The 60,948-nt window shown below is 34.8% G+C and overlaps 4 protein-coding genes across 9 annotated transcripts in view; 3 read left to right on the top strand and 1 right to left on the bottom strand.

Moving 5' to 3' along the window:
* Positions 1–3,474: 3,474 nt before the first annotated feature.
* Positions 3,475–11,700, top strand: NYC1 (NAD(P)-binding Rossmann-fold superfamily protein). The gene is made up of 10 exons (XM_086417811.1): positions 3,475–3,964; positions 4,613–4,691; positions 4,799–4,934; positions 5,923–5,997; positions 6,135–6,330; positions 6,461–6,529; positions 7,905–8,044; positions 8,233–8,355; positions 10,059–10,251; positions 11,168–11,700. The coding sequence occupies exons 1-10, from the start codon at positions 3,578–3,580 to the stop codon at positions 11,351–11,353; spliced, it is 1,584 nt and encodes a 527-aa protein (XP_086273937.1). The 5' UTR covers positions 3,475–3,577; the 3' UTR covers positions 11,354–11,700.
* Positions 11,701–28,142: 16,442 nt separating this feature from the next.
* On the top strand, positions 28,143–34,429 carry LOC147388790 (proline-rich receptor-like protein kinase PERK15). The gene is made up of 8 exons (XM_086417785.1): positions 28,143–28,901; positions 30,936–31,511; positions 31,862–31,948; positions 32,050–32,120; positions 32,461–32,537; positions 32,912–33,059; positions 33,418–33,579; positions 33,717–34,429. Exons 1-8 carry the CDS (start codon positions 28,319–28,321, stop codon positions 34,014–34,016), a joined length of 2,004 nt encoding a protein of 667 aa, XP_086273911.1. The 5' UTR covers positions 28,143–28,318; the 3' UTR covers positions 34,017–34,429.
* Positions 34,430–50,727: 16,298 nt separating this feature from the next.
* On the top strand, positions 50,728–54,616 carry LOC147388789 (ras-related protein Rab7-like). The gene is made up of 7 exons (XM_086419364.1): positions 50,728–50,916; positions 51,064–51,090; positions 51,251–51,350; positions 52,624–52,770; positions 52,859–52,939; positions 53,932–54,077; positions 54,380–54,616. Exons 1-7 carry the CDS (start codon positions 50,864–50,866, stop codon positions 54,450–54,452), a joined length of 627 nt encoding a protein of 208 aa, XP_086275490.1. The 5' UTR covers positions 50,728–50,863; the 3' UTR covers positions 54,453–54,616.
* Positions 54,617–54,934: 318 nt separating this feature from the next.
* Positions 54,935–60,948, bottom strand: part of S1P (SITE-1 protease) — a 14,337-nt gene continuing 8,323 nt past the window's right edge. For 4 of the 6 annotated variants that reach the window (XM_086419358.1, XM_086419360.1, XM_086419362.1 and 1 more), the window contains 6 exons: positions 59,941–60,125; positions 57,938–58,201; positions 56,755–57,829; positions 55,599–56,090; positions 55,413–55,473; positions 54,935–55,321 (listed from right to left, as the gene is read on the bottom strand). In XM_086419358.1, the coding sequence (XP_086275484.1) occupies positions 55,230–55,321; positions 55,413–55,473; positions 55,599–56,090; positions 56,755–57,829; positions 57,938–58,201; positions 59,941–60,125 (2,169 nt within the window). In that variant the 3' untranslated portion in view covers positions 54,935–55,229. Of the gene's footprint in view, positions 55,322–55,412; positions 55,474–55,598; positions 56,100–56,754; positions 57,830–57,937; positions 58,236–59,940; positions 60,126–60,948 lie in introns of those variants that run through there. The other 2 variants (XM_086419363.1, XM_086419359.1) reach the window with 2 other exon arrangements.

Genomic DNA, 60,948 nt, shown 5'->3' with positions numbered 1-60,948 from the left:
TCCATAATAAATAATATTTTAAAAATAAATAAAAAATTATATTCAAAATATTATTTTAAATTTAAAAGTTAAAAAGGGAACTTTGATATAAAAAATAATAGCTATTTTATTTTAAAAGGGAGATCATACTTAACTTTGAAAAGTTATTTTTTTCAAAAATGAAAATACTTAAAGAGAAGTGTTCAGACGCCCTAAAGAGAGTTAAACATTTTTCAATACATGGGTTAGAAGTTTCGGAATGGGCTGATTTTTTGCGAGAGGATGACCTCTATGGTGAAGAAATCTTCCTCACAAAAAATCAACAAATTCTGGAACTTCTAACCCCATCAAAAGTGATTTACAACTAATTGATGGTTCACGATTCTTAAACTTGTAAACTAGGGACTACTCTTATCTCAAAGGATGTGGGAATATCCAACGTGCAGCTTTTGTTGGGTCCGGGCGTGATACTGGGACTAGCTAGTCCCATCCCAAAGGATGTGGGGACGACCCTACGACATAACATCCCATATGCCCAATCATCTTTTAAATAAAATTTCTATTACTTTTATCTAAAGAATTGGGTTTTGGTGACTAGTAAAAAAAAATGAACCCTAATCGTTAAAACATAAAATTTAAAATGTGGATCTCAAGGATGCATATTGTATTTTTAAGATAAATCCTAATTGTTGGATTTCATATTTTAATGATTGGAACTTGAAAGTTCATATATTGTTCATGAATCAACAAGACCAAACCTTATCTAATGTGAAAGGATAATGATGCACTCTGCTTATTTTATGAGCCATTAAAGTTGATCTATATCAAGATTTGGTAATATCTACTAAGATGTCATCTTGATAGTCCAAAGCCTTCACGTAAACCATTTCGCATGAGTGATCTCACTTGAAAATGTTTGTCCATACTCCACCATTTGTCTTGTCCTATGCATGGATTGTTTAAATATGATTCCAAAATGGTGGAAGAAGGACTATTAGCAATGCTATATAAATATACTTCCTTGTAAGTTGTCAATTTGAATTTCTTTTCAATCAGGAATAACTTATCCAAAATCAATTCAATTTAATTCAACTTTCTGAGGGATCGAAATAGATTTCTTAAAGATTTATTTTCAAAGAAATAATAAGAGTATTTTCAAATTGATGACATGTTTATTGGTTTTTCTCTGATCGACAAATCATAAAAGAACATAAATAACCTTGTCTTTGACCTTTAACCAAAAATTCTTGATTTTTCTTCCTAAAACCAATCATTTTCAAGATATCTCCACAGTAAATTATTTTAATCTATTCAACCACATCTTCAATGTTATTTAACCTCGATTTTTTTGACTGAAAATTCTCCGATCACTTAAAAGTCCTTATCTAATCAAAATCCCTTGATATTTTTTTACCCAATCTTCCATTGTCTTCTACTTCTCCAAAAATCATTTATGTTATGACGGCATGATAGTTGAAGTATATAAAATATTATGATTGAAGATGCAGATAAAAAGTTTTATCCAAGAGGTTGAAGAGATCAAAGATGATTGGTTTTGGGCAGAAAATCAAGAATTTTTGGTTAAATATTGAAGATGAGGGTATTTATGAAAATTTTCATTAATCAATAAAAGAAGACCGAAGTCAAGGGAGGTATGTCATCAGTTTGAAAATTTAAGGATGTATATCAAATATTCCTGAAAACGTGGGGATCTACATCTAAATCACCGTTGTTTTTCCAAGTTGAAATCCAGACGACAGACACTGAGATCTTTGTCCTGACGTTGGGGAAGAAATAGAAATATCCTTTTAGATCTTTTCGATATTTTCAAGGTTAATGGCTTGCGAGGAGTGTGAGGTGAACAGTCAGCCAATGGACATTCGACACGTGTACTCAGAAAAGTTATCTCTCTTCTTTTCCAATGCAGCTCACTGCTTGGCATGTTTGGAAATCAATTTTAAGGTGCCCTACCAAAATAGAACCCGACTATGATGGATATTTGCACTCGTTAAAATCATGGCTGATTTGAAGGAGTTTCACATTGTTCTTGTATTGATTATTACCAGGCAATACAGACCTTGTTTCCAAACAACCCTGATGGATCAAGTAGTGCATTATACAACATCAGAATAAGTCCAATAGTGCATCATAACAAGATCGTTATAGAGTTTTTGGAAATCAGAATAGAGTTATCCTAGAAATGATGATCCACTCAATGTGTCCGACAATCTTGATTTAATCATATAAAGCAAGTACTAAAAACACATCAACCTTGGGTGAAAAGGCAAAATTTAAATCAAAATTAGATTCACTCATTCTAGTCTCCGACGATTAGCCTATCTTGCACCACTTGAAGCCTTCGTAAACTTATTGTCGGGTTCGTATTGTAGTGGAGGTTGCTGTTAGAAGATCCTTCTACCAGTGAAGATTGTTTCGAGTGATCGGAAAATCAATAATACAAAAATCATTGCCTTATTTCCAACATTTCGGATAGGCGCAAGGATCTATGTCCATTCACTCCTTTCAATCCACATCTTAGACATTGAAACCTGCCTTAGATGTCTTAGTACAGGTGCCAACCAAATGAAAATAAAAGATACAAAGATACAAAGACTTGGATTCAAATCCGCCCAACAACAAATTATTGAACTCATTAAAAATAATGCTTTAGATTCAAATCCTGCCAACACTGAATTACTGAATTCATTAAAAATGGGTCAACACTAAAAATAATGTTTTAATAATCGAGTATCCTTGTAAATAATGGATTAGACTTGTATTTAGGCTTTGTCCAGTTCATACACTATGATTTTGTCCAATAACTAGTCTTAGGGCACATGCAACGTCAGAACCTCTCACACACCCCCCCGATAAGTGAAGGCATGTTGGTGGCCCTTGAGGAATTAATGCTCATATTAGGTATCGAACTCATGAATTTTTAGGGGAGAGAAGGGTGTGCTGATCTAAAAATTGGTTAAATAAACTAAATCTTCTTATTTTGGTATAAGGTTAGGATGGTTTTTCTTTGTTCTTGATTGTGACTTGAATATCGAGGTATGATTGTTGACTATTGAGTGAGAATTATTGTAAATTTTTGCATCTCACGCTACTTCACATAGCAGACAAAGTTAGGTTTGCTTGCAAGAGGAAGAGGGGCAGTTTCGTAACCTAGACGACAGTAAAGCCACTCATCTGACAAAGACAAATGCTCCACGTGGCAAACGGTGAGGGTGGAGATGAGGTTCCGTGAACGTGTGGTCATCACGCTTCTTTCTCCTTTAGATATTTTATTTTATTTTCGTGAGCGAATCATCTTCAGAAATTTGATTGGGGATAGAGATATAAGATCCCATACACCTGTTGTTGGATAGAAATACATCCAATACTCTGAGCATTGTGATCTGCCACGTATAAGAATAAAATTGATCGGTCACGTGGCACGTTAAGAGACTCAATATTGTAATCCTTACGCAAAATCAGGCGTACATGATCTCGATTCTTCCCGGAAATTTGCAAAGTTAAGGAAAATATCTCACTCTTGTCATATATAATTGCAGAAGGATCTCCAGTACAACAAACCTTCTAGATCGAGGCCGCCATGGCCACTGTAACCAAGCTCCACCTCTCTGTTCAGAACTTCAGTTATTTGAGCATCAAAGATCCTTTAAAAACTGATCAAAAACGTAAATTTCGACCGATTTTTCATCGAAATTCAGAGACATTCGAAGCAATTTCGGTTTTAGGGCAACCGAATGGTCGTTTTGGATTTCGTTTACAACCTTGTAGATCATTTAAATCTGAACAGAGAGGAAAATTGGAACAGAACCGGAAGAAAGATGGAGAACTTGTGAAGGATAAGAAATCGAAGAAGGGAAAGGGAGCTTTGTACAGTTTGAAATCTGTTCTTCTTAAGGTTTTTGGTGCTCCTTCACGTGCAGAAGAGTATCAGAACGCAGTGGCGAAGGCAGAGGAGATTTTCTTCTCGGTGAGGTTAAAAATGTGATTTTGATGGATTCTCGGAGAGTTAAAATGGTTTTTAGTAAATCTTAATTTATTGAATTCTATATTTTAATGCAAACAATTAGTTTAAGTAAGTGTTTTTTTTTTTTTTTTTTTTAATTTTTTTAGTTTAATTATCTCTTAACGTAGTTTGTAGCCTTTAGTCTGATGCAAAAAATTTGACCTTCAGGACGATATTGGTGACGTTGTAGTTTGAAATTTATTTGAATTTATCTGATTTGGAGTTTTAAGAGTTTTCGTTTTGATGGTTCTCGAAGAGTTAAAATTCTGACTTTTTTTAGAAATGGTTTTTTTAGTAAGTGGTAATGGATTAAGTTCTCTATTTCATGCAAATAATTAGTCTAATTAAAGTGATTTTTTAGCTTAATTTTCTCTCTTCTGTGATGCAAAAGTTTTACCCTTCAGATGATATTAGTGACGTTGTAAATAGATTTGAAATTAAGTTGAACTTTTGGCTTTAACCTGGTTTGGAAAATTTGAGAATTTAGGGGAAAATCGGTGGTTTTATGGATATTTAGCTTTGATTTGGAGTTTTTAAGAGTCTTTGTTTAGTGATTTATACGTGAATATAGAATTTGAAACATTAATTAATTGAATTCTTTTAATTTATCAGTGCGCCACTCAAATTGGAAGATACCTTTTGACGATGATGAGCACTGGAGTGATTCTTGCAATTGGGTTTCAGATGTCAGGTTTGATATCACATATTTCTTCTTTTTATAGAAATCTCTCTAGGCATGAATTTATTTCTGCACTGGGGGATGCTTTGGGTTTTCAATTTGAATTTTACTTGATGAAGGTGGGGATAGTCAGCTGGATACTTTGATTTGGTATAGTTGGCTTGGGGGCATTATCATCGGAACTATGATAGGTGCTAACATGGTTTTAGAGGAACACTATAGAGCCGGTCCCAGGAATGTTGTCATAACTGGAAGGTACCCACTCTTCTTCGCTTGTTCGTAGTTGTCATTCTAAATTTTGTATTTTTGTAGTTGATTATGTGTTCGCATGGTTTTAAAACTTATCTGATGGTCTCCGAGGCCGTAGGGTGGGATTATCAATTTGAATGGTCTCCACATTGGTTTGTCCAAGATCCAGGTTGAATCCTGCGATATTTTGTAAATATCAGCCAAGTTTATGAAAAGTCAGCTTAGTCCATTGAATTTGTGTTTTGATATAAATGTTCTCTCATCTATTGATCACTTTATAATAAGAAAAAAATTATAGTAATTTAATTCAAACTTAACACTATCATTTTTTCTTCTCTTTATTGGTTCCCTTCCTCTAAGGTTAGCCATGTAAAGCCCAAAAACAAAAACCAAACACTTGTACAATCCCTTTTGAAAATCAACATATCCTAAATGCCTTGTTTTAAAATGGATTATTTTTAAAGAATTCATCCAAACCATTCTAATCCCCCTATTGTTTTTTGATACAATCTACATTGCTATACCCTATTAAGGGTATCTTGGTCATTTTCTTCTCTTTTTTATCACCTTCTGTAAAAAAAATACTTAAAAAGTTAAAAAAAGCTTACACTTTATAAGTTTTTTGTCCTCAAAATTTCCACAATTTCAATCTTTACTATTTAACTTAAGAAGTTGAAGTTCAATTTCTTTTTCTAGAAGACTAAAACTCATACAATAGATGAATTCACAGTTATATGGGTATGCCAAAAATGTTTTTTTTTTTCCAGTGCCATAATGTAAAATTATAATAAAATGAAAAGGTATTAGGTATATACGTTTTAAGAAGAAAAAAAGGTGCGCCTAGAAGACGTATTGCCTTGGTTCTCCTAGTGCTTTTCATAACCTTGACAGTAACAAATGAAATTGTTAATGGGTTAGGCCACCATTGAGTGGGTGGCATGGAGAAGTTATGCTTATGCGTTATTCATCGTGTGCTTCTAACTTTCTGATACAGCACACGGGGACTAGGCAAAGCACTTGCTCGGGAATTTCTTCTTTCTGGAGATCGTGTTGTTGTTGCCTCCCGCAGGTGGACTTCAAAACATTGATTTTTTTTCTCATCATGTAACTATGTGTTCATAATTTTTCGATTACTGTAGTGTGTATTTATCATTTGAGTTCTCATTCACACTTTGCCATCCTAACTTGGATTTTGTGTGAAAGCAGCCCTGAGTCTGTCCAAATGATTGTGAGAGAGCTTGAAGAAAACATAAAGGAAGGGATAGTCACTGCAGGTGGCAGATCTGGAGCAAATATGACCCATGCAAAGGTGGTCGGCATAGCATGTGATGTTTGCAAACCTGATGATGTAGAGAAGTTGGCCAACTTTGCTGTCAGTGAACTTGGTTCTATAGATATTTGGGTGAGTGATATATATCTATCGACCCATTTCATGCCATGTTTCTTGTACAAATTTTTTTAAAATAAAATATTTACCTTTATTACCCTGCCCATCTATTTCTTCTGATGCACGCATTGTCACTCTTGTACAGATAAACAATGCTGGCACAAATAAAGGTTTCAGACCGTTACTGCAGTTTTCAGATGAAGATATTGAGCAGGTGTGTGCCTTGTCTGATAAATATCCAGCTCATATTTGTGGATATAGCATTTTAGAAGTTTTACTTATAGAGGATTTAAGCAAACATGAAATCCTTTCAAAAGCTTATCATTTGCCAAGCATTGGTGCACAATGCTTACAGAAGTTCAAAACCACAATACGCACCACTTCCATTTGAAAAACAAATTCTAGTCATTTTTGAAGCTGTCAAGGGATTTTGTAGCTTTCTGGATTGTTATTGTAATTAGGGGTGCAACTCGGTTCAGTTTGTGGCTAAATCGGAACTGAACCAACATAGGTCGGTCCCACCAAATAAGAACCAGAACCAAACCGAAATGCCAATAGAACTGAACCAACCCAAACCAAACTAAGATCGGTTTGGTTCGGTTCAGTTCCATGGGTTGCCAATATCCTATAAACTTAGTTGGAAACGATGTGTTTTTAATAAAAAAAATAAATAATAAACAAAAATATTATATAATAAATCATTAACTTATTCATAAAAAAATCATTAATTTATCCCTAAAGAAGTCATTAATCTATGTCCTAACATCTAAAGTAATTCATAACAATTGAATAAATTTATTTATTTATATTATATAAGGTTCAGTTCTCAGTTTGGTTTGGTTTCGGTTCAACTTGTTCCAAACTGAACCAAACCTACCCAAAGCTATCGGTTTGGTTCGGTTCTCGGTTTGAACTGGACCACTTGCACCCCTAATTGTTATTGACAATCTTTTCTCATGAGTTTTGGAAGATATTATCTATTGGTCTTGTGAGCTCAGCTCATCATCTAGTATTGCCTGGCCTGAAATATGTTTTGTTTTAAGATACACAGATGAATCAATAACAAAAGTTTCTAAAATCATTAATAAAGGACTGGTTATTTGTTAAAAAAAAGTATGATTAATTTCTGACCACACTCTAAAAAATTCCAGGTGTTAAGCAGCTGGGGTCGTCTTTCTGATTGTTTTTTATTATTTATTTATAGTTTTTGGTGTGGGAACTTGCTCAAGAATAAACCCATCTTACGCATACTCATGTCCACACACAATCTTGCATAATTATGTACGGTAGGCACAAAAATCTATTGTGTAAGATTCATTATGCAGACGCCAGCTAGCTTAGTTGCTAGTCTTTGGGTGATTATACCATGGTCCTGGGTTTGATTCCCGCCAGCACCAAGTTACTGATCTGATAAAAGCAGGCTACCGATAATAATAATAAAAAAGAAAAGTTTCATTACTTGTCCTCCACCATGTCATGTTGATTGATGATTGGTCTAGTGTTACTGGGCATGTTTTGTTTATCTCATAGAAAGTTTATGCCTTAATTCTTTTAACCAACTACTTACTTCCACATGATTCTACCAATAGATTGTCTCAACAAATTTGGTTGGGTCGTTACTCTGCACACGAGAAGCCATGCGTGTGATGAGATCCCAAGAGAGGGCTGGCCACATATTTAACATGGACGGTGCAGGCTCTGGGGGTTCTAGCACCCCTTTGACAGCTGTGTAAGTTCTGTGTTGGTTGTTTTTTTCAGATATATAAGTTCTGTGCTTGTTTATTTGTGTTTCTCATACTTTTTTAAGGGATACAAGAAGTTATACTTAGATTTCTTTGTCCTTACTAAAACATGGGTGTTTGTTTCACTGATATTAGTTATTGTTTCTTACTTGGTCATATATCCTTTGATTTGTAGCTATGGTTCAACAAAATGTGGTCTAAGGCAGCTTCAAGCATCACTTTTGAAAGAGTCTAAGCGGTCCAAAGTAGGAGTACATACAGCATCTCCAGGCATGGTCCTAACAGATTTGCTTCTGAGGTACTAAATATACACTATGATTTTTGGCTATGCTTGTACCTTTCTTTTTAAGTTGGCTTTTTGAAGTTCTTCAATACAAAAAGGATGTGGGCATACAGCTGTGTATTCGCCTGAATTGAACTCTGACTTTAGGGGATGATCTGAGTTCTAATTGATTTAGAAATTCATACAGTAGTGTGAATCATCTTTTCTGTCTTTTTATTTTTTCTTCTGTCTTTGCCAAAATTTAAAATTTTTGTTCTACTTGGTTTTTGGGTAGTGGATTTTGACAAAGTGTCTTGCCAATTTTAAAATAAATGATTGCGTAAATCATCTTTTTCTTTTTTGCCAATATTTGAAAATCTGTTGTCATGACCTAGTTTTTCAGTTTTTGGTTTGTGTATTGAGTTACGGTTTTTGAGATAAGTATTTGATAATAATGATGATGATGATGATATAGAGAATGGCAATTCTAGACAACAATCTACAAGCATTGACCGCGTGTACCTTTGTGCAAGTTAAAATTTGCATTCTGATTTGGTTTCTCAGTAAGCTAATGAAACAAGGCATTTGACTGAGATGGAATGAGAAATTTGGGCAAAACAATTATACGTCTGATACATAAAGATATGGGATATATTGCACGAAACTGTTTTTAATGGTTAAGCCAAAAATGTGTGTTTTTTTAATTTATTTTTATGTATTATAATAGACACGTGCACTATAAAAATTGTTTTAATCTATCTGACAATGATTCAGAGACAACGTATGGCAGTGTCTAACAACTTTCTTGAGAAACCAAAAAATGCAGTGATGGGGATACACTATAATGTAATGGGTTGGGTTCTGTTGAGTGTCAACTCAAGAAATATGAGTTGAGGAATGACATACCATCTTGACCATGTAAACACAAAATCCAACAGCTGAAAATTATCCTTGACGTATGAACGATCAGGATACACATAAAATCCCAACCATTGGATGTTGTGTTTACACGGTTGGGATCTTGAGTCAATGGAACCCGACCCTAATATAATATTTCAGTTTCCTATAAAAAATATAATATTTTAGTTTTAACTTAATGAATATCCATCATCATCAGAGACTTATCCCAAAGATTTGGGGTCAGCTTAAAGAATCCTGTTCCTCCATTCATTCTGTCCAGAGCCACATCTTCTGTTAATGACTATAAGTAAAATAATAACTGCATAGGGAAATCTATTGGACAACTTTAGCTGTCTTTTAAAAACATTATACAGTTCTTTATCGAGGGAGAACTTACCAGCCCTCTTTTCTGAAATCATTTTTTAAAATAAAAATATAAGAATAAATGAATGAAGTTGCCACTTTGCTAAGTTTGTAAAGGCCTGAGGAGAGTTGATCCCATGACCTAGGTTCAAATCCTGTTGAACCCATCTTCACCTCTGTTAACCATGAACCCCTTGCTTGCCTGGCAAAAAAATGAGAATAAATGGAAGACTGCCATACATGTCAGGAAGTGTCTACATATGTGTCGATGTCAATATGTGTCGACACATCAATAAACCCTTGAAGTTTCATGGTCTTGGACGGGATGGTCTGAGATGCAGTATTTCAAAGTTCAAACCATGCTCCTGTGGTTTGGTTTGGTTTTATTTTCAATTGCAATAACTTTTTTTTTGTTTTTTTACCGCCTATGGATCAGTCCTAACATGAATGATGCATTAATGGGGGTCTCTTTGCAGTGGTTCAACTCTTCAAAACAAACAAATGTTTAACATCATCTGTGAACTTCCGGAAACAGTAGCAAGAACTTTAGTTCCTCGGATGCGGGTTGTCAAGGGAACTGGAAAAGCTGTCAATTACTTAACCCCACCTAGGATCTTGCTTGCTTTAGTCACTGCATGGTTGCGTCGAGGTCGATGGTTTGATGACCAGGTAATATCAGTTTTATTTATTTATTTATTTTTTCTAATTTTTTTTTTTTTTGTTGCCTTTCTATTTGTATCTCACTCTCCTTCCTCTTCTTACCGGGTCTGAGTGAAACAATTAAATCTGTAGAGTCTAATCTTATGTGACATCCCCCCACCGTGCAACATACATTAAGCATGTCTGTAAAAATGTTTTCATGATTAGATCAAAATTGGTCAAGTAGTACGACTGGATAGAACTTTGTTTCTCATTGCATTAGATGAATCCTTGGCCAACTCCGTACCCCCCACCAAAAAAACGTTATAACCAGGTGAGATGTGTTGTCGAATCTTCAAAGGGAAAAATGACACTCCTCACAAGGTGTTAGTGTCCATCAAGAAATCTTCTTTGTAGATCTCATGTTCAAGTCGGATCTTGTTTGTCATGGCTGAGTAGGTTGTTTCTTGATTTCCTTTGGTTTTGTTTCTTATAGGCAGTCGTCGTGGTCTCCGTTTCCTTTTCATCAATAAATAACGTTTTACCTATCAAAAAAAAGAAAGAAAAAGTTTTAGAGCATTTGGTAAGACTGTTAAGGTTTTACTGCTATTATGGTCCATGATACTATCTAAATGTTGACACATCTTATCCCAATCTAGTTCTGACCAAATGTTGAATTTTTTTGGACCTTGGAGTAGGAATCAATCTTCTGATTGAGTTGGACTCCGATGAGAAAGTGGAGAAACTCATCAAAAAGTTGACCTTGTAGTAACTTTACAGTCACTTAGGCCAAACCAAATGAATTCAAAGTTACCTATTGATTTTTGAATTTTTTTTTTTCTTTCCACGTTTCTTAATGGACCACAAATCTTTGGGATAAAGCTTCAATGATGTAGTTTAATCGAATATGCTATCTAACAAGACCTGATTTTTCTGTATCTTCTAGGGACGAGCATTATATGCAGCAGAAGCAGACAGAATTCGCAATTGGGCTGAAAGCCGTGCTCGATTCTCCTTCACGGATGCAATGGAGATGTACACAGAGAATACTTGGGTCTCCGTATTTTCACTTTCAGTTGTTTGTGCCTTCATCATTCTTTCCAGCGCTAGTAGCACATTACCCGGCACCTAAGCTTTCATCCACAGAACAGCATTAGATAAATGGCCTATGGTAAGCAATGGAAGCCTAATACACGAGCGGCAGAAAGGTACAACATCAACTATGGATGTATGGTCATCCTTCTTAACTTATCTGCTACCATTTCTAGGAAGCTTGTTGTCTTACATATCATAGACCCTTATGTTTAACCCACCCATGTACTCAAAGTCTTGGATGAGTTCTTTGGGTTCTGTCAACAACAACAATTACAGAATATTTTTTTTAATCGATTGTTCATTCTCCATTGAGATGCTATAGCTTGTAATCCTTTAGTGTAGTTGCAATGAAATTCTGTTTTTAACTGTTCCTTCTATGGGAAATCCTGTGCAAGACTGACTTTAGATATTTACTAGTCTAAGTTAAAGATATCTGTATCATAATTAATCCTCTCTTTTTTTTCACCATTTTTGGTTCGGGACTACCTCATCAATCAGGATCAAATCGTCTTTTTGTTTAATTGTAACAATTTTTTCTTTTGCTTCGAGGTAAGAAGCATGAATTAACTGGCTGTATTGAATTTATTCAATCATGTTTCAAGATAGTTTAGACAGTAATTCTGCTTACAAATCTACAAAAACTTAGTGGTTGCAACTCCCCCTTTTTTGTTGTCGTTTAATAAATATAAAATTTGTAATTTTCCACTTATTTGATAATCCAAAAACTCTCTAATTTGCAGTGGTTTTAGGCATGTCAAATCAGCTTCCTGTCTTTTTTTTTTTTTTTTTAAAGTATAATATATTGATAAAAGGGGAAACAAGAAACAAAGAGACCGAGAGAGCCTCCTAGAGAATAACAAAGAAAAGAAAAAAAAAAATATTAATGATTACATTTCCATCTAAAAACAAAATCAACAAAAGTCATGTCCACGAATTCTATGTTCTGTTTAGACCAAAGGTATAGAAGGCCCAAGATCTCCAAAAACCTGCATGAGAGCTCCTAGACTTGTTGTTGAACACCTTGTTATTTCTCTCGTTCCAAACCCCCTAAGTTATAGTCGCTGGAAGTAAAGTCCACAGGAACCGTTTTCTGGTATGGAAAGCAATACTAGTCCACCCTTCTAACAACGATGAGAACTTACGGGGACCAATTAACTTGGAAATGTTCAAGGAAAGTTGACCAAATATTGTAAGAAAATGAGTAATGAATTAAAATATGATCAACTGATTCCTCTTTCCTCATACAAAGGGGACAACAATTGGGAGTGATTCAACCTCGAACAATCAGATTATCCAACGTAAGAATCCTGCCAAGAGAGGCCAACCAAACGAAGAAGGAGATTTTAGAAGGGACTAACCTGGACCAAATGATAAGTTCCGAAAGAGATCGCTTAGTTAGAGGAATAAGTCACTTATAGAAAGACCTCACAGAGAATCTCTTATCCTTAGCCCTTATTCATTTCCACTTATCCTGTTCAACCTCGTTGAGATGGAATATATGCAGGAGATCAATGAAAGATATCACCTCAATTAGCTCCCAATCATTGAAATTTCTCTTAAAACCCAAATTCCAAGTAAAGTTGGACTCGCTGCGAATCAAACACTACTGTATTGAGCGGTTCTTCTTCATAGAACAGGAGTACAAAGACGGAAAGTGAGTTGCCAGAGACGATGTGCCGTACCAACTATCTTCTCAAAATCTAATTTTGTTTTCCAACTCTGCTTTAAACCTAATTCCTTTCTCAAAGTTCTCCCTCACTTTAAGAATCTCTTTCCAAACGCTACACCCATATGACTCTTTAGTCTCTCCACTATACCAGCTTAGTCTCCTCTCCCCGTACTTAGCCACAATAATCTTCCTCCACAGGCTACCCTTCTCCTCGCCGAACCTCCAAAGCCATTTTCCTAGAAACGCTTTATTAGTTACTCTCAGCCCCTTAATGCCCAACCCCCCGTTCCTCTTAGGCATGCATATCACCTTCCATTTGATCAAATGATATTTCCTCCTACCCCTCTTATCGTTTCACAGAAAATTCCTCATGAACTTCTCCAATCTCAATTCGACGAACCTCGGAAGCGTAAACAGTAAGAGAAGGTAAACCGGGATACTCGATAAAGTGCTCCTTATCAAGGTAACTTTCCCTCCTTTTGACAGATAATTGGCCTTCCACGTGCTCAACCTTTTCTCCAATCTCTCTATCACTCTATTTCATATCTTAGTACTGTTGTAGGGAGTTCCCAACGGCATGCCCAAATAGGATGTAGGCAGAGAATCATACCCACATTCCAAAATTTTGGCCATCAAATGTATGTCATTCACCTCCCTTACCCCGAACAACTTACTCTTCTGTAGATTAATATGCAATCCTGATATAACCTTAAAGCAACTCAATAAGACTCGGAGCACCCTCACCTATCCCGCGAATGCTCTAAAAAAACTAATGTGTCATCCGCAAATTGTAGATGTGAAATTAGAAGCCTATCATTCACTCTAAAATCCGACAGCTTACCTAGTTAGACGGCTTTTGTTAACAAACTACCCAGGGTTTCAGCTAGAATAAGAAATAAAAATGGAGATAGTGGGTTCCCTTGCCTCAACCCTCTCGAACCCCTAAAAAAATCAGCCGGACTCCCATTAACTAGGATCGAGTAAGACACCGTTGTACACATTTCCTAATCCAACTGATCCACGTCTCACCAAACCCCATCCTCCTCATCATGTACTCTAAAAAGTCCCAACTCACATGATCATAAGCCTTTTGTAAGTCAATTTTCCCTATCATCCTCTCTTTCTTGTTCTTAATCCTCGTGTCAAGACACTCATTGACCATTAACACAGCATCTTTCTTGTTCTTAATCCTCGTGTCAAGACACTCATTGACCATTAACACATCATCTAGAATTTGTCTACCCCTAATGAAAGTCCCTTGCTCGTCACCAATAAAGCTAGGAAGAATTTTTTTCAACCGCGACGCTAGCACTTTGGATATGAACTTATAAACCGAGCTAATCAAGCTGATGGGTCTTAATCTCCTAACTTCTCCGCCCTGGCTTTCTTGGGGATTAGTGCCACAAAAGTACTATTGAAACTATAATCCAGGCAAGTCTTCTCTTGTAATTCCCTGATGACCCCCATGAAATCTTTCAAGATGATATCCCAACAATGTTTAAAAAAATTCATATTAAAATCATCCGGCCCTGGCGTCTAATCCCCACTCTTCGGGAAAAGAACTGATCTAACCTCTTCCTCCCCTATTTGTTTTTCCAACCACACCCTCTCCTCCTGACTCAAGCACTTGAAGTCCAAATTATCGGCTTCCTGTTCTCGTTCTTTATTTCGGTTTCTCAGTATCTCTGCATTGGGGTTGGAGGGAAAGTATTAGCTAGCTATTCCAGTCCAAGGGATGAAATGCTAGTATCTCTGTCTTATCATCCTATGTTGGTTGTACAAAATAGGAGACAAATACAAAGTTAAGAGAGCACGACACATAATTTATGTGGTTCAGGATTACAATCCATCAACCTCAATTCCTCTAAAAAATACTGAATATCCCTAGTAGAAACTCTAAAACAAGTTGGATATATGAATTAATAAAGAAGAAATTGCCTCTAGGGAAAAAGGTATGAAATTTAGGATAGAAAAAAGGGGGTATTCGAAAATGTTAGGGTTGGGGTTGCACTGTCCTCCGATCACCCCACCCCCACCTAGCTCAGCATAGAGATGGATGCACGAAATCTCTACTTGGTGTACATTTCCTTATGCCAATACAAAGCTACCTCCAACAGAAGATGTGGTACAAAACATGATATTGCTCATCTCAAGCTGGTTGCTTAATAACTGTCATCATTTATGTGGGCGGTACTGAACGTTCTGTGATCAGTATTAGCTTAGCGAGTGGGTGGTGCCTTGGTGTCTGATCTATGAACTGTTGCCCCAACACATATTAGAAAACAGTGGGATTGGTGGTGTACTATCAAACATCCTCAATATGACTCCTATTAGATGCTTAATTGATTTTTTTTTTCACACTTCTTCCCCTTGTAACTCACTGACCAATAATTGAACTTTGAACAAATTGTTAACCATCTGATTATCACATTATTTTGAGTGGTAGGAGGTATAGCAAATAATCAGAAGAGAGTATTTGAATCAAATGGTTACAATCATCATTTCAAGTCAAACACCAGCGTAGGAGGTTGTCCATGCGAGTACGTTAATGACACAAGTTTTACTCAAGCTGAAGTTAGGATTCAGGACACTAAACTTGGCAACATGGGCAACTTGTATTAGAAGAAGCACTCTTCAAAGATCATTTTCAAAAGATTAGATGAGGTTTTCTGCTGTTCAAAGTATCCATTTGAGTTAAGACTTTCCATTTCTTTAGAGCTATTAAAAGGGAATGAAGAAATTGAGAAAAACACTTGAGGTGAATTAAGAAAAAAAAAGAAGTGAAATGGGAGATATGGCTTTGTTAGAAGCTCAACTCCAACTTGGCATTGGTGATGATATTAAGTTCCTCAAAGATGAGCTTTCCAACGTGAAGGCTTTCTTAAAAGATGCAAACAAGAGAAGTTCATTAAGGAAATGAGCAGTGAAGGAGAATTTTTTAAAGAATTGTGTTTGTCGATCAAGAAGATGAAGCACCTATGTTCCTCGACCATAAGTTCTTCTCAAGATATAGAACTTGAACTGGAAACAATGTCACCTCCTCCGCTCTATCTTGAGGAACTAACATTGGAAGGGAACATGAATGAGTTGCCAATGTGGTTAGGCTCTCTGAACTGTCTTCGCAAGCTTCACTTAGCATGCTTGGCCAGCTACCAAATTTTCTCACATTGTTCCTGCTCAACACCTATGATGGAAAGAAGATAGGTTATAGTGTCACGGGATTGTTTCCTAAATTTTGAAAGATGGTTATTGTCTGTTTCAAGGGTCTCAAAGAGTGGAATGAAATAGAAGGAACAATGCAATGCCTACGGTTCATTATCATTGCGACATGTCCAAAGATAAAGAAGCTTCGACAAAGTTTGGAATGCTCGAAAGCTCTTGAAAGCATGCCTTGGGAATTCGCAGACAGACTACGTTGTAGAGGAGAGGATTGTTTGATGTGCAACACATTCCCAGAATCAAAGCTTGTTCACGTAATTGATGGAGAAATGGTTTGTGAATTTCTCTTTTGATAATCTAGTTTTTTTTTGTTTTGTTTATTATGCAACTATCTTGATAGATAGAACATTTAAATTTTCCAATATATATTATGTGCCTTATATAGCTTTTAATCTTTTTGTAACAAAATCTAAAAGACTACTTATTGGGTTAAGTTTGTCGCATTTCTCATTCGAAGTAGGAATAGAAAGAGATGTCAAGTAGGAAGAATCTGGTAACGAAACCTTGTCAAATCTGGTAACGAAACCTTGTCGCCCTTTCGACAGCCCAACAACTCATTACATAATGGCCAATTAGCTTGAATAACAATGGATTAAAATCTAATGAGACCAATAACTATATTGTTTCTTATATTACATTTAGTTTGGATCAACTTTTCTCTTGGATGGGACTTAGTCTAAAACTCCGATAGATTGGAGGATTGTAACCTTTAGATCATTATAATCAAAATGTTATTCCAAAAAATTAAAAAAAAAAAAAAAAATTGGACGGATTGAATGAATATTCAATTCTATCCCAAATTCTAACCCCCCTGATGGTATTTTTAAATTTCTTAAAGACTTTAGACCAAAAGAAAAGAAATCCCATATCACTTATGATGATTTCATGGATTGAATTCTTTTTTTCTTCGAAAATACCATATTTCTTTGACTCCAAATGACCTAACAAATCACGAAAGGAGTGATGCTGCACAAAATCCACACCAAATAAAAAAGGACCAAAGATGGGAAATGAAACCACATTGTAGAACCAAATATGCAACAAAGTCGTACGTTTGTCAATGTATCGGATCAGACTTGCAATTGAATCCATTTTGATATGATAACTTTGGGAAATCCAATTCTATCAAAGCAGTTTCGGGTCCAATCCGATCATCAGATTGATACCAAATCAATTACGATCCGATCCAATCCAATCCAAACCTGATCCATTGAGAGCCCTACCCAAAGTTCAAAGGTCAAAGTCAAATCAGAATAAGCATAAACTAGCAACCAAACACCCATCAAATCTAGACAAACGTGTGAGGTGGTGTGGCAGTTGGTCTTCTAATATGGTTTGAAAAAGGTATCTTTTTTTTAATTTTTTTTCCATTTTGTGGAACAAAGAATCTGACTCCAATCATTATCCATTAATTTTCCAATAAAACCCCTGAAATTGCGCCTGATAGAAATATATCATCTCAACTTCCCATTTGGCACAACTACATTATGCCACGTGTCAATATTTCATTGCATCTGGAAACCACATGGAGATTTAGATATACAACCTCTATATTTTGGTGAACAATTGAGATACCCTCACATGTCTTCAAATTTAGGACATACACTTTGACCAAAAATTGACTAAAATACCCTTCATCTTAGGTATGGAGTTATTTAGTTATGGGCATAGTAACAAAGTTTAGATTTGTGGGGACTTCAATTTGGATAAAATTGGGAAGATCTTGTTAAAATTTGGAAAATTTTGAGTTCAATACAAATGACTTTTTTTACCACAACGAACCTCCCTAAAAAATCCTATTTTGTTTTTGAGATATGAACGTTGAATTTTTTTTTAGGACGAAGGGTTAAAATTTTACATATTCCATGACTAGTAAAAAAAATTGACTGTTAATTCATCAATTCGTCTGTTAAAACACAAAAAAAAATGTAATTTTTGTTTTCTTTGAAAAATCATATTTTTCTTGTAAAATCTAATTTAAAATATAAAAAAATTGACATTTGTCTCTATTATTTTTAAATAAATTGAAAAACTACAAATCAATATTCATTTTTATAAAAGATTTACTTTTGAAAGATGATTATCTATTTGAACCGATATTTGAAAGATCTTCCAATTTGAACCAATCAAAAAGTTTAATTAATAAACAAAATAAATCTCAAACCTACCATTGTCATTAGTAGAAACCAAAACGTGAACAATCATGATGGGGAAGGATAGAGACAGAAGGGTGGAGAGAGAAAGAGAGAGATGAGTTTGGATTGTTTTTAGATCGTGTGGAAAAGAGGAAGATAAAAATGTAAGGTTTTGTGGAGGTTTTTGCTCCACAAAATTTTACAGTATTTTTGAATGATATTTTGTTTAAATGTCACAGTTATTTATGATGGGGCCCACAAAAATGTTTACATCCAAGCAACCGCATTCGACAAATTATTGTAAAAATTTCTATTTACGACTTTTTGTAGGACAAACAAGTAGGGCCTTTGTCTTTCCAAAATCCGAACTGATGACATATTCCTTGACCTTAATCTACTGTGAAAGATTAATAGGAAACAAATTTAATGCTTTTCATTTTCAATCCCTAATTCAAAAAAATTCGATTTCCTTACAAAAATCTGTCATCTTCAAGCTCTTCAACCTCATTTTGAATCCGTCGTTTTTAATTTCATGTAAGAAGCCCTTAATATTTCATCCCAAGATTTCCATTTGAATAAAAAAGTGACTTGCCCTTTAGTCCCTACGCCATGATTGGCTAAAGGCACGTTGCCCCCATCAACTTCTATTTTTTTCCAAAATAATAACATATATTGTTCTTGAGGTTTGAATGTGAAAAGGAAATAAAACCTTAGTGGATTAAAAAAAATATTTACTCTAATAATGTAAGTACGTGAAATTTAAGTAAAAAAACTCAAGGTTTTTATTTATTTTTATATTTTTTGTAGAAGGTGAAGAAGAAGAAGAGGGTATTTAGGTCATCTGGTATCAACGTTTAAGAGAAGATTGAGATCAAGGGATACATGATCAAGTTGAAAACATAACAGGGAAATATTTACTAAAATATGGAGGTGTATGTCTAAATCGTCCTTGTAAATTATTTACGAGAGTTGCTATTACCACATCAATTTTTGTTAATGGAACACTAATTATTATGTAAATCACTAAAAAATTATATAAAAGTTGGTGTGGCATTAATAAAAGTTGATGTGGCAATAGTAACTCTCTTATAATATTTCTCCAGACAAGATTGAAATGTTGTTTTTTTAAATAAGAAAACTACAAAGAATGTCGTGACACAGAAGAAATATAATTCCCGAGCAAAATTTGAGTGCATGTGCAGCCGACTTCGCTTAGACTAAGCCCCGCATCTTCCACTAAATTTAATATTTAAAGACAACTGTAAAGCCGCGTTTTTATTTTTAAAAAATTATTTTAACGGCTAATATTTACATTTTTTTTATTACTATATGATTTTAAAATTTTGAAATTTTAAAATCAAATTTTATTATAAAATATATATATATATATTTCAAATTTAAAAAATAAAATAACGTTTTGTGGCCCTTCACTCTCAATGTGTAAAGCTGCTGTTCCGAATTATGGTGTTAACGATAGCGACAATTGACTCCTATTTGGCCACATGTAAGGGTAGGGTGTCTTGTTTGGTCAAAGTTTTTATTTTTTTTATTTTTATTTTCTTAGAACTCCTTAGTGTTGCAAACCAATTTTCCTTAATTTAAAGCAATTAGAGTTTAATCCCTTGACCTTTGACTAATGTTTATTGTTATTATTATTATGTTTTATATTAGAAACCCATGTTTTTAAATCAAACCAATCTAATAGCTTTGATTTTTGGCTAATAAAACAATTATTTTACTAGGTGTCATCCTTTTATGAGTATAAATAAAAATAATTTATGGTGAATTTACAAGAGTCAATTAGTTTAATTGGTAAAGTCTTTAGATGATGATATCAAAGATCTAGATTTAAGTCCTGTCAGCATTAAATTATTAAATTTATTAAAATCAAATTTAGACAAATAAAAAAAATAAATAAATTTATGCTTAATTTTAAATTTTTTAATAAACATAAACCAATCCAACCAAATTGAATTAGGGTTGGACCATGGTCCAAACCAATTCGACAAATTTTTATTTTTGTTTTTAACACATTGTTCAACACCCATTAACCCTTTAAATTTGATGAATTAGGTTAAGTCTTAGATCAAGTTAGTTCAGTAATCAATCGGATTAGATCAAATAAATTGGCTAAACGAATCTTGTTTCTCGATCCACACTCTCGATAATCACACATTTTATTATTGAAAGTATGTCCCGCTCTCATTATTGTAATATTAGAAATACCTCCTTATATTCTTTTGAATATTCTCATCATTATTTTAGAGTCTTGGTCTTAAATATTTTGTTCAATCAATTAGGTCCTAAGAGGAAGTGATAATCCAGTATTTGTTAAGATATAAGGAGGTATTTCTAATATTACAAGAATGAGAGGGGGAAACCATAAAATCGAAAAAGATGCCAAAGTGGTCTTAACCTGCCTTTATTAGTGCGCATCTTTTGCAACAAATGCAGGCCACCTGAAACATACATTTATGATTACTTCATTACTGGGACCACTATGAGGTGTCAATGGATAAGGTCCATGTGGTTTTATGATTTCTCATTGGAAATAAATAGGAAAATATTTTTTCTAGAAAGTACAATTCTCTTGGAAATGATTTCCACCTTCAAACGACATTTTCTCGGATTACTCTCACCCGAAAATCAACTCTCTTTTATAGTGTTTTTTTAGGTACAATCAAATTGGACTTCAATTTTTTTTTTTTTTTTCCAAAAATTTTATATTCTTTTGAAAATAAATTTCTCGAAGTTATTGAAGAAAAAACGATGGAATTATGGGCATTTTTATCAAATAAAATATTAAAAAATATATCTTTTAATATTTAAATGGGTAAACTACAAGTAAGGGTGTCAATGGGTCGGTCCTATGAAAATTAGAACCATAATCACTATATCTTTTCAATTTTGATTTTGATTTTAAAATAAGTGAAATCAAAATCGGAATCGTAAAAAATTACGAGTACCCATTAGTTCTGGTACTCAAGAATCAAATCGAAGAAATCATTATATAAAAAAAAATGTCTAAAAAAAAACATATTATTTGCAAAGTATCAATTAATAATAATTTGTTCTGATAAAAAAATGATTTAATGACTTTTATTTTCAAAGATTAAAATTCATCTCCTTCATAAGTACTAAATTTAAGAAAAAATGACTCATTTTTAACTTTATATATTATAAATTAATTTTAAAATATAGGAAAATTTTCAATCATGTATAATGTAAAAATAAATTGATTCTGAGTACCCATCGGATAGAATATTCTGATTCCTATCGATTCGATTTCATATTAGACCCAATTCTAATTGATTCTGATAAAAAGGAAATCTGGGCACACAGAGACACCTAGGCCCTAACAGGCTGCCATCTTACATACACAATGGAATGTTCCAAGTTCCAACAGATCCTCAACTTCTAGAAGATTTGCTGTGTTTTTGCTCTCTAGTTGCTGGTGGACCCCATTTCACCATCAATGAGGTCCTGATCTCTAATAGTGGACCCACTTAGAATAATTTATCTCCTTTAACCCACCCATTTACAAATTTCATCTTTTTCTAATATGTATATTTTAAAATAATAATAATAATAAAGTAAGAGAAAATATTTCACACAACTAGTTTTTATTTTTTTATTTTTTACTTTTCTAAATTTATTTATTTTATTCTCAAGTTGCTGCATCTCTATCTACTTAGCTGTTATGTCCAGCTGGTTTGGCTTTTACTTTCAGTAACAACAATACTGAGAAATGCCTCAAAATAAAGAAAAAGTCAAAGAATGGGTTCACCCAACTTTCTCTTAATAACAAATTTTATTACTTATCAAAATAATAATAAAAACTTAATTTTTTTTTTAGATTAAATTTTTTGAAGTATTTTAATGAATATTCGTTTCACACCCATACTTTTAAAACTTGGCCAAGTCACCTCAGAAATGCATTGAGTCTGGTCGGCTATATAAAAAATATTAAAATATCTATAAATTTTATATATTGTGTATTTTACATTTTGACTCATCCAAGTTGACTCTTGAATTTTCAACTCGATGGATATTCTAGTTGAGTTTTTGAATTTAAAATTTGAGTCGTGATCCAGAACAGTGTCTTGTTCGTATAACAACGCTAGATATCTACAAAGCACATTTTTATTTGAGTTCGAACAAGTTGGTTGCATGCACGACTTGATTAAATTTTATAAATGTGCCATGTACACATCTTACCTTTATTATAAGAAGGAGACACCATTCTCGGTCCTAACTCTTAAAAATTATGGTTTCATCTCATCAGTTTTCACAATATAATGGGTTATTATATTTTGACTAATTTAATGATTGTTTGTTTTTAATCCTTTCTTTTTTGTTTCCACATTTCCAATTTTCAGCATCTTTTTTTTTTTTTTTATATAAAAAATCTAAAATTGAAACCAAAGAAAACTATAATTTTTTAATATATATTAATTTTAAGTTGTCTTAAATACATATAAGTGATGTAATTTTTCTCAAAAAGGATGTAGTTGGGAAAATATCATTATATAAATTTGTTTTTTGGCTTATCATGCTATCCCTAACCTTCGGGTGAGGCTAATTCTACGGTCACATGCACCGCTTGCTCGAAAAATCCTACGTGCAACAGGTTGAGTTGAGGGTCAACCAAACCCTAGAGGGTGGCCCCAAGAAATTCATAGTTTCGTGGGATTTCGAATACTTGATTTACCCTTCTTGAGGAGTTTATCAAGGCTCGGCTTGCCACTAGGCCAACCCCTTAGGGTTAAGAAAAATATCATTAACATTATGCTAATGATTTTCTAACTCAAGAATTTTCAGTTGGTCTATATACAACTAACGTGGTAAGGACACAAAATAATTGATTGTTTTCCTTTCGCATTGCAAAGAAAATGATCTATGGTTCTGTGCTCTTGCAACGTCAGTCGTGTATAGATCGAGTGAAAATTTTCAATTTAGAAAATCACGACTCTTAATGTTATTCTGAAGTATTTTACGAAAACAACTGGTTATTTTTGCAAAAGTTATTGAATTTTGGCAAAGATGGTCATATTCCCTAATTATTTCTCTCTTTTTTCTTTTTTAACCAAAATAGTTATATGCATATATTGTGAGGTCACATCTTCAAGTTACTTATTTACCCTACCTGTGAACCAGCATTCAACTTGAAAGAAGGTACTATCAAGTACATCAGTAGTAAAATAAAATAATTATGAAGTCAAATATATGACCATTTTTATAATTATTATAAAAATATAATTGATTCAATAACATTTGCACACACAAAAATAACAAAGTTGAATTGTTATATGTCAACCCACCGATAAATATATATATAGAACAAGTCCAAATGGGATGCTTGATTCGAAATTATAACTAATTGGGCTACTTAAGCCAAAAAAAATTGGAAACATTTTATTGACTATTGTTAAGGATGTTCAATTTGGTTGATTTCTTCCAAATAGAAGAGCCATTTAAATGGACCCAACAAAAATTGCCACCTTAAGGTTTGTATTATAATTGAAGAATACATTTTGATGATGGTATTAGAATCAAAGAGGAAAAGTTATCAATAAAGTCTTGTCCAAAAAAAATTGTTGTTAGTTGAACCAGCCTTATTATTACATTTAATTCTATCTAAAGAGTGACTTAGACAAGAGAATTGCTATTGCCACAACCAAATTTTACTAAGAACACCCTAATTCCTATGTAAATCATCAAGGAATTGCACATAACTGATGTGGCAATAGTAACTCTCTTTAGATAAGAGTCGCTATCCAGAGCGATGTCTCGTTTCTAAAGCAAAATAGGTGTCTATGCGGCATGTGTTTATTGGAAAATAGACACATTGGGTTATGTGCCATACAGAAAAACGACTTGGTGAGGAGCCCAATGTGTCGCAAACTCCTATAAGAATACGTCATGTAGACATTGTTCCTATGTTATAAGAACGAGACACTGATCTAGATCATGACTCTTTAGACAAATCCTTTACATTTTGGTGAATATTTGAAATAATGCCACCCTTTTTCAAATTGATGACACATCTTACTTGAGCTTGGTTTTCTCTTATTATAGATTGATGGAAAATGACCTATATACCCTTATCTTGAACCAATAACTAAAAATATTTGATCTTTCTTTTCCAAACCTATCATCTACAAACTCTTCAACCTTTACATTAAATTATTTTTATTCTATTCAATCTCATTTCTAACAATCATTTTCAAACTTGCCTTAATTCCTTGCAGAAAACTCTTTATTTTTCTATCCAAAATTCTATCATCTTTTATTTCAAATATCATGTTTTGTTCTTGAGGGTTGAAGGCTTGAAGTAGATAGATCTTAAGGTTAAAAAGAAAGGTAAAAAAATTAATAAATATTAAAATCGATAGAATCTTAAGGTTGAAGAGTAGGGATATTTTTTTTTATCCAAAAGGTTGAGATGATAGAAAACTCAAGGTTTTTGGGTTAATTACTTGTTGAAAACGAGGGTATTTAAGTTATTTTCATTAGTTTATAGAGAAGATTGAGGTCAGGGGAGGCATATATCTTAGTCAGCCAAAATAAATATATAACATATCAAAAATAAAATATAATTGATTTATTTTATATGAACTAATATTTAATGGAGGTTAGTTGTATGATCCATATAAAAAACTTGGCCCCCCTCAAATAAAAAATAAAAAATAATAATTAATAGATGATTTGCATTTACATCATATAGTTCTCATGATGCACAAAGTTACAAATTACCTCTTACCTCACCAAAATTTATTTTGCTCTGTCCTTGATTTGCGTCATCAATGTCTCAATCCTGAATCTCTGGAATTGGAAATTGGCGTCGAGAAATACTATTTTCATTAAAGAATGAATTCAAATCCATGTAAAGAGATTTGACCCAATTTTTATGCCCATTAAGTAATCTAATTAAGCCCTCTTGTTTAGGAGAGCAATCCAAGTCTAAAGCTCACATAGACTAAGATTGAAGAAGTGTTTATCGTCCCTCTCGAAAAATGCCATATGGACTGACTTCCTCCTCGACCATTAACTGACCCATACATTAAAAATCACCGTGATTGGTGATCAACATTTACTATGATATGAGAGATGATCAAATCCAATGGTTACGAATCACCAATCAAGTTACTTTTTTCTCTTTTTTCTATTTTTGAATATAGTTTCAATCTCAGCTCCTTTATAGACTTAAACACTACGCATCACACCTTGACCCACTATTTGTTAAAGTGTCATATAATGAAAAAGCTAGAAAGGGAAATGGATGAACCCCCACTCATTATTAGTTTTGTGGGGGAGACCACAATATCTAAGTAAATCAAGGGTCTATTAAAAATCGAACCATTTACCTATTGGTTTATTAACAAATTGGACTATTCATATTTCTTTAACGTTGACTCGAGATATTTTGGGATAAGGATTTGATGATGATGATGATGAACTGTTTGTCTTTATCTCTGAATTAGGGTTTAGGGTTGGGACTTTGAATTCTAAGATTTTTAGTGTCTAAGATGCGACATAGTTTTAAAACTCGTTTAATTAATTTGATTGGATTTCAAGGTGACTTGGCTCTATACTCGACGGATTCAACTCATCAAGTTAACCTAAAAATGCACCGAGTTGGGTAAACAAAATGTATAGACATTTGACCATATATAATATTTTTGTAGAGAACAAACATAAATATTTCTATTTATTTTAAAATATAAAAATATCTTATAAATATTTATGAACTCAATGAATTTTCATTTGACTTATTTGAGTCGACTTGCAAGTTTTCAACTTGACTCAACTTGGTGGACACTCGAGTCGAGTTTTCAAACTATGGAGTATAGGGGCATATTAAGTATTAATCACCCGAATGCCTACAATGCTTTAGGGTTTAAGGATTTTAGGGAGAATATAAAGTATGTCATTATTATGCTTGGTGGGAGTCAATGCTTTTAAAATTTAAACTAATACTCGTTACTTGTCATCTTTTTTATTTTGTTTGGCTATTATTCCTCCTAACAATAAAGGAAAAAAAAAACGAGAAAACATAGAAATTATACCATATTAGGTACTATATACCATGCATGGTTTTAAAACTCAGTTTTGCATCTCTTTTCATCCAATCCTAATATCGAGTTGTCTCGAACGAGTTTTCCGATACGTTTGAGATGTCTCGTTCGAAAAATCAAAAAATTAAATATGAGATATTAAATCTCGGTCAAAAATTGACTTGTGTGTTTGTATCGTTCAGCCCTAATACCAAGTTAACTTGGATGATACGTCTTACTCTCGGACGAGTTTTGAAACCATGATACACTCTTTCTATTTAAACAAATAATGGTGACTTTAGATATGAGAAGAAAGTTGAACGTGACTTTGAAATGTGTTTATTCTAGTTATAGATGGAGCAATTGTTCATCTTCAAGAACATATTAATTGAGACGAGAGAATTGACGCAAATCTGAAATTTTTTGAAAGCTATTTTTGAGTCCAATGACCTTAAAATAAGCAGAATCAATATAGAATAGTGACAATTCAGATTCTAATTACACATATAGAGAAAGGTTATTAAAAAGTAAAGGTCATGACATACTGTGAATTCACTCTTATTGCTATCTCGATATCCATATGAATAGAGAATTTGACAATTGTCTCGTACATGGAATTTGAAGTGCTATGTGATTAATACATCCCAATAAAAATTAAAAAATAAATAAATTATACATGGAAGACCGACTACACCTATTTTTAAAGTTGAGTGTTGGACAGTAGATACATACAATTATTTTTTTATGAATAGAAAAAAATTAATAAAAATTCCTACTTAAAAATAACATGCAAGTTGAAGATTCGAAATAAATAAAAAAAAATTTCTTAAAGAATTTATACTGGTGGCTATGAGGCACTTGCCCTTACAAGAATTTTCAAAGTCTATAAATTATTGAGCTATTACGATATATTTCAGTGTCGAAAAAAAAAATGTCACTAGTGCTCTCACAAATATTTTTTCACTCTTACTTACCCCCACTAAAATTTCTCCAGTCTTGCTTGCCCTCATATGGGCAAAATCCTGGCTCCGCCTGTGAATATGAACATCGTGAAGGATTTTCTAACCATTTGACACCTCAAGATAAACAAAACTGCTTCCCCCCATAAGTCATTTGTTGTACTAAGGCATCAACATAGTATCTATCAAAGAAATTTCAATATTTAAGTTAGATTCACAATAAAATTTTTTTAGTTAAAATCTTATTAAAAGAAAAAATGGTAAAGTAATGCCTCCACTTATGTAGGCTTACCCTCCCATTTTTCATAAAATTTTCTTATCCCATCATAATCACCTTCATTTTCATTATTTTTCAATCATCGTGATTATTGTTTTTCATGAATCTTGTCTTCAATTATCATTTTTCAATGAACTTAGATGCTTAATCTAAAATTAAAGATCTTAGGGTCTGTTTGTTACAGATTTCAATTTTTTTTACTTTCAGATTCTGTGTCTAGGCTACTCCACTACTACAAATAATCCCTAAAGAGTAAACGGAGTAAGAAAAATTAGTAACCAAACATAAGCTATGATCCAAATAAAGTAAAAAAATTAACATCTAATTTGAGGAGTGAAACGCGGACGAGTCGTGTGGGTCCTACTCAGTCCCAGTTGGCTGCATACTGTGTGGGCCCACACCAATTCTTTCTTTTTCTTTTTCTACTGTCCCCCATGTGAAAAAGGATTTTAGGTTTCAGAGCGTAATGAGACTCTTTATAGTTTATTCTCTCTTTTAAGTCTTTTAAAGTTTTTTTCAAGTTTTTTATTTTTTTTAGAGAGAGAAAGAGAGAGAAGCCGGAGAAGAAGAATTCCGGCGAAAATTTCTGACACATTTTTCAGGTGTCTGACACACTCAATTGACCCAAAGCACTGGGATCTATTTTTGTTGGAAAAGAATTTCTCTGATTTGACCGGAATCAGGCAATGTCGTCACCACCTCCGGGGGCAACTCCGGCTCCAACAGCACCACCATCACCACCAACATCAGCACCGCCGCCTACGAACTCTGCAAGCCCTCCGCCACCGGCAGCAATACCTCCAGCAGCCTCACCACCACCTCCGGCAACTCCAGCTCCAACCGTCTCTCCACCGCCACCAACAGCTCCAACCGTCTCTCCACCGCCTCCGACAACTCCGGTACCTCCAGCAGCATCTCCGCCGCGGCCGGGAACACCGGCAAACTCTCCGCCTCCTTCGACAACCCCTAACGCTTCACCTCCACCACCATCGTCGACTTCTCCGCCCCCTCCGTCTCCTGGGAATCGAAGGAGTCCGCCGGAATCTCCTACTCCTCCGGCGAGCGGAAGATCACCTCCGAATCCATCGTCTCAGCCACCTTCACCGGATTCATCAACGAGTATATCGACAGGGTTGGTTGTGGGAATTGCGATTGGAGGAGTAGCTGTTCTTGTTGTTTTAACTCTGCTGTTTATTTGTTGTAAGAAGAAGAGGAGAAGAGATCATGGTCCGATGGAATATTATGGTCCCCCTCCACCGGGTCCGAAAGGTTAGATATTTTTTTTTTTTATAAATATAATATTTCAAAGATAATATATGTTTTAATTGTTTTGGATTTGAAAATGAAGGTGAAATTGTAGAAAAAAAAGGTTTTTTAAAAAAAAAAAAAATTTGTTTGTTAACAATTTAACTTCAGTTTCTTCTTTGAAGCTGTGTTTTGGATTTTAATTTTTTATGGTAATTTGTATTTCAATTGTTCTGGATTTGAAAATGAAGGTGATCTTGTAGGAAAAAAAAAGGTTTTTTTTTTTTTTTGAATCTAACAATTTGTTCAGTTTGGTTTTTGAAGATATGGGTTTTGGATTTTAATCCTCTGTGGAGGTTTGCAAAATGCTGGTTTGATGGATAAAATCTTTGGTGTTTTTCCTTTACTTGATGTGTAAACTCTATAAACTTTAATTTCTTCTTGTGTTTTGAGCTCATCTCACCGTGATTAATTGCTTGGATTTCTTAAGGAAATGCTAATTTTTTATATATTTTTTTAGGATATTGGATGCCATCATCATCATTATCATCATTATCATCAATATCATCATCATGATTTCTCAGGAAAATGCTAAAATGTCACTTTTAGGATATTAGATACCACCACCACCATCATGATCATGATCATCACCATCACCATCATTGTCTTCAACATCAATATCATCATAATGATTTCCTAGGGAAATGCTAAAATTTTGGATGTTAGATGCCGCCACCACCACCACCACCACCATCATCATCATCATCATAACCATAATTTGGGGTCAGCTGCATGATCTTATTCTTTATTCGATACTATCGAAGTATATAATCCTATGAGAAGACATAAAAATGTTTGATTTTATAATTGAAGAAATGCGGATGTATGGGGTAGGCAGTGCATATTCTGTTATTCTGTTCAATTTTGTCTAAAGGATGCAATATGCCGTAAAAAAAGGTTTGATTTTTTAATTGGAAGAAAATGAATTTAAAATTTGCTTTGTTCTTTTACTAAATGCTTTGTTTGAAAACCTATGACCAATTCCTGTATGTGCTTCTCTGGAATGGATCAGAGATCTTGGAACATTTGGGCGAAGATTGGAGCTGAATTAGGGTTTAGAAAATGTCACATATCAAAAACTTCCAGTCTCTTGTATCATAAAGGGTATTTTACATATGGAAATAAGAAATCCGGTGAAATAAGCATTTTCCCTTATATGTATAGAATAGTTGGCTAATTCTCTACTATTTGTAAAATGATCAACTTAGGTGCAAAGTCAGAGTTTGATACTCAGGTACAAAGTTGGGGGAATATTGGGATAGTTACAGATGGATGCATGGCAGCCTTTACAAACTGAGTCAAATAACACTCATGATTCATGTTATAGGTGGTGATGTCTGCCGACTTGATGTAACCCACATTTATTCAGGCTTGGGGGATTGGCGATGTTGTAAAGAAATCCTACACAGGCATTCTTCTATGATAAAAAGTCTGCTTCTCTTTGCTCCTACTTACAGGTTTCTTCATTGTTACCAATGGAGTGGAATAAATAGTGATCCTTGATCTGAGATAACCCACTGAAAAGGATAGGTCCATTAGTCTTTTCCAATATGATGGAGTTACATAGTGCCTATAAAAGAAGTTACTTTGGTGCTTAGAATTTTAGAATACCAACTTACTGTCTCAAGCTTCTTTAACTACCGTAGAGCTATGAACACAAAAACACTTCCTAGAGAAAAAAACAACACAACCAAAATACTTACGCCATCATAGTCATGCGCATTGTCATATTTTGTCCATAATCAACTAAAATCATGTCAGAATTGCATAATCTTGGTCTGTTACGAAAATTAATTGAGCGAGACTTCTATTGTTTCCAAAATTTAAGGCATCTGAGTTTTCTTTTTGACACAGGATGATAAGGTCTTAAATAAAATGACAAGATTGGATTGCATCAATAAATCGGATTATTTTATTCTTTTATCAATTGTCACTCATTGTAGTTGATAACCCTGGATTCTCCTAATTCATCTTTCACTCCGTGAATGGTATCTCCAGATGGCCATTATGGTGTGCAGCCCCAACAATGGCAGCACAACACTCCTCCTCCTCCCCCACCAGCAGCCCATGTTATCTCAATGCCACCCAAACCCTCTCCCCCACCAGGTTTTGCATCACGACCACCACTGTCACCAGGCCACAATCCAATGCCCACCCCACCTCCTCCACCACCATTCATGAGCAGCAGCGGAGGTTCTGGGTCCAATTATTCGGATTCTGCAACCCCACTCCCACCACCATCCCCTGGACTTTCTTTGGGTTTTTCAAAGAGCACATTTAGTTATGAAGAATTAGCGATGGCAACAGACGGCTTCTCAGATGCCAACCTTCTTGGACAAGGTGGTTTTGGATATGTTCATAGAGGACTCCTTCCAAATGGAAAAGAAATTGCGGTTAAGCAGCTGAAAACTGGTAGTGGGCAAGGGGAGCGTGAATTTCAGGCTGAGGTTGAGATTATTAGCCGAGTACATCATAAGCATCTTGTTTCATTGGTCGGATACTGCAGTACTGGAGCCCAGAGAATGCTTGTTTATGAGTTTGTTCCAAACAACACCATGGAATTCCACTTACATGGTATGTACTTTACATTTAACAATCGTTTTTTCTTATTTGTACTTTTAGCCAATATTTGTGTTGTAACATGCTGAAATGAACTAAGTTGTACGAATGTGTCTCCTTTCCTCCTATTGCACACTTGTGGTATCACCAGGTCCGGATACTGGAATTGGTATCTCCACTATGAAGAATACCATCTATTTCTTAGTTGCAATGTTTTATGTTCTGGTGTTCTAATTGGGGTGACACTCACATTTGGGTTCTTGTGATTCCTAGATTCTTCAAGTCGCATAACACTTTATTGTCTTCTTTGGTTACTGCTCCTGCTTTCTTAACTAAGATTGATTAGAGGAAAACTACTTTTGTAGGAAAAGGTCGACCAACTATGGATTGGACCACCAGAATGAAAATTGCTCTGGGCGCTGCAAAAGGACTTGCATACCTGCACGAGGATTGTGAGTTTTATTCTTATATTCTTTTGTTATAAGCAGATTTTCTGATTTAAGTTTTTGGTCTTGGTAGTTGTTGTTCTTATTGAAATAATCTATATTTTCAGGCCATCCTAAAATTATTCATCGTGATATCAAGGCGTCTAATATTCTTCTGGATTTTAAATTTGAGGCAAAGGTAGGATCCATTCCCTGGTTTGCTTGCATCTGATAAAAGTGTAACATTCTCCACAAAATCAATTTATGGGCATTTCTAGTCTTTCTGTACTGTATATTTACCAGTTGAGATTTCTTTATGTATGTAACTTTAGAGAAGGATTGTTTTGATCTCATATAAATACTTTTCTTCAGTTACCACTTGGTTCTTTACTGCCAAATTATTTTGTCTTCAAGTATTTCAAAAATTAGGTGGCATCGTGTTCCTAACTTATTATGATGTTCATTACTTCATATAGATTTCTTCGATTTACTTAATTTTTAATATTTGTTAATCATAGTGAATTCAATTTCTTGTTCAGGTCGCGGACTTTGGACTTGCAAAGTTTTCTTCTGATACAAACACTCACGTCTCCACCCGTGTAATGGGAACTTTTGGGTATGATCCTTCCCGTGTTATCAGCTAAGTGTTTAGTTCTGTCATTTGGTTTGGACCAATTCCAAATTAGATATCCAATTATATTTTACAACAGTTTGCTTGAACCCAGCTGATGTGATGGTTTGTGGTTAAACCAGATAGGCCCAGATTTTTTTAAGCTCTATTGTTTCCTTGAACATATTGGCTTTATTATGTATTATTATTTAGTCTGGTTCCACGTGAAATTGAGAAATTTAATAGCAATGGTGTATATTAGTTTTGCTTGAACATGTGAGGCCCAGTTGGCATGGTGTGCTGGTAGATTGCCATTGCCACCAGTGATCGTATCTAATTTTTTTATTTTTCTACTCTCTGAACATTCTCACCATTCACAGGTATCTAGCTCCTGAATACGCATCAAGTGGGAAACTTACGGATAAATCAGATGTCTTTTCTTTTGGGGTCATGCTTCTAGAATTGATTACTGGACGCCGACCCGTCAATTCAGCTCAAGAATACATGGATGACAGCTTAGTAGACTGGGTCAGTATTCTCTTGCATCCACACCATACTTTTGTGTGTAGAAGCCTACTTTTTGCAGATACCTCCAAATGGGTGCTTCCTCCAAATCAGACACAATTTTATTTTAAAATCATATAAACATCAATTCATGTCCCTGCCATGAAGGGAACATGGCTTGTGGTCTTATATAAACATTAGTTAAAATTGTATGCTCTATAAAAATCATTTTATTTAGGTAGAAATACATAAAAGTTATGTTGATATTACAAATGACAATGTTCCCATCCCATCCCAGAAAAGAAAAAGTTAAAAATAAATAAGTGAATATGTATGAATGTCACGGAAAATTAACTGAATTTAACTGTTTTTGGCTTTATAGGCAAGGCCGATGCTCACTCGGGCTTTGGAAGATGGCAACTATGATTCTCTTGTTGATCAACGGCTGCAAAAGGAATACAACCCCAACGAGATGGCATGCATGATTGCATGTGCCGCTTCTTGTGTTCGCCATTCTGCTCGTCGTCGACCACGAATGAGCCAGGTAACTCGTTCAAGTACTCAATTTTGTTTTGAACTTTTTTAATACTCAGTTTGGTGGTCGAGTTGCTCCCTTGGCTCTACCGAATGTTGAGAAGACTCAAGTTTAAATCCTCTGTTTTCACTCTCAAAACCAAGCAGATAGTCCGAGCCTTGGAAGGAGACGTGTCTCTATCTGATCTAAATGAAGGCATCAGACCTGGACACAGCGCGGTTCACGGTTCCTATGGAAGCTCTGACTATGATACCAGCCAGTACAACGAAGACATGAAGAAATTCAGGAAGATTGCATTGGCCAGTCGGGACTATGGAAGCAGCGAGTACAGTGGACCAACTAGTGAATATGGGTTGTATCCATCAGGTTCAAGCAGTGAAGGGCAGCAAACCCGTGAGATGGAGATGAGGAAGTTGAAAGACAGGCAAGGTTTCAGCGGAAGCTAATGAAAACAAATACCCATTTGGATGTAAAAACATAGCCACTTTTCCAATTCCGCCAATTGTGTGTTGCCTTAACTTGAGAACGGCAAGCGAGTTGCAGTGCTTGAGATAACGTATAAATTTTTTTTTTCTTTTGAAATTTTTTATGGTTTTTCTATTGTATTTATTAATTACTGCCTATACAAGAAAATAATTGACAGTGAATTGGGTCAGTTCTTTTGGTGGTTGGGTTGTTGAGATCCGTTCTGACTTTCCCCATTTTGTTTGTATTTGTATTTGGGGTGTCTTGCTTGGCTTGAATCTTAGATTGGATTCTGTTTGGGCATTAGGTTGACATGTATCACAAGTTTGGGATGATGGGGGTATTTGGTATTGAATTTTGCTTACACTGAATTATTCGGGCTGAATTTTTGGGACGTTTTGGTTTGACTTGATTATGTTTAGAAAGTTACGCAAGGTTGATCTTTAGACTGGAATGAGAACCTGGTTACCAAACATCATTTTAATGTATGGGACTGGTGGGAAAAGACTTAGCAGTATACTTTGACATAATTTAGATACAGAATATGATTCATGTTGCCTACAAGCCTGAAATTAGATCAACAAGGTTGTTACAGGTTAAGTAATCTTGATTATGAAAAACTGCCATTGAAGAGAAATTTGATCTTGTTTAGGATCTGGTTTTGGTTATGTTTTATGAAGATGTGATGCAGCTTTATGCCAAGACTAGAGTTCGCCCCATGCTGTTGGCATCGACATCCTCTTTGGGGTTAAAAGGGTAAAAGTGAAAAAAATTTCATTAAAAAATTTCAGGTTAAAGAGTTGGGCTGGCAGTGGGTCAGGTGCGGGTTGGAAGAAACTATTTCCATATCCTTATCCGACTCTATATCCTGTTATCCATATCCTATTTTTACCCACTTATACAAACGACATACATATTTGACTAGTTATCCACTTGTTTAAAGGATATCTGTTTCCGACTAATACCCAAATTTCTAGTGTATATCCAAGTCCGATATATATATATATCTCATTGTGAAGATGATGGAAAAATCTTAATTATGGGTTATACATATTTCTTATTATGAATTTACCATATTAAACTCGGATAAATGAATATTCTAATTGGATAAGACACCTATCCATATCCGTCCCTAAAAATATTTGAATAAAAATAATTGCAAATAAATTTACCCGAATTTTTAAAAGGATAAATTTTTTTGTACCCATATCTGAATTACTTAGGAAGGATGAGTTGGGTAAACAAATATTATCCGATCCATTGCTAATCCTATTAAAGTGGTAAAAGATGGGAAAAAAAAATGGGTTAAAAGGGTAAAAAAGAAAAGGGTGAAGAAGAAAGATAATAAAAAAAAAGGGGTTTTTAGTGATTTGGACTTCTAACTTTCGTAATTTAGGAGTTCAGGCCCGATCTGTTTAGAATTGGTAGTTTACCCTTCAATGTCACCGATCTGTTTAGACGGTCTAATCTTTTATAAAAGTTGTTCATTAATATATGATTCCAAATAGCATGGTCTTTAACAAATTTATCCCATCCATGCTCAAATATATAGTTGTTCATCTACACTCTCCATGTGACACCTCTACCTGAATTCTATCGGACAAGTTTAAAAAAAACTTGATTATCACCCCATACTAAACACTGGTAGGTAATTCAATAGCTAATGTGACTAATTCATAGCTTAACATTCAATTGCTTATGTGACCAATTTATTAATATTATTGTTTATAAATAGATTCGTCCGATTGTATTTGAATCAAATATTAGTAATATTACTATTTATTCCCCAAAGAACTCGTATAGTACTATTTACTATCAAAGACTGTATTTTGTATTACACAAAACTTCTCAATGAAACTTATTTCTTCATTTTTACATGCATTTTCTTCTCTTTGCCTTTTTTTATACCGTTAAGTTCAAAACGAAGCTCTATTAACGAAGTTCTATTATTAAGTATCGAAGCTCCATTTTTAAGTAACGAAACTTCTGGTATTGGATTCTTTTTTCAGGAATTTGCCTAATGAAGTTGTTGGTATTGATTCCTACTTAATGAAGCTGTTAGTAATTGTATACTTACAATTTTAACGAATCAAAGTTTTTGGTATTGGTTCCTATGTCCATTATTTACATAAATAAGCTTTTGATATTGGTTCTTACGTCCATTTCTACATAAGGAAACTCTTGATATTGATCCTTACTCCACAATTAAGTTGGCATTATCTCCAACCTTTTTTTTTTTACACTATTTTCTGGTATTAGCTCCAACCTCTATATTTTACATCTTTTGTCTTATTTTTCTCACCGTAAGATTTGGAAAAAAAAATTAAAAGAGGTTAATAATTTTATTACATAAACCAACAACACGATTTTAACATTGTTTGACACTTTCGTGAAATCTAAAGCTTTGGTAAGAAAATTTATATTTATATTGCCTACAGTTGTAATAAAAAAATATACAACTAAGTAACACCTTTCCACGTAAGCGCTTAGTCGCAATATCAATGCTTACACTACTTTACGTAATAATCATGAATATTTCACTTAATGTTTACGATTTTGTTACAATAACTCCACTATTATTTCATTGTAAAAAAATAACTTTCCATTATTGCTTTTTAGAGAGTCTAATCTTTTACAAAAGTTGTTCATTAATATATGATTTCCTTTTTTTCCTCACATGATTCCAAATAGTTTATCCCATCCATGCTCCAATATATGGTTGTTCATCCTTCACTCTCCACGTGACACCTCTACCTGAATTCAATCGGGCAAGTTAAAAAAAAAAAAAACTTGACTATCACCACATACTAAACATTGGTAAGTAATTCAATAGCTAATGTGACTAATTCATAGCTTAACATTCAATTGCTTATGTGATTAATTTATTAATATTATTGTTTATAAATAGATTCGTCCCATTGTATTTGAATCAAATATTAGTAATTTAACTACAGAACATACTAAAACATATATTTTATATATAGAAGCACTGCACTTCTTTAAAAAGTAAGAAAATATTGTTCTGTGGTTGAATGAACCATCAAATGTGAAATATTGTCACTGGCCTCTTCTAAGTGAAGTCACCATAAAATGAGAAAAAAAAAAAAGTATTGTTATTACTGGCCCTTGTAATATAAAATGAGATCAACTTAGAGTTCTTCCCTAAATCGCTCCATGTCTTTAGTTGTAAATTCCATAGAACCTCCTAGTGGGCATACTCTTAAGTACTTTATGATGAACATCCCATTCTACTGAATTGGTGCATCTAAGTCATGTACTTGTGACACGTCTCCCATTTTTGTCAGCTTTTGATATATGTAAAGATCACAAATTGGTGTAATAAGACATGCAGCCATTAATGTGTTTCATACGAAATTAATTTTTGGAATTGATTTGATTTCATTTAGCAACTGATATAAGTTTATGTTTGGAAAAATTATTTCAATGGAAATCCAACCTAATTAATTGGAGATCCCAAAAAATAGGTTCAATGGGAAAATCAGTTGAATGTAATTTAAAAAGAAAACACTAATGGAACAGAGTGTTCCAAGTCCATTCCTATGAAGTGTTTAGTGTTGCCTGTAAAACAGAAAGGTTGAATTATAATTCTTAATGTTGCCTATACTTGTAAAAGTGGAGTATATCAGGGTACTTCTCATAGGCACACCTAAATGAGTATAGAATTGGGCCGGTTCTATGAGAGTTAAGGCTAAGCTCTCTAAAGCACTCATGATACCAGGATATGTTCAGGGCCAAAATGAACACCATCGATAGAACTTGATAGTTGATTGAGTAACATGTGTGTATAGTCTATTGTTTAAGTTTACACTAAAAGTTGACAATTCAAGGCTTAAAGTCCACTGATCGACTTGTAAATCCGATAGACTTATACTAGGTAAGGTTCAAGTCCGAAAGACACCTATACTGAAACATGGTTGTTCAAAGTGCTCTTTCTTTATATATATTTTTATTTTGAGTTTTCTGCATTCATGTGGAGGATTGTTGGAATTTAGAGGGTTGAATTGGAAAACCCTTTAATATTCAATTAATTTTAACCATATGGTAAATCAGTTATTAACCATAGGGTATTTCAATCCCATGTTTGCTTTATACTTTTTACTTTATTGCTTTAAGTTTAGTTGATAGTTTTATTTTTGCCTTGAGTAATTTTTAGTCCCACATCGACTAGGAGAAGAATTGATTTGCAATTCTTAAATAGTTGTGCTTCTAATAGCTTTAAAGTGGATAGAAGTAGTGGGTGGGCTCACGCGCGCACACGGGGGCCAAGAGGAAAACCCAAGGTTTCAATTGGAATTTGGATCCACCGGTCCAAAAACTTTAATGCGTGTACGCACGTACGACGTGCGCGCAGGGGGGGTGCAAAATCTGAGATTTACACCTCACGTGGGTGCGCGCAAATGCCCGTTTTTACTTTAATTTTCAAGGTCCACTTTTTTTTAAAAAATTCTAGACGTTTTTAAATTTTAAATTCTGTTTTGAACCAATGTGTGTGTGTGTGTGTCTGTTTGGAATAGGTTTGTGACTGTTTTAAACAGTCACTTTATCTTTTATTTATATCAAATTGTTTAGTCGATTTTAACCACTTAATTTTCTCTGGTACTTTATATTTTCAATATCAATAATTTATTATTCGTTGTGAGAGCACACAACATCATCGAGTTCAAAGTTACGTTCCAATTTAAAGTACCCTTTTGGATACGTGGGCTGTTGAATCCTGTAGAACGAACGCCTACAGACTGTGGTACCTTATCAGGGGCGAATTTCATTTTAGGACAGTGCTTTGTGCACGCCTCAACCATTTCTTTTTAGGTAATATTTTTCTATTACATTCAATTTCAAAATCAAGATTTGTTCTAACTTCTCATCTCTCTGCCATAAGAAATCAGTATTCAGGAACAACAATCTAAAACGAAATTATTTTATTACTGATTTCTATGGAGACAGTCTCTAATTCTGTGCACAGTGAAAACCCGATAAATTCGATGGAAAGAATTTTAAATTCTGGCAACATAAAATGTTGTTATATTTAACAACATTACATTTGGCTCATATCATCACTCAAGAACCAGTTTCTTTAGATGATGATGAGGAGGACCAAATCAAAAGAACCGAATATCGAAAATGGGAACATTCCAATTTCATGTGCCGGAATTATATCCTAAATGGATTAAGTACTGTTCTTTATAAGGTGTATTCCTCTATTGAGTCTGCCAAGACATTGTGGGAAATTCTTGAAAAGAAATATACTTTAGAAGATGTCAGCACAAAGAAATTTGTTGTTGGGCGTTTTCTAGATTTTAAGATGGTAGACTCTAAGTCAGTTGTATCACAATCCGAAGAGCTCCAAATCCTTATTCATAAGATTCATGCTGAAAGCATGAGTATAAGTGGAGGATTCCAAGTTGGATCGATAATTGAAAAATTACCACCATCTTGGAAAGACTTTAAAAATAATTTGAAGCATAAAAGAAAGGAAATGGGACTCGATGATCTAGTGATAAGACTTAGAATTGAAGAGGATAACTGAAAGAATGAGAAGAAGAGTAAAACAAATTCTATGATTTCTAAAGCGAATGTAGTGAAAGAAGAACCTTCCAAATTCACTAGAAAGTTCAAACCCGGATTCCAGAAAAAATATGTAAAGAAAAACTTGCATGGTCCAAAAGGCAATATCCAGAAGATCAAGGAAAATTGCTATTTTTGCAATAAACCTGGACACCAGGCTAAGGACTGTCGTAAAAGGAAAAATCAGCAACACCATCAGAAACATGAACAAACCAATGTGACTGAAACTCAGAACCTATCAACGGTTGTTTCAGAAGTGAATCTAGTAGGAAATACCAATGATTGATGGTTGGATACGGGAGCCACCAATCACATATGCTTTGAGAGAGGCATGTTTTCCTCTTACAACAACGTTGTAGATGAAAAGTTATTCATGGGAAATTCTTCCACATCCGCTGTGATCGGAAAAGAAAAAATGAATGTGAATTTTACATTTGGCAAAGTTCTGACTCTAAATGACGTGCTTCATGTTCCAGACATTTCGAAGAAATTTGGTTTCAGGTTCTCTTTTAAGTAAGAGAGGCTTCAAAATAGTGTTTGAGTCTGATAAATGTATAATTACAAAGAATGAAATGTTTGTGGGCAAGGACTATCTATGTGATGGATTATTTAAACTCAATGTAATTTCTGATTTTATTAATAATATTAATTCTTTTGCTTTTGTTTCTGAGTATTTTAATATTTGGCATGCTAAATTAGGCCATGTTAATAATAAATCAGTTATCAAATTAATGAATAGTGGTATGATTCCTAAAATGCATATTGGTACGGATCCGCAATCATGGAGTTTGTTCCGATGTGCTCTATAGATAAATGTCCACTCTGAACTCTTTTCTTGACAACTAGGAACTTGATGTCTATGTGTTTTGACTTCATGGAGCTCCTGTTGTTGTTAGAATACAAGACTGCTGATTTATTGTCACAAAATAACTTAAGTGGTCTTTCAATTTCATCCACAATTCACAGTCCAGTGACAAAATTTCACAGCCATATTCCATTATTGGATGCCTCATAATACGCTATAAACTCTGCTGCCATGGTAGAAGAGGCTATAAGAGACTATTTAGCACTCTTCCAAGAGATAGCACCTCCTACTAGTAGATAGATATAACCCGACGTAGATTTCATACTATTTCGGCATCCGACAAAGTCGGAGTCTGAATACCCGATGATCTCTATCTTATCCGACCTCTTATATGTGAGCATGTAAGATTTTGTTCTCTGTAGATACCGCATGACTCGTTTGGTTGCTTTCCAATGATCCATTCCCAGATTGTTCAAATATCTGCCCAACATCCCAACAATGTACGCAATGTCCGGGCGCGTACAAACTTGAACATACATTAGACTTCCTATTGTTGAAGAATAAGGAATCTTCTGCATTTCATTTTTCTCAAAAACATTCTTGGGGCACTGATTGAGACTAAACTTGTCTCCTTTAGCTACAGGGGTATCACCTGATTTGCAATCCTGCATGCCATATCTCTTGAGAACTTTTTCGATATAGGTTTTTTGTGATAATCCAAGGATACCTCGAGAGCGATCTCGATGTATTTGAATTCCTAATACAAAAGTTGCATCACCAAGATTTTTCATCTCGAAATTTCTTGCTAGAAATCTCTTAGTTTCATGCAACAAGCCTGTATCGTTACTGGCAAGCAGTATGTCATCGATATATAAAACCAGAAAAATATGCTTACTCCCACTGAACTTATGGTATACACAATAATCAACCAGATTCATCTCAAAATCGAATGAGACAATAACTTGGTGAAATTTGCGATACCATTGACGAGATGCCTACTTGAGTCCATAGATGGATTTCTTTAATTTGCAAACCATTTGTTTTGTACTGTTTGATACAAAATTTTCTGGTTGTACCATATAAATCGTCTCATCAATGTCACCATTGAGAAACGCAGTCTTAACATCCATTTGATGTAACTCAAGATCAAAATGCGCCACCAAAGCTATTACAATCCTAAAAGAGTCTTTCGATGAAATCGGAGAAAAAAATCTCTTTATAATCGATGCCTTCTTTCTGTGTGAAGCCCTTAGCAACAAGACGTGCCTTGTACCTCTCCACATCGCCCTTTGAATTTCTTTTGGTTTTAAATATCCATTTGCAACCAATAGGCTTCGCACCTTCAGGCAATAGGACAAGATCCCATACGTCATTGTCCTTCATGAACTTAATCTTTTCATTCATGGCATTAATCCACTTTTGAGAGTTGGAACTTTCCATGGCTTGACGAAAGTTGATTGGATCATCTTCCATCATTCCAATGTCAACCTCATGTTCTTGGAGAAACACAATATAATCGTCCGAAATTGCATTTTTCCTTTCTCTAGTAGATCTCCTTAATGGCATTGGTTCTTGAGGTTGTAGAGTTTGTTCTTCTGGAACAACTTCTTGAACTTGAATGGGAGTCTCAATGACATTGTCTTGATCCGGAGTTGCTTCTTGAACAATGTCAGGTATAAGAGACTGTTCCTGATCAGTGTCAATAGTAATTGGAGGAATATCGATATATTCCTCTTCAAAGACAAAGTCCTTAACTCTTTCTCCCCCGGCAAACTCAACATCCTCAAAGAACCGTGCATTACCCATCTCAAAAATAGACTTAGTCGTGGGATCATAAAATTTGTAACCCTTAGACCTTTCAGAGTATCCAATAAAATAACAACTGATGGTCCTTGAGTCTAGTTTCTTTTCATTTGGCTTATAAGGCCTTGGCTCAGCTGGACATCCTCAAATATGTAAATGCTTTAAACTAGGCTTCTTGCCTGTCCAAAGTTCATTAGGGGTCTTTCCAATTGCCTTAGTTAGAACTCTGTTGAGTATATATGTTGCGATTTTTAATGCCTCTCCCCAGAGTGATTCCGACAAGGTAGAATGACTAATCATACTCCTTACCATATCCTCAAGTGTTCTGTTTCGTCTTTCAGCAACACTATTCATAGTTGGCGAACCTGACATAGTGTATTGTGGAACGATACCGTAGTCCTCTAGGTATTTTGCAAATGGTCATGGACGTTGTTCGCCTGATCCGTCATATCTGCCGTAGTACTCACCATCACGGTCAGATCTAACGCTTTTGATTCTTTTGTTGAGTTGATTCTCAACTTCAACCTTATAGCTTTTGAACATATCAAGTGCTTGCGATTTGTTATGAATGAGATAAAGGTAGCCATATCGTGAAAAATTGTATATGAACAAAATGAAATATTGTTGACCATTCCAAGAAACTGTTGGGAATGATCCACAAATATCTGTGTGTATTAGTTCTAAGACGTCTAATTTCCCGTTGGCACCAAATCTCCTAACATTTGTTTGTTTCCCCTTAATACAATTCACACATACATCAAAATCTAAAAAATCAAGGGGATCGAGAATACTATCAGACACAAGTCTCTCAATTCTCATTTTTGAGATGTGACCTAATCTCTTGTGCCATAAGGAGGCATAATTCTCGTCGGTCAATTTACGTTTTACACCTCATGTACTTACATGCAAGGATTCATTAAAAGAGGCAACTGTATCAAGCAAATATAGATTATCATAACCTGATAAATAACCGGTACCAACCAATTTTGAATCATGAAAAAGACTAAATGTTCTATTTCCAAATGAACAACAATATCCAAATTTGTCCAAAGCAGAAACAGAAATCAAATTCCATCTAAATGACGGTACAACGAAAGTCTCATTCAAATCCAAATAAAAATCAGTTCTTAACAATAATCTAAAAATTCATATTGCCTTGACTTCCACTGACTTGCCGTCACCAACGTAGATATATCTTTCATCATCATTAGGCTTTCGACAATTCAGGCAACCCTGCATAGACACACTGATATGAGTTGTTGCACCAGAATCTATCCACCATGTGTGTCTAGGTACCGAAGTCAAATTAACCTCAGAACAAACAAAATTAAGAAGCATACCTTTCTTTGTACGCCAAGCGTGATAGTTGGTACACTTCTTCTTATGACCTGCAGCTCCACATAAGAAACAACCATTCTTATTTGGTTCTTTATGTTGTTTCTTTTGCGGTGCCGTATCCGCAGCTTCCTTATTTTTCTTTCTCTTGAAGCTCTTCTTCTTGTCCTTTAAAGTGGTGGCTAAGTGAGCACTTGATGTACTTTCTTGCTTCAATCTCCTCTTCCTGAACACAATGTGAGATGAGCTCATTAAGAGATCATGAGTCCCTTTGGCAGTTATAGCTCACCTTGAACTGACTGAACTGTGCTGGAAGGGATATGAGAACTAAATGCACTAACAAGTCTTCAGACAAATCCAACTTGAGTGCTTTCAATTTTGAAGTTAGATGAGACATTTTCATAATGTACTCCCTTATGTTTCATTTGCCTGTGTACCTCATGGAGATAAGTTTTGCTAAGATTGTACTTGTTTCAGCCTTTTCATTCTTAGCAAACCTTTTCTCAAGATTTTCAATGAAACCCTTAGCCGTATCTACTTGATCAGACATAGTGCCCCTAAAAGTTTCTGGAATGGTATGCTTAATGACCATAAGACTTATGCGATTAGACTTTTCCCACTTTTCCATTTCCCTCTTGTCATCTGAGGTACTCTTATCAGTGAGATCAGCGGGTTTGGGAACCCTCAACGCAAGGTCTAAGTCCATGACTCCGAGAGTGATTTGGATACTCTTTTGCCATGCCTTAAAGTTTGTGCCATTCAATATGGGAATGGAGTTTATGCTTGCAGTAATATTAGCAGCTGAATTAGAAACTGAATCCATAATAAAACAAACAAAACAAACTCATATAAGTACCAAAACATGCAATAATAATTTCAAAAAAAGGTAAGCTCCATCACAAGACATCGAGCACAACATTAATATCTAGTCTTTAGACAGAAATATTAACTTGTAAGTGATATCTTGGTGTAGTAATTAACACTGCTAATAAAATAATATGTCAAATAATGAATCTTCCTTTGGGCCGATTAATTGCTCACATGTAAAACCAAATAATTATCACGCATTTATTACCACAAGTGTACATATAATTTTGTCAAATATAAATCTTCCTTTGGGCCGATTAATATTTACATAAGTTACATGCACATAACCATTTATATTTCAAAACAAATTAATTTCCACAAAAGAGGTCACTTTGGCGTCATATTGCTTCATTTAATTTGTCTCAAAATATATAAAAGAAAATACCAATATTTAAATTAAAATAGCAACAACAACCAAAAAAAATTTGTTTTTTTTTAAAGTCAAAGTCAACGGTCAAAGTCAACTATGACAGACTGACCGGGTCAGGTTAGCAACTGGGTAACCCGCCCTCCTGCTCCTATGTGCCCAATAAACCTTGTGGGCTGAAGCCCATCAAAAATAAAATAAAAGGATTATTAAGCCCAGTCCAATAAACATGGACTAAACAGTGCCCATGAATCAACGTGGGTCCAAATGTCCACATAGTAACTGTTTCCTTCTTTCTTCAAAAATGGCCAAACAAGATCCAACACATAGAGAGCATAAAGAAAACTGAATCTAAACCCAATATTACTTATCCAACTTTAAAAATGAATTCAATAAATTGAATCCATACATAAGTTTATCCATAATAGAAAAACAAAATGGATATAATTCCATAAGAAAACAAGCATATGACCTATGAATATGCACATAACAAAAATTGGATTAAAAAAAAAATCACTAAAATTCTTTTCTTAATGATTCAATACGAAGATGGCTCTGATACTACTTGATGGAGAAAATCCATCATGTGAAAAACATCACATAAAACCAATATCTATCATGTTAAATCATTAAGAAGATAAACTAAATACGGAAGCGTACTTGAATCCATGAATACCGTCTAAAATCCTTTAGTCTAGCGGTGCTTGATCTTCCAAATTAGTATGTATATTGTTCTTGAGAGAGAGGTTCTCAATTTTCTGATGATGGGATTTCAAGAAAAATATTATACATATAATTTGGGGACCATAACTACTTTTGTAACTGCACATATTTTCCTTATTTCTAATTTGGCCCATCAGAAAATTAGAAATTACAAATAGAGTATCTACACATATAAGCCCATACTTTATGAAACAAATTAGGCCCATTTAAAATTAAACATAGTTAGATGACTTTTAATTTAGGTCAAAACTTTTATAATAGCAAATCACATACAATTATTAATAATATGTATACGTAAACGTCCATAAATCTAACAAGAAGTACATATAAGTTTTGTTGATATTACAAATGACAATGCTCCCCATCCCAAAAAGAAAAATAAAATAAAGTGAAAATATATGAATCCCATGGAAAATTAACAGAATTTTTAAGTGTTTTTGCTTTTATAGGCAAGGTCCTTGCTCACTAAGCACTGGTGGAGCTTGTAAGGAGCTGGTGGGGGCAATTGTTCCCACAGAACTTTGAGACACCCCTATATTTTCAAGTAATTACATGCCTCATTTATCCCCACTCCCTCACTTCTCTCCCCATTTGCCCCCACACCCTCACCTCCCTCCAATTCTACCTCCCCCCCCCCCCTTCCACAATCAATTTTTTGTTGATGGCATTGCCTTTTGATTGAGCTTTCTCATATACTAGTTGGAAATGACCTAAATATTTTTTTCTTCAACTTCTAACCAAAACCTCTTAATTTCTCCCGAAAACCATTCATCTTCAAGTTCTTCAACTATAAAACTAACCATAGTTTGCCCCCACTACAAGAAAATCCTAGCTCCGCCCCTGTCACTAATTGGAAAGATGATCGCTTCTATGATTCTCTTGTTGATCAATGGCTAAAAAATGATTAAAACAGCAAAGAGATGAAATGCATGGTTTCCCAAGCCGCTTCTTGTGTGGACCAATTTGAAGATCGTTGGCCAAGAATAGTCTAAGTAATTAACAACTCATTCAAGTATTCAATTACGTTCTTCAAGCTTTGTAATGATCAATTTAATAGTTGAGTTGAAAGTTGAGATGACTCTTTAAGTTAAAAATGCTTTGTTTTTACACACCAAGAAGATAGTCTGAGCCTCGGAAGGTGTTTTGTCTCTCTTTTCTGATATAAATATAAATGAAGGCAACAGACCTGGACACAGCATGGTCGATGATTCCTCCTATGGAAAGAAAAAGCTCTGACCATGATACTAGACACTACAACGAGGTCATGAAGGAATTAAGGAAGATTGCATTGGCCAGGAGTATTGAGTATAGGGGACCAACTAATGAATATGGCAGCTCAAGTAGAAAAGATATGCACCGTAACCGTTAGATGAAGATGAAGAAAGTCGATTAAGGTTTCAACGGACGCTCCTCATGTGACTTAGTGTGAAACAATAAAGGAATAAGAAAATCTAGAATTCACCAAAAAATAATTATCAAAGAGAAATTTTATTGAATTGAATATGTTCTTTGCATTTCATTACCATCCTTTTATAAAAGAAAAGTTATAATCCTAGTAAAACAAGAAAAATAGCAAATAGCAGAAAGATTACTAAAAGTAGTAAAAACATTCTAAGCATGGAAATAGACACTACTTAACCCTATAAGTAAGGGAGAATCGGCAGTCCGTGACTAAAATTATTAACAAAACAAAAATGATCAAAAATAGCAAAATTGCCTAAAAATCGCGATAAACGAATGAATTGGGTCTAAAAACGAAAAACTCAATTGAATAGCAATTGATCTTAACGATCTCGACGTTTTCATTCAAGAATGGGTCTTCTCGGATGATTTTGACTCCATCACCCCTCTAGGTCTGCTTGGACTTTTGGCAATCCAAATGTTTCTTGAATTCTTGTGCAACTTGTCCCATCATCAGGAGAATTGATGATACCAATTGTAAGCAAAAAATTAATTAATTCCACCAATTGTGATAGCTTTGAGATAACATACATTTTTTTTTTCCTTCTTTCTTTTGAAATATTTATTAAGTACTGCGTATAGAACAAAATATTTTGGTTTGGTTGTTGAAATCTATTATGGTTTTTGCTCAATCTATATGTATTTTTATTTTGTGGTGCTCTTTGTGGACACCCTAGTTTGATTGAACTAGTCGAGAGATAATTAGAATCCAGTGTCGATGAGAATTTCAATCAATCAGTGGGACCCACTTGAACCAATCAAGGATGGTCAATATGGTAATAAAAAAACATGATTTTTTGCTTGGCCATATGGATCAAACAACCAAGCATAGCTTTGTCTGGCCGTATGGTGCATATGGCCAAGCCAGTTTTTGCATTGACTTGTCTTATTGATATGTGCAAGTTTAAATTGCACTGGTTTTTCCTCAAGGAAGGTCAACCATAATTCCTTCTGGACGTCCAATTTAGTTAGGTAGTTGAGAAGCTTGTGTGTAAGAGATTCTTCACAGGAAATGACCTCATTTAAGTTGGATTTTCCCTCTTTTAATCCCTTTTTAATTGCCCTATTACCCATGCTCTAAACCTTTAAATTCTCCCTCGCCTAGGTTATTTTGATAATCTACTCATTCTCCTAATCTTGACCCAAGGTCCTTTTTGCTTAGGGAGAATTACCTCTTTTAATCCCAATTTGTTGAGACTTATTAGAAAGGATTCCCCTTCTACCCTTCCAACCTTCTTCAAAATTCAAAAAGGTTCTATGACATTTAATGTAAATTGACCATCTTCCAAAACATATAACCACTTTATCCACTCTAAAGAATTCTCTAGAACTTGAGCTCAATAACCCTTTAATCCTTAGTTTGTTGGAGACTCTCTCAAGGAAAGTAACCAAAAAGGCCAAATTAACCACATATTTACATATCATTTGACTTGATTCTCTCATAATTGACTCAAAACATATTGTTAAGGACCATTTTACCCTCCTCAAAGAGTTCTTTAGAAATTATTGGATTTTTATTAATTTATCCTTTAATCATCTTGATTGGTGAGACTCATAGGTGAGTGGAAGACCATGAAGGCCAAGGAACGGTAATTGGGGTCTTTCGTTGAAGTTTTAGTGAAATTATTGAGAACTTGAAGATTTAGGATCAAATATCCTCATGGATCTCCCAAAATCCTATAAATAGAAGACTCATTCAAGGCAAATGGAAGAAAAGAATTAGAGCTCTAGAAAGTCTGTCAAAATTCCTTCTCAAAACTCCTAAGCCTTCCCAAAATTTTGTTCAAATAGCCATTCACCCCCCTAGAAGCCAAGCTCAAGAAGAAAAAAGAAGAAGAAGAAGATAGGAGAAGTTCTAACACAACCCTCATTCTAATCCCCTTATTCTCACCTCCCCATTCTTTACTTCTTTTTCTTTTTTTTTGGTACCTCAAAACCTAACTCCATATCGATCTTCATTTTTTAAGTTTACCCCCTTCATATCACTATTCACTCCTTCAAATGTAGAGCAAGAGAGAAATTTTGACTAGTATTTCTAAATCACTGTTTATCTTTTTGAATACCTATTTTACCCCCTCCCCCCTCCTCCTTTTTTCGTACGTACCGTTTTTGACATTTTTTTTTTCATGGAACATGTTTTAAATATCATTTTTATCCCCAACCGATTTCGTTCTTATAAGAGAATGAATGGTGATTAAACTCAAAGTGATTTGGAGGTGACCTCCATCTTCAAATTTGAAGAAGATGCCAATTTGATGGAAAATTTTCAAAATGCGAGTTGGAGATATTCTAAATAAAAGAGTGTTCAAGTTCTAAAAATAAAAATGCTTAAGTGTGCTTGAGTATGCATAAAACTATACACTTTTTCTTGAGATAGGAGTGTTATACACTTGAGAAAAATTGATTGTTCTTTGTGCGCTCACCATGCTGCTTCGAGTCACTGTAGCAAGGCTTTTTAGAAAAGTGTTTAACCATCCATGTAAAACAAAGATTTGTACTGGAGTGACCTCAAGATTGACCTCATTTCACACTTTTCTGACTTGGAGGTGCACACAAAACTATAGATCCTTTTCACTTGTATCTCAATGAAAAGCATTTATGGTACCTACACACCTCCAAGTCAGAATAGTGTGAAATGAGGTCAATCTTAAGGTTACTTCAACATTATTCTAAAAGAGACTATAAACAAGAGTATGTACCCATCACTATAAATAATTAAGGGATGCGCTATTGACACCCTTTTTTTTGCTCGCCACACCTACTGAAACGTTAAATTTCAATAATGTGTTATTATGTAAATACCCTTTTTGATTTTATCATGTTTTATTGCATACACCCACCTAACACTAAGCAAACAAACACATTTTTCCCTCCTACCAATTCGAAGCATATTAAACCTTATCAAAACATTCCTATGAAAAAATCCTATCAAAGTTCAATCACATTCACATAACCGAACGATTTTTCTTTAGAGATTCATCAGAAAATCACGTTTTGATCATTTGATGGACATTATTCAATAAAATCTGATTTTTACCATTATTTGGTATATTTAAGCATTTTGATAGATGGTGGTGAGTTTTTTATCATTTACTTTCATAATTTTTTCTTTTTTTAATTTTTTTTTAATCGTTTTGCAAATGAACCATGTTAAAAATCAATTTTATATTTGTCGTTTGCATTAAAAAAAAAAAATCAAAATTCCTAGTATATTCAGTAAGTCAGGACCGAACTCATCAGCACATCAGCACTATTTCGTTAGTACATATCAAACACATTTTTCACATGGGATCCCCATGTAAAATACTGTTATCATTTGATAGTGTATTTTTTTGATAAATTTCTACTGAATTTATCATTCTTAGATCGATAATCACATATCGAACAGTTCCTTGCATGGGATCCTATGTGGAAAATGTACGGTATGTTATTACCGAACCTTTTTGGAAATGTTCGATATGTAAGTGGGCGTCGCAATCCCACCCTATAATTTTTTGGATAAAAGAGGGGAATATTCTCTTAGGACACATTTATACTATGGACTATCCCATAATAATTATTTATGGTGAAGGCCGAAGGATATATACCTTCTTTTTTTTTTCAAAAATATTCACCGTAGTATACGGTCATGATTTAACGGATAATACCTAATCAGATCTTCGGAATGATTCGACCCATTTGACGACCCAAAATTTTAATGATTCAAAACCGATCCGATTGGATAAAGGCAAAAATTAGTTCTCTTCTTTTCATTTTGCCGAAAGGAATTTCTCTCTTGATCATAGAATCGTGGATTCTCTCGAAATTCCGAATTTCTGGGGTTAGGTTTTGATTTTCTCTCTAAAACCGAATTATTTTTCAGAGAATTTGAATTCGAATCCATGGCATCGCGAAGGCGGATGCTTTTAAAGGTCATAATCCTTGGAGACAGCGGGTGAGGATAATTTGATTATTTGAGGGATTTTCTTTTTTCTTTTTTCGGATGCACGAATTTCTTTTTAATTTATTTGCTAATATATATTAGAATTTTTTTTTTTTTTTTATCTTATTTTAATTTGCACCTGTTTTGATCTTTTGATAGGGTCGGAAAGACATCTTTGATGAACCAGTATCCTTATTGAAACCCCAAAATTTATCTTCTTTTTATTTTTATTTTTTATTTATATCTCAATTATACTATCTTCATGTTTGCATTTTAAATTTTTTTAAAATTTGATCTGGGGTTGCTTAGTTTCAATGTAATTTGCCTTAAAAAATTACTTTTTTAGATTTGTGAATCGTAAATTTAGTAATCAGTACAAGGCAACCATTGGAGCTGATTTCTTGACAAAAGAAGTCCAATTTGAAGATAGGCTCTTCACATTGCAGGTGAATCGTTTTTATTTTTGTAATTTTTTTTATTTAAATTCCATTTTTTTTTTTTTTTTTGATAGATTGCATTTATAGGGTATTTGTCCTTAGCATGATTTTTTAAGAAAATAATTATTTTTTAACAGTGGTATGCACTGCCACAAAATTCTCCTAATTTTCTAAAATTTGGAAAAATTCTCCGAATAAGTATTACTTGATTCAATTGGTGAATCGAAGAATTGATCGGTGATTTGCTAATTAATTGCTGAATTGGATAAAATTTGTATAGTTGTACCCTTCGACCTCGACATTTTATCTTCTTCAACCTTCAAATCTCAAGAACAAGACAGGTTTTTAGGGAGGTTGAAGTTGACAGGTTTTTTCATTTCTGGGAAGAAAAACATCACTATATAATCCCCAAAACTTTCCCGAATTCTTTTCGAAACTCTACTGTATTTATCCAAATTATCCAAACTGTCCTCCCAACGAATAATTGTTGAATCTCAACTTAGTTACCATGGTTGTATATACATGGGATTGGATGACTATCCCATGTAAATTTTGTTCCTTATAGATAATTTTGTGATATGGGTTCAGTTCTCTTAATGTTGTGATAGATTCCTTGGTTCATCATCATCTGCACCTTATCCCAATTACTGAGGGGCCATCTTGGAGATTCCTTGATTGTTTATGTTAATAAAACTGAAAAAGATTTTCCCTTGGAACTATAATCTGGGATTGATTAGATTAAAAAAGAGCAATAACACATTCACAAATTTACTGCCTTCGCCTCACATAATCGGAAAAGGTTCTATTTCTGCTGCTTGTCCATTCTTATGGGACTCACCTGATTGGAATTCACCATTTGACTGCCCAAATGATTGAACTTATCTATTTGGTCTGGGTTTTAGAATGTTGGAATGAATTCTCAATTAAGTTTTTAGTAAGGTTTAGAGGATAGATTGTAATGGTATAAGCATTAATTTTGGCTTTGGTGATAACAGGTATGGGTATAAATCCAATAGCCTTTCTTTTACCAATGTGTCCAATATAGCCTTTTGAGAGAAGAGTTATCAGGGTAAATATTACAGATAATGTTTTTCTCCAAGATTATAGGTATCTTGGGACAATTTCTCCTAAAACAAATTGAGTAGCTTAGGAAAGAATGAAGAAACAAAGTATTTTATGAATCAATACATTTACAGCCTAGAAAAGATGTGAGAGGAACTTCAATGTTATAACTTTTGTTTTGTTTTGTTGAAGGCTGACATGTTGTGGCCGTAATGTTCAGATATGGGATACAGCCGGGCAAGAAAGGTTCCAAAGCCTTGGTGTTGCATTTTACCGTGGTGCAGACTGCTGTGTTCTTGTGTACGATGTGAATGTCATGAAATCCTTCGATAATCTCAACAATTGGCGGGACGAGTTTCTGATTCAGGTAATCACCATCACCTGTTTACAGTCACAGCAACTCGAGTTTTGGAGGATCAAAGTTTGAAAATTTTCTTCTGTGCTTTAATATCCAGGCCAGTCCATCTGACCCTGAAAACTTCCCATTTGTGGTGCTTGGAAACAAGATAGACATTGACGGTGGCAATAGCCGGGTGGTATGATGATTTCTTCTCTCTCTTTTGTGCTTAATTTCTTCTCAATTTGGAAAATATGGCAGCCTTAATAAAATGAATTCATCAGAAATAACTCTAGATCCGTTTTATTACTAGTCTTACAGGCTTTTTTCCTTAGTGCTCCTCTCAAATTAATGAATTAACAAGGCAGAGAAAAAGAAGAAAGGGGGGGGGGGGGGGGGGGACTGCTATTGGCACCCCAACTTTTACTTATTACACCCAAAAAAAAAATTAAGGAAAATTAGTAAATGGTTGAGAAATAAGTAAAAGTTGAGGTGCCAATAGAAGCTCTCCATCTTTTTTTTTTCTAATGCTAGATTTCTTTTCTTTTCTTTTTTCTTGGATTTAAAATTTTATATGAGCCTAATCATAATGGCAAACAACTACTGAAATTTTTTGAACGAGTATTACAATGTTTTTTAATGCTGAGATTATAATTTGTGCCAAACCTTTGTGACGTTTGAATGGTGTGTTTTAATCTTTAATTGGAGTGCTATAAATAATTTAAGAAATTAGTTGCGTAGTAAGTAAAAGTTGGAGTGCCAATAGAAGCTCTTGAAAAAAGAAATAGCAATACACATTGTGCTTACTCGGGATTAGAAAGGTGCACCACTACATTCCTCAGCTAAGGGGAGTCTTACATAGCTGTAGGAAGGGAAGCAAGTATCCAATTAGGAATTAGTAGGCTAATATATACATGTGCATGAACCTCAATGCTTTTAAAAAGCATCTTTTATTTTTCTCCCTTCCCATCGAATAAAGTCAGTATACAAAGAAACAATTGGCGTAGTAACATTTTTCGATAAACTACTTTAATACTTGGTATGATTCACGCATAAGTGTACTTTATTTGTCACATAGATTCACTCTCTGAAAGCTGCCCAATAGTACTATTTTTATCATCAAATGGAAATGAATGCTAATGCTTTTTTTTTTTTTGAGTGGTTATTGGATCTTGTATTCTTGACTTTCAGGTGTCTGAGAAGAAGGCAAAGGCATGGTGTGCCTCCAAGGGAAATATCCCTTACTTTGAGACTTCTGCAAAAGAAGGTTTCAATGTGGAAGCAGCTTTTGAGTGCATAGCAAAGAATGCTCTCAAAAACGAACCTGAAGAAGACATGTGAGTAACCCTAGTACGCCATCATATTTTTGTTTGTATTTTGGAAAATATTTTATCAACAGTTTTAGTTGATGTATCTTTCTGATAAACGGAATGAGTTTAAGACATTGTTTAAAAACTGAGGTGTACTGAGTGAGTATACAGATGTACAATTTATTTACTTAACTTTAATTAAAACATAAGAATTTTAGCCAACATTTTATGAAGTAGAAACTTGAGGGTTACTTGAACATTGCAAGCTTTATGATTTTGTAGTTGTAATCTCTTATGAGAGGCTAATTGTTTGTTTGTTGATGTTGAAGATATCTTCCTGACACCATTGATATGGCGGGCAGAGGAGGACGACAACAAAGATCCTCGGGCTGTGAATGTTAAAAAATGTTTGGTTGGACAGTATTAATTTGTTTTGGGATGGAAAGGCGACTGCATTTTCTCCCCTTCCATTCATTATTACCCTGATAAATTCAGCGAACTTTGTTAACGTTCTATGTGTACTTTGTTAAGTTACTTTGTTTCCATCTATTATCATTTTTTGCCTCGCTGTTGTATTAAGATCATGCCTCTATTGCTTATTTATCGTACATGTCTTTAGTATTGTACTCTAATTCAAAGCCTCTTCTTCTTCCATGTGGTACCCTTTAGTCTATGATCAAATATTTTCTGGAATTTATTTTTAAGGAAAATTCGCCCTGAATCATTTTACTGCAAGTGAAACAGCTACTTATTTGAATTGAAGAAAATGCTAGCCTCACCAATGGGTTGATTTGCTCTGTAACAGCATGACTGTTGGGATGGCAGGTATTAATCCTTGGAAGATTGGAATTAATCTCGATGAAATATGTGTTTTTCCGTAATGGTTATGTTGGTGGAGAGCCTCAACCACCTAGGCCTTCTTTGTGGTGGGATTTTATATTATTTAAAGCCGCAACAAAGGAGAGTCAATTATGGTCTTATGCTTTGTTGACTGTTGGAATCCCCCCAAGTAAGCAAATCATTTTTCTTTCTCACAACCAAAAATAAACTGCTAAAAAGATTTGTATTTATGAGTACAAAACTTTTTCTTTCCTGAGAGCTAGTAATACAGGTGGTGGGGTGGAAACTCCGAAAACTTCCAGCCAGCACAGTAAAATCTACCCAAGAGATGCCTTGGGACTATAGATTTGCGAAACGACCTGAGCTTGAACCTCTCCGTCGCCATCGTCGTTTCTTTCGAATTCGCCAAAAGCTCAAAAACAGCAGAAGACCTGAAAAGTAATAGATGAAACAATGTCACAACACAATCTTCTATAAAATATTCAGACAATTTTCAATAGTAAACGGTTCAGATCCACTTGCCAGAAACAATTACGATAGTGGGTACGAGCCATTGGCTTGCAAGGACAACCTGTGTATCAAGCTACAAGCAAGACCAGAGAAAAAACAAGGGAAAAAAAAAAGAGTTAAACCTCTCAAGCAACTATAGCAATTGTGAATGAAAAATTGGGAAGAACAATTAAGAATACCAAATTTCTAGTTCCTTACCTCATCTCTGTTGAGTAGTCCCAACAAGTCAGTACTTCTGGAATTCCTTCCATTCTTCTTGGGTAAATTGGCCCGTCTCAGACCGAAACTATCCATGGTCGAGTTCAAACCTCTCCCAAAATCTACAGACGGATATCCTGGCAATCTTCGATTCGTCCGCTGTAGACTATAACCTTTTGTTCCCCATACCTCAAACCTGGAATCACTCCGACAAACCAACTCCTTGCCTACAACTGCAGAATAGGTAGAGAAGTTGACATCGGTTCTGCGTGATGGTAATTGCCTATCATCCTCGTACAAGGGTTCATCTTGTCGAAGTGAATTTGAGAAGAGTACTGGATCTTTGATGTTATCACTTGTGAAATCCAGTATTTTTCTCAGAAGCCAATAGCAGTTGGTAACCATATGACTGCTGTCTAGACAGTTGGAGTCTCCATACACTGCAATACGTCCCATACCCACCTCCACAAGACCAAGTATAGAAGAGTCCGCCTGCATTTACTACATCATGGATGTGTGCCGAACGTAAAAAAAAAAATGCACTACACATGCAATACATAGATGTTTCCAAGTTAAATAGCAGATATAAATTTGTTCTTTTTTCCCATTCTCTAAGACATGATTTACAAAAGAAAACAAACAGAATAAAGTCCAACTTCTCTTTTTTGCTGTGATTAAATGTGTTTGATCAATTTTCTTCATATCCTACAACTGCAACTCCGCAAGTAAGGAAGCATACGCTCACAACCCCGACTCAATTTTTTTTTTTTTTAATGATTTTAGATACCCTTGCATTTATGCTTTAATTTGAGATACCCCTGTATTTTCAACTAATGACAAGCCTCATTTGCTTCCACTCCCTCACCTCCCTCCAATTTTTTCCCTTCAATCTTCTGAAGATGATTTTGCCCCTGGTTCCGCCTCTGACACTCCGCATAGGACATAATCTTAGAATGTGAATAATTTTCCAACTTTTTTAACTGCATTTTTTCTATCTTATAACTCTATAAGTTTGCTTTAGATTTCTATTTAAGTTTTTCAGGGGTATGTCGCACACTCACTCTCTACGCAGGCTTCAGGAAATCCCTGATGGCATCAAGATTTTATGCATATTTAAACCAATTGGAAGGTTAACTTAAGGAGCTTGTTTTCTGACCTTAATCATACCAGAAGTCTGCAAGACATTCTGGGTGGCGCCGCTCTCCGAGCTGTCAAGGAAAGGGAAGCTATGCACATACCCACCTCCTGGAAACTTCACTATATCCGTTCCAGAAGCATAACGACTCTGTTCGCCATCAATAGTGAAATCACCATTCAGAATCTTATCCCCAAAAGCAATTCCAAATGGAGCCAAAAGATCATTCAGTGCAGGAATGTTTGCACCCCCAGTAACTGGAGTCCACCAACTCCTCGTGTTATCATCATAAAATCTCATCTTCACCATCGTGTCCACATTGTACCACTCAGCAAACACCGCCAAGCCCAGTCCAGTACTAATTATGTCATCTCTCAGTTTTTCAATCTCTTCTGTGTAGTACTCATCCTCAAGATCCACCATTAGGAGTGTCCCATACTGCCATGCATCAAAGCACGTGAGAGGTGAACCAAGTGTCTCGATGTAGTATCCAGCATCTCTCAACATGTTGAACATAATGTGGAAATTTGTATGCAGGTGATCCCCATGCCAATCTAGAATGTCGTTACGAACATCCAAGGAATCTCTTGGAATATACCCTGGCGGATATTTGATACTATGATACTGATCCCACAGAATCCGTTTCGATCTTGGAGGAGTTGGAACCACCTTAAGCTTCAACTGAAGCTCACATGTACTACTTCTTCGCGGGTCTTTCTCTCCCCGAGGTGATGGGCTATATATTCTAACTGTCACATTGCCTTCAATCAGTCCTGAAAACTGGGCACCTTCTTCTTTGATTTGCATATGTAGTGCGAGATAACCAGTCCAAGGCCAGATGATTTCAGAGTAAGTGAAGTGAATGCTGAGCAGATTGCCTACCTCATCTGCAGGGTGCCACGTAGGCGGACCTTCAACATAGCCAATGACACCCATACCATTGAGAATGGTGGCATTGAAGATGACCGGCATTGCACCAGCATAGAGAGGCTGGCGAGAGAAGGGCCAGGAATAAGGGTGGTCTGTATAATCGAGAACACTAGGGAAAATGCTCGCCCGTGGTTGGTAGTTTTTTAGTATCTCATATGACTCTAAGCTGACAGGAATGGAGAAGAACACCAAAAAAGAAAAGAAAAAATGATTTATTTACATAAAAAAAACATACAAAAAAGAAATCCATGTCCATGCGAATTAGAGCACTTACAGGTCAAGTCGGCCTGCACCCTGTTCATACATATTGGGACCAGAAAGTTTTGCAGCCCCCTCAACCACTGCTTGCTTCATACTTGCTGGATTTAGAATGCCCTTTCGTTTGCTTTCCGGGATGACACTCACAAGCAGGCACACCACACCTGCAACTACTGGACTGGCCACACTGGTTCCTGAAAGGCTTTTGCATCCTGTGCTGATCTTAGATCCCATAATTTCTCGCCCATATGCAACAATATCTGGTTTTACACGACCATAACTGCGTAGAATGTCAGTGCAGTTAGCCCTATATGCTGCCAAAAGAATCACAAAGCAAATCATGTCGAAAGAAATAAGGGGAAGTTTGGAACTATCATAAGCTTGAAAACCTCAGTAATATGTATTTACTGATGAGGGTCAAAACAAAAATTGCAGTGGACATAACGAAGCAAAGCACCAAGTTATTTTTTGATTTACTCTATCTAAAATATTTTTGGTGACTAAGCAGGGACTGCACCCACTATTAATAAAAATAAATGGATGAATAACACTACCAAGAAATCATTATGATTGGGATATGATAAACTTCAATTGGTCGTGTTTGCATGTGTAGGGTAAGTGGGTAGGTTGAAGTGCTGCAAAAGTAGTTCCAATATTCTCTGTTTGGATCACATGAGAATGGAAATAGTCTTGAATGTCGCAAAAGCCCAAAATTCTGAAGCACTTCCTGATTCAGAAGATCTTTAACTAAATCCCTATCAATAAGATCTCAAAAATAATCAAGCAACCTTGTGCACTAGGAAAAATTATGCCACCATAGTATTGATTACATTTTACGTTGATTAACCAAATTAGAGAATGAGGACCAATAATTTTCCTGGATATGGAACGTACAACTCTCTCAGATTAAAGACTAACAGAAATGATGGTTTTTACAGAATGAGTGAAACACATATTATATGGCACAAGTTGCACTCAAGCATACATATCAAACAAATATATATATATATTTGGTATATTGTTATTGTAATATATATATATAGGGAAAGGGACATGAAAAAACATATGTAAAAACAATGTAACATTAAAAAAATTTCAAAATATGGGTTAGAAGTTTCGGATTGAGCTGATTTTTTGTGAGGATGATCTCTATGATGGGAAGATCATCCGAAAAAAAAATCAGTCCAATCTGAAACTTCTAACCCCATTAAAAGTGATTTAGAGTGTGGACCGTCAATTTTTGCCAATAATTTGTAAATCACTTTTGATGGATTTAGAAATTTCAGATTGAGCTGATTTTTGTGAGGATGATCTTCTCATCATAGTGACCATCCTCACAAAAAATCAGCTCAATCCAAAACCTCTAACCCATATTTTGAAAATCCAATGTTTTTACATATGTCCCATGAATATATATATATATATAGGGAAATGTTCAGCACCCTAAGTTTTACCACACACTTTAACAAACGTTTTTTGTCCTACATGGGTTAGAAGTTTTGGAATGAGCTGATTTTTGGTGAGGATGATCTCTATGATTAGAAGATCATCCTCCCCAAAAATCAGCCCATTCCGAAATGTTTAGCCCCATGTTTACACGTTGAAAAATCGTGGACCGTCCATTTTTTGTAAATCAATTTTGATGGGGTTAGAAGTTTTGGAATGAGCTGATTTTTGGTGAGGATGATCTCCTCACCATAGAGATCATCCTCACCAAAAATCAACTCATTCCGAAACTTCTAACCCATGTAAGACAAAACGCGTTTGTTAAAGTGTGTGGTAAAACTTAGGGTGCCGAACGGGACCCATATATATATATATATATATATATATATATATATGTTGTCTCATAAGAAGGGGGGAAAAACAGTAATAAATTGGTCCGATGTATTTGGATTTGCCTACCAATTACAATCCATGAGTCAAGATGTAATGATAAAAAAGTACCAAATCTGGCCAGAGTATAAATCAAAAGGGAAAAAAGTACTGATCAGGTAAAAACAAATGATGGTACTTTACCCATGAGGAATCTCCCAAGTACTCATGCCGCGAGAGGAGAATGAAGCTATATGATCACTGTAATCAATGCCACCAACACCGATAACATCACTTTGATCCGCTGGATTGTTCAGGGTACCATACAGTGGTCCATCATTTCCGATAGCCGAAACCATAATAATATTATTAGCTGTCACCTCCCAAACCTGGAAGATAATTTAAGCCGCTTCATGTTGTACATTCAAATGAATGTTAACTTTTGGGGTCAATTAAAAATATATATATTCAAAGGGAAATATGCAAATGATGAAAAACACATACAAGAAGAAGAGTAACAAAAGATTTCCGGTAAAAGAGCTAGGCAAAAAATTGAGAATCCATTTCTTTCCACAAGCTGGAATAATCAATCAGTTCTGAAACCGGCTTCAATTAAGAGGGCAGCACACTGTAAACTTGTGTTTAATGATAGTTAAAATTCTCTCCTGGAATGTAAGACATTTGAATCATAAGGATAAGAGGGCTGTGGTCAAGGGAGTCAGTGCTCTCAACAAACCGCACATTGTTACCTTGCAAGAATCGAAGTTGAGAGTTGTTGAGAGTAGGGTGATTGCTGAGTTGTGGGGTGTCAGGAATAAGGAGTGGTGCTTTGTTCCGGCGATTGGTACAGCGGGAGGCATCATAGTTATGTGGGACACTAATTTTATTAAGGTGGATGAGGTTTTAATTGGGACTTTTTCAGCATCTGTCTTTTGTAAGTGTGTGGGAAATGATTTCTCTTGGGTTTTCTCCGGTATCAATGGTCTGACGACAAATGGGGAAAGGACTCTTTTTTGGGAGGGGCTGGATAATGTTGGGTATCATTGGAGTCATCCGTGGTGCCTTGGAGGTGACTTTAATGTCATCCGGTTTTGCTTTGAGAAATTAGGGGGGGTAAGATGGAGTGCAAAGATGAGGAAGTTTGGTAAATTCGTTAGCAGGAATGAGTTGGACATCCCGCTGTGTGGGAAGTTGTTCACTTGGTTGAACAAT

Source organism: Akebia trifoliata, chromosome 12 (assembly GCF_017979445.1).
Source record: "Akebia trifoliata isolate Shusen 1 chromosome 12, ASM1797944v1, whole genome shotgun sequence".
NCBI classification, from domain to species: Eukaryota; Viridiplantae; Streptophyta; class Magnoliopsida; order Ranunculales; family Lardizabalaceae; genus Akebia; species Akebia trifoliata.
Note: the sequence above shows the minus strand (reverse complement) of the source record. Positions and strands in the feature narration are given on the sequence as shown.

Coding starts and splice junctions, on each gene's coding strand:
- NYC1 (XM_086417811.1), top strand. CDS start 3,578: ATGGCCACTGTAACCAAGCTCCACCTCTCTGTTCAGAACTTCAGTTAT. Junction 4,692..4,798: donor AATTGGGTTTCAGATGTCAG/GTTTGATATCAC, acceptor TACTTGATGAAG/GTGGGGATAGTCAGCTGGAT. Junction 6,530..7,904: donor CAGATGAAGATATTGAGCAG/GTGTGTGCCTTG, acceptor TTCTACCAATAG/ATTGTCTCAACAAATTTGGT.
- LOC147388790 (XM_086417785.1), top strand. CDS start 28,319: ATGTCGTCACCACCTCCGGGGGCAACTCCGGCTCCAACAGCACCACCA. Junction 31,512..31,861: donor CATGGAATTCCACTTACATG/GTATGTACTTTA, acceptor CTACTTTTGTAG/GAAAAGGTCGACCAACTATG. Junction 33,060..33,417: donor ATGACAGCTTAGTAGACTGG/GTCAGTATTCTC, acceptor TTGGCTTTATAG/GCAAGGCCGATGCTCACTCG.
- LOC147388789 (XM_086419364.1), top strand. CDS start 50,864: ATGGCATCGCGAAGGCGGATGCTTTTAAAGGTCATAATCCTTGGAGAC. Junction 51,091..51,250: donor AAGACATCTTTGATGAACCA/GTATCCTTATTG, acceptor TTACTTTTTTAG/ATTTGTGAATCGTAAATTTA. Junction 52,940..53,931: donor ACGGTGGCAATAGCCGGGTG/GTATGATGATTT, acceptor CTTGACTTTCAG/GTGTCTGAGAAGAAGGCAAA.